The following is a 72089-nucleotide window of genomic DNA, read 5'->3' as shown; positions in this document are numbered from 1 at the left end:
TAAGGATAGGCATGGTAAACATTGGATGGATCATCATTTCCAAGTTAGTAATCAATTTTGGTTACACATAAGAAAATATAGCTTAACAGGGGAAGGTAAGAACTTAGAAGCTCAAGCTAATTCAGATGGCCCATTTAGTATTTTGGAGAAGATCGGCACTACTGCTTTTTGCTTAGACCTACCATCATAGATGTAGATTTATTTAGTTGTGAATGTGGAGAATTTGAAATTGTATGAGCCACCAATGATCATAGATCATGATGAGAGTGTTCAAGTTCCTTCCATTAATGATTTTTCTCCTGAGTATATGGATAAGTTGCAGGAAGATGTTATTCTGGACAAGAAGATGAGGACTTCATGCTGAGGAGATGTGGAATATCTTCGAGTGGGTCTTAAAGAATTGAATCCAAGCAAGGCATGGTGGATTAAGATAGGGAAAGTGAGGGAGAAATATCCTCACCTATTTGTTGAGTAATTTACCTTTTGGTGCTCTAAAAGCTTCCTAGTGAGGAGGATCCAAGATGGTCTAAGATTCAAAGTCCCTAGACTTCAATGAAAATAGCGCCAAGTTGAAGAGCCCAATGAGACGATTCCAATGCAATTTAAATCACATCGAACAGAGTCCGTATGAGAAATATATGGAAGTTTGAATATTTTAACCACTAGTAAAAAAGTCAAACTTAGCATGACACGTGGAAACCTCTTAGGGTGACACATGGCAAGCACTATGGATGGATTTGGCGTATGAAAGTGATGTGGTAGTGATTGAAGAGTGACACATGGGAGTATCTAGTTGTGACACATGGCATTATGCAACTAGATGACTGGGTGCTAAGGTGGACTAATCTGGTGGTGACACATGGCCTAATTGGAGGCCGCTACACGGCACCACTAAATGAAAAAAAATTGAGTTATTTTGACAGACCAATCCTAAAGAGTGTTGAGAAATGGAAACAAGAAATTATAGTTTAATTTGTCCTTGAATTAAACAAAGAATTAAAATTGAATTCTATTCTCATAGTAACTTGTAAATAGTTAATTAAGTTTATTTAACTTAATTAGATTGGGAATTTCGAGTTGGAAGTATTTATGTAGTCATGTATATGTTATCCCTAAATTTTAGGGGTCCAAGATGAGTTTATTTGAGTTGTAATGATATAACTCAGTTTGACTAAGTTATAGACATTTAAACTAGTTCTTACTATTTGTGGAACTAGTAGAGGTCTAGTAGTTAGTTGGTGCATTAGTGCATCCTCAAGTGCTACTCTAGCTAACTGAAGACTCCCTCATGACAAAATCATGCATGTGAGTTCAGAGAAAAACCTAGTTGATACTAGAGTGCAAGGAAAATGTACTATCAGTTGTATGATGATCCGAGTTGTACATGTCATGCATGCAATTAGGGAAGGACCTAGTTTTGGATTGCACAGTGATGGAGGAAGGATTTCCCATTAAATATGGGCTCATCCACACAAGAATTGTGCAAGGAAATAAGGGCTTGGAAGGTAGCAGAATTGGGTAAGTGTTGGCTAGAGCAGGCTTGTGAGGCAGAGAGTTGATCATATTTGTGCAGGAATTGTTCTAGTGAGAACATGCTTTGTATTTTCACTCAGATTTCTTATTAATGAATAGATAGTCTTGGTTTTGAGTAGTGTCTTTACCCAAAGAAAGTATTGCGTTATGTTCCATTGATGTTCTTCCTCTTGCTGATTATTGTTTTCATCGATCTATTGGTTTCTACTGTTTAAAGAGTAGAGTAGATTCTTGTCTTGTGTTTTAGTACATTACATGAGCTGTGAATCTGTAGGAAAATCTACATGGTATCGGAGCTAAAGATAGCATACTATGGGAGATTTTGAAGTTTTGAGTTTGGGGTTACAGTTGAAATTCAAATTTGCAAATCATACCTCGGGATTGGCAGATGGCTTTCTACAGTTTGAGGCTCGAGTATGCCTTGGAAGGCAGCTCAAATTATATAGCTTGGAAGGAAATGATGGAGGCAGTGTTGGAGGATAATGGCCTCAAGGAATTCATTGATCAAGACATTCCTAAGCCACCAACATCAGATGCTAAAGATCTGGCTAAATGGAAGAAGTGTGTGGCGAAGGCGAGGTGGATAATCCTTGAGGGAGTTTGAGACCACATTGTCTCGAGTCTCCATGGGAAGGAAACTCCGTATGTTATGTGGAAAGCATTGATGAACTTATTCCAGAACATTAGTGACCATAGGAAGTTGGCACTAAAAGACAAACTTCAAAAAATCAAGATGGAGAAAGGTGAGACCATTCCAAAATACTTGACCAAGTTCATTCATTGTCATGATAAGCTTGGAAGTATTGGAATAACTATTTTCGAGGATGATATGGTGAGCCTAGCTCTCCTAGGCCTTCACAAGGGCTGGAATAACTATCAAGACTCAGTGAATGGGAGGGAGAAGCTTCCATATTGGGAACAACTATGGTCGGATTTGATGCACGAGGAGATTAGATAGAACACCAGAGATGGTTACTCATCTAAGACTATTGATGAGGAAAATTGTGTGTTAGAAAGTAAGGCAAAGTAAGGGAAACGAAATGCATCCCATTGCAAATCGGACTTTTCCATGGAGCTAAGAAGAAAGAAATGTTGAAAGTTAAGTGCTTTCATTGTCATTAATTGTGACATTTTTCTACAAATTGTCCGCTCAAGAATTCCAAGAAGAAGTCCTGAGGAGGAGCAATAGGTGAGGCTTTGGTCTCTCAATTTGAATTGGACTTTACTCTCATTGCATGCATGGTGTCATTAATGATGGGTAGTGTATGGTACCATGATAGTGGAACTTCATTCCACATGATTGGTGAGAAGGAGTTGTTCAGTGACCTAGTGGAGAAGGATCTCTAGATGCATATTGAGATGGGTAGCAATGGGAGGTATAGTGCTACTAGATTGGGCATGGTTACTTTTCAGAGGGAGCATGGTGCACCTCTCACCTTGAGATATGTTATGTATGTGCTCGAGTTGAAGAAGAACTTAGTATCAATCTCCATGTTGGAGGACAGAGGCTATGACGTGGTCTTTAGTAAACGAAAGGCATTCCTTCGATACATAGCCATGGGTCAAGTAAAGAAGATAGGGATTCGAGTTAAGAATCTTTATAAGTTGGAGGTAGAGGATTGTGCTGCTTTGAGCATGAAAGCAAAGATGGTGTAGAGCTGAAATGTTGGCAAGTTGTGGCACAAGTGATTGGGTCACTTGCATCACGAGGCTTTGAAAACCATGCAACATATTTCTATCGGTCTTCCCAAAGGTACGCTAGAGCAAGTTGATACATGCAAGGGGTGTACTTTGTGAAAATACACCAAGATTCCTTTCACGATAGACACAATCGAGCTGAGGTGATTCTAGAGCGAGTCCATTCATATGTGTTTGGACCATTCTTGATAGCATCCACGACAAAACACAGGTATTATGTTATATTTGTTGATGACCTTTCTCATAAATGTTGGATCTTTTTCATGCAGAATAAGGATCAAAATTTCACAAAGTTTTGTGAATTTAAAGCATTAGTTGAGAAAGAGTTTGGTAAGAAGGTTAAAGCTCTGAGGAGTGATAGTGGTGGTGAGTATATCTCAAATGAGTTTAAGAACTTCTATGTGGAAGAAGGGATTAAACAGGAGTTTATGGCACCCCATAACCCACAACAGAATGGGGTGGCTGAAAGGAAGAACAAAAATATTGTAGGAGAAGAATGGGAGATGTTGCATGGTCATGGCCTACCACTACACTTGTGGGATGAGGCATGCAACACAATTGTTTATTTTCATAATAGAAGCCTGCATTGAATACTTAGGATGAAAACACCATAGGAGGCTTTCTTTGGTAAGAGGCTAGACGTTGGTCACTTCAAGTTTTTTGGGTAATCGGTATATTTCCATGTAACGAAAGATGCACGAAAGAATCTTGAGCCGACAGCAGATTTGGGGAAATTTGTGGGGTACACTGATACACCTCACAACTATCAAGTGTACTTGCAAACCAACAGGATGACAATGGTTTGCAGGGATGTCAAATTTGATGAGGAGAAGGCCATGTGAATTTCGCTTTAGAGGGATCTTCAGATACATGCAATGGAGGAGATTTTAGCTCCTAAGGTTGAGGAGCCTTAGATTGATGTGGAGCAACCACATGCAAAGGATCCAGGAGAGGATACATCCACTCAGGTAGAGTCTTCCAGAGATGGGAGAAAGTTCACCAGAGAGGCTGATAGGATATTGCATGATGCATGAGAGAATGTGGGAGCACCCAAATCTCAGTGCAGGTAGAGAAGGTCACTTGAGAGGTACATTGGATACATGGCTCTCATGAGTGGATGTGATGAGACAAAGCCATCTTCCTTTGAGAAAGTGCAGCAACCGGTTCAGGTTGCTGCCATGGTGGAGGAGTATGAGTCCATAGTTCGTAACAGTGTTTGGGATGTCATCCCGAGACCAGAGGACAAGTAAAAGGTGAGCTCTTGATGGCTTTACAAGGTAAATAAAGCTGCATATGGTAGTGTGGAGAAGCATAAGGTCAAGTTTTTGGCCTATGGCTTTTCATAGGTAGAGGGGATTGACTATGATGAGACCTTTGCTCCTGTTGTAAGGTACTCATCGATCAGATCTATATTGGCACTATCAGCACAAATGGGTTGGAAGATACATCAAAGGGATATAAAGATAACCTTCCTTAATGGCATGATTGAGGAAGAGGTGTACATAGAGTAGCCTAAAGGTTTCGAGACATTCGACCATGAGTTATATGTGTGTCAACTCAAAAGAGCGTTGTATGGGCTGAAGAAATCACCCTGTTCTTGGTACACCATGATCAATAACTACTTCACTAGGTTGGGCTTCACCAAAATTGAAGTGGATGTGAACCTGTACCACATAGTGGTGGAAGGTAAATTATTGATTATTGTGTTATATGTTGATGATTTGATTCTTATAGGTGACGATTAGTTGATCAAGTCTTGCAAGGAGGATATTGCAAGAGATTTTGAGATGAAGGACATGGGGCTCATGTATTACTTTATAGGTAGGGTGATGGTGAATTATTTGTGTCTCAGGGCAAGTATGCCAATGAGATACTTAGGAGGTTCCGTAAGGAGAGAAAAACAAACCCCTGGAGACTCCTCTAGTAGGTAACTAGAGGAAAGAGGATGCTACTTCAGGGGAAGTAGTGGAAGCTACTATTTACAGGCAGCTTGTGGGTTCACTCATCTATTTGGTTAACATAAGATCAGATATGCGTTATCCAGTTTACCAGCTTATTCAAGCGATGGTTAGGCCTACCAAGTTGTATTGGAAGGCGACAAGGCATGTGTTGAGATACCTAAGGGGTGCTACTTAGTATGGATTGTGGTACATATAGACAGAGGGATTGAAGCTTCAAGTCTTCACCGATGTAGAGTGGGCAGGGAGTCCATCTGAGAAGAAGAGCACATCAGGAGGGATCTTTGGTATTGGGTCAACAATAGTTTCTTAGTACAGCAGGAAACAAAGATTGGTTGCACTTAATTCGGTAGAGGTAAAATAAATGGTTGCAAGTTAGACAACTTGTGAGGCCATATGGATGAGGAAGATTATGGTTGGTTTGTTTGGTTAGTACATGGATCCAACTACAATTTACTGCAACAAATAGAGTTGTATCAAACTCTTGTAAAATCCAGTTTTTCATGATCGGTCCAAGAATATTGATATGTGATATCATCATCTTCAAGATTGTGTATTGAGGCGGATTATGTTGTTGGAGTACATTCCCACATAGGAGCAAGATGCTGACATTTTTACAAAGGCATTGTCAATATGTAAATTCAAGTTTCACAGAGACAAGATCAGGGTAGCTGATAATCCCTTTCTTGTTGAGAGGGAGTGTTGAGAAATGGTAACAAGAAATTCCATTTTAATTTGTCCTTAAATTAAACTGAGAAATAAAATTGAATTCTACTCTCATAAAAACATGTAAATAGTTAATCAAGTTTAATTAACTTAATTAGCTTAAGAATTTTGAGTTGGAAGTATTTTTGTAGTCATGTATATGTTGTCCCTAAATTTTAGCGGTCCAGTATGAGTTTATTTGATTTGTAATTAGATATCTCAGTTTGACTGAGTTATAAATAGTTAAACTAGTTCTAACGTGTTTGTGGAACTAGTAGAGGTCTAGTAGTGAGTTGGTTCACTCGTGAATCCTCAAGTGCTACTCCAGCTAAATGAAGGTTCCCTCATGAGAAACTCATGCATGTCTATTCATTGGAGAGACCCAATTGAGACTAGAGTGTAGGGACAATGTACTATCAGTTGTATGATGATCCAAGTTGTACAGGTCGTGCGTGCAATCAAAGAAGGACCTAGTTTTGTATTGCGCAGTTATGGAGGAAGGATTTCCCAATCAAATATGGGTTTCTCCTCATAGGAATTGCATAAGGAAATAGGGGCTTGGCACACAGTAGAATTGGCGAAGTGTTGGTTGAAGCGGGCTTGTGAGGCAGAGAGTTGATCATACTTGTGCAAGAATTGTTCTAGTGAGAACACGCTTTGTATTTTCACTCAGATTTTTATTAATGCAATAGATATTCGGGGTTTTGAGCAGTGGATTTCCCCAAAGAAATTATTGTGTTATGTTCCATTGATTTTCTTCCTCTTTCTTATTATTGTTTTCATCAATCTATTGGTTTCCGCTATTTAAAGAGTAGAGTAGATCCTTGTCTTGTGTTTTAGTACATCACATGAGCTGTGAATCTACAGGAAAATATACAACAATATTTGAACCTGTAACAACCCACATATTACCCAAGAACTCCACCAATCAAACAACAAGCACATATTTTAATATGTTATTTGTTTCATATATGTTATAAATGGTGGGTGGTTATATTATATTATATATGCGCCATATGGTTGGACAAAACAACAATAACACATTTGGGTGGATGGATATGGTTAATACGTTGGTCATATATTATGGTTATGATGGGTATACCATACATGGCATATGGCTATAACCCACACATGCCCCACATGGATTATAGAACAATCTTTATTATATATTTACCATATATAACATATGGTATTACCTTTTTCATGTTGAATTTGCAACAATATCACATATCTATATATGGTTATAATGTATGGTTTTTCCATTGAAACAATATGCTATTCATATATGTGTTGGGTCGTAACCTCTGTGGGTTTGACCGTGGGGCATCAGACCCATAACAATATATATGTAAAATATTTATGCCATTGCACCACAAGCGTGAGTTGTATACTAAGGGTGAACTCTTGTTATTTGAAGGCTTATTATTTATTGTGTAATACATAGTAGTTAGCCCTTTTGAAGTATAGAAAAGGGAGAGATAGGTTTGCAAGGGTTATGGCGATTGAGAGAAGGTCAAGCTCCTTTGAAATTGGACTGTGATTATCACTATTATTTTGATAAATAATAGTATTTTCCCCTTTTGAAAATTGTAAAAGGAGAGTTTGGGCGAGGGGTTCTTAGAGTTTTTTTATAAAGTTGCAGAGTAAACAATAGGCTTTAGGGATTGGGGAGTTGATGCAATTGGAGTTATTTTGCATCATAATCAAAGAGGCCACTCCATTGGAAGCGGACCTGAAGATGTAGCCCACACTAGATGAACTCTGTTATCAATATATTTTGTGTTCTTTTATGTTATCTACAGTTTTTTATTTATATTATCTTATTTTTAATAGTTTTTTGTCAAGCTTGGTATTTTTCATTCTATTTAAGCCCAATAAATCATTGTCTTGTGATCAAAGATCCATATCGTTAACCTATTTGGAGGAGAAATCAATTGAATGAGTGAGAGAGTGTAGTGGTGCTCTCAACTATAGGAGCTAAATACACGGAAACCACTTATGTAAGAAAGAAAGATTTATGGTTATAGAGATTGTGTTCAGGTATTGGGTTGGTACAAAAATCTATAAGGATAGATTGCAATATTCAAAGTGCAATATTCCTAGTGAATAACCTAGCTTATCATTCTCAAACAAAGCATATTGATGTTTGATATCACATTGTGAGAGATATGATTGAAGACAAGAAGGTGTTATTGGTAAAGGTGGACACTTTAAAGAATGTTGTAGATTCATTAACAAAATTTGTGTGTATTTATAAGTTCTCTTGTTGTCAAGAAACAATGGGCATTACTACCCTAGATTGTTGATCATGCGCTATTGCACCCCCCTCGATGCAAAGAAAACAACAAGTGGGTGAATGTTAGGAATGTGTTATTTTATTTGCATAACTACTTAGACACATGATTTGATACATCGGGTGTAGTAAGGGGTCACGAGAGGTGTGGGATCCCAACTTGTTCAAGGGGGAGGGAACCCCCTTGTGTGGCAATTTGAGGGAAACACTAAAAGAAGAAGGTAGTTTTACATTTGTTTTTGGTAGTTTTTAGCACATGGTTTTTGCTTTCAGGAGTTTTGTGGTGCATGGTGGTTCAACCTATTAGAGTCGGTCTAGTTATCCCTCCGTCAGAGATCAAAGCTCTTTTTAGCATTTCATGTTTAGGTGTCCCATCAGTTTCGATTAGTTGCATTTCGTTAGGCATGCCATAACTCTGACGGAATGGTTGTGTTACTCATTCCCCTCGTGCTTGGCACTGCTGGTTCAGGTCTATTCATAAAAACAAGTCTTCAAAGGTCATGTACAGTCCTGTTTCAAATTTTTGGGTCATAACAATGGTTCTTGGTCATTAGGTCTTGGGTTTGAGTTAGTCTTGTTTTGCAAAGTCTAAGAAGACCAACAGGCCAAAGGGATGTCCTCGATAGGTGGTTACTTCAATAATTTTTATCATTATACAGATAAATTAGAACTTTTCTTCAAAACTATGTTTTGAAGATAAGTCGTCATCTCATTTTTGTAAAAATCTTCAAAAATTTCAGTTCTTGAAATGTCCAAGCGCAACCTTGGTCTCCTTTGCCAAAGCATATCACAGCTATCCCTGCAAAAGAATTGCAAAGAAAATCATCATTTCAATCAAATTTAAGGAGGAAACCAAAAAGGTTAGAAGTCTATTAATCCTTAAAAAGTGTCAACGACAAAACATTACAAAATGGGTCATGGACCAAGCAAAAAAGACAAAAGGAGCTTGATCGTCTTCAGATTTTGGCCGAAGCCTCTTTGGCTGAGTATGGTACTTGATTGGGGACCCCCAGCCCAAATTTTAACAAGTTTGGGGAAAATTTTGTCAATTTTGAAATTTTTGATTTAAAAAATAGGTTTTTTGGCTCAACGCGTAGCGCGCAGTGCGCGGCCCATAAGATTGGAAGGTCCAAATCACAAATGGTTTGCATTTTTGGATTTTTCATGATGAAATATACATGCTCAGCTATTGCCAAGGAATTTCATCAAGGTTTGGGTCCCTAAAAGGTCAAAAAACATGCAAAAAATGACCTCACTGCCCCTTTTTGGACACACAGGAAGCAGTCTTGGGAGAATGAACTTTTGGAGTGCCAAATGGACACCAAATTGGAAAATTCCACTTGGGTTGGAAAGTATACGTCTATACCTTTCCAACGAGCTATCGTGAGCTCAATTTGGATGCCTGGAAGTGCCCCAAAAACAGGTGGAAAGGCGCACGGTGCATAGGGCTCAAGCGCGCGACGCACGGGGTTTTTTGGCAAAATTTTCATCTTCAGCTCAGGAAACGAAGCCAGTTTGACCAGTTTTGACTTGTGATGTGATTTTTTCACTCCTCTTGGTGTAATTAATATAACATGATGTAATTTTGGCACTTTATTACTTGTTCTAGAAGATTCATTCACTAAAAACTGAAAATTAAATGAATGAATCAGTTTCCGACCTTATAGAGGCAAGTTGCTTTGACTACCTAGATTGTAGTGCTTTGTTTAGGATTGGTTGAAACAGCTCTTAGGATGATGCGCTCGACCCCTAGAGGCAAGGGAATGGGTTGGCTTTCCTATATTATGTATTTTCTTAGTCATTTTCATGGTTGGACTCTTGGGGAAAAGGTTTTGAGACTCTATTGTACATTTTACTTCAACATTTTGGCAAAGGAAAGACCAGGGTTTTGCAGCACTGTTTGGAATTCATGTGGCTTTATGTCTTGATGGTGTGCTTCTTTCAATACTTGTAAGTTGTTATGTGTATCATTTTCCTTCTCTCATCTTTTGCAATTGAACAAATGAAGTGTTAAGGTAGAATTCATAATCTGTAATGCTCTGCCTTTAAGTTTGTTTGATCTCCTATGTTTTCATCTGTTTAAGGAGAACTCTTGAGGTTTCCTTGCTCTCCTTAGCTCCTCACCTGTCTGATCTACTCACCTCATTAGCTTTTAAGGCATCAAACAATTTCTTACCTTGCTCCAATCAGACCTCTGCAGAAACTGTGTCTCATCCCCGCACCCAAAATTTCCTTTCCCTTTGATTCAACAAAAACCCCAAAAACTCACCTTTAAACCTCTGCACTTAATACCTAGCCTAAGATTAGTTACAATTTTAGTCATCTCGAGCCTCATTGATTATATTTTTTCGAGATTAACCTAGAGAGAGCCCTCTCCTGTCCTCGTAGGGTTAGCTACGAGGCTGAGCGTGGTTTGATGTTGCCTTGAGTTTTTCCTTCCTCAGCCTGCGACAAATTCGAGCGTTAACACAACCCATGGTTTTGTAATTCTATTTAAGGAACTACGATTTGTATGCTAATCCAAGGTAAATGGATTGGTGGTTTATGGTTGTCGCAAGATATGCATATCATATTGTAACATTGTAAAGATAGAATATATTAAAAAATCTCTCTAGTTTTCATGGTTTGGGTTTCTAGGGGAAAAAATTTGTGTTAAATGTGTGTGTGTGTGTGTGCAATTATATATTTTATGTTTTATTAAGAATTTGTTTACATCAATTGACTGTAAATGATTAAAACCTACAACCATATCTAATTAAATGATCATACATTTATCTACATTAACATGGCTGGAATGAATTGCCTCTTGTACCACTATGTTATTATCCTTGATTTTCCTTCTTTGCATAAAGCCACACTTATGCTTGGAAATGAATCTAGGCAACACCTTTTTAAGCCTATTGGTAGTTATTTTAGACTACATTTTATAAGATGCATTACACATAAATGTCAATCGAAATCTTGAGAATGAAGAGGGCTTGAATTCCTTGGGATTAAGAATAAGAAAGGAGGAACTAGTGCTTTTCTCGATTTTGCTTCATTTTTGCACATATTGTAGCATCCTTGCAAAATCAAATATAATTGTTTGTTAACATTCCCTATAAAAATGTATTGTGAATTCCTCAAGCTGCAGTGCCTTATCTAGGTTTGGAATCCAAATTATTCCTTGGATTTGTTCTTTAAAGATTACTTTGATCAGATCCTCGTTTTCCCCTTGAGTGATTGGCATGAGTATGTTTTCTATCATGAGTGCTAATTCTTGTGGATATACCCTTTCCTTTTCTATATATAGGTTCTCATAGTGTAGGAATGCCACCTTCTTGATCTCTACATAGGTTTTAAGAATCATCCCATCTTCACTAGTAATTTATTTTACATTGTTCTTTCGCATTGCACTCATGTGTATTGATGAAAGAACTTTATATTTTTATCCCAAACATGCAACCATAAACTTCTTGCCTTTAAATTCCACATTTCCTTCACCTTTCTTTGTGCCTTATGGTTATTTTTGGTGCACCACATTCTCCTTAGTAAGTAACTCACTAGTTATTACTTCATTCTTTGATTTCTCTTGAAGGGAAACAAACTATAATGTGCACTCCTCTTTCTCTCTCTAAGGGGAAGAGTAGATGTGCTCTACCTAAAATTTTAGCACGATTTTCACCACCTTTAATTTTTGTTCCCATATGAAAATAAGGGAACCTACTATACATTGAATCCATGTTTGATTAATGATTTCAATAAAAAAAATTCTCTTATAACCACAATTCATTTGTAGAGTAATGGGCATGTAGTCTAAAGCTGCCCATGGTAAAAAAAATAAGGAGAAGATCAACTCATTTACTTTAAATTCTCCTTATACGAGGAAGAAATCTAGCATAGATGTAATATGCCATTGCCCTATCATTTATTGTCCATGGGAACTTTCCTTTAATAGGCTTTAAATCCACTAAATCTTAGAGTGAGTCTAGATATTCCATTATTTCTTTGACTGGACCCTCAATAATACCACCATCTTGTTGAAAAGTGCAACAAGAAATTCTCAATCTGATGTTGCCTTGATTAAATTGAGAATATTTGAATTTCCACATAAGTAGACCACTTGGATGTAGTTAACTTGTGTGACATGGCTTGTGTCAGCCAATTTACCAAATAAATTTGAGTTATATGAGTTAGATTTCAGTTAAGCATGTGTGATTGCTAATTTGTAGCAATTAGCATTAGTTACCTTAAGTTGTTTTCAGTTAATCTAGTTCCAATTGTTGAAGGAACTAGTGGAAGGTCAGTTGTGCAGTGGGACTTTAATCAAACTGAGTGATCATCTAGTTAATTGATCAATCAGCCCAAAGTAGCTAGTGCATGCAGTGAATTCAAGTTCCCTAATTGTGGTGGAGATTACAAAGCAATGTAACATCAGTTGTAGACTAGTTTTGAGTGTACAAGTGTTGCATTAAGTCACATGATCAACCTTGGGAATTGCGAAAACCATTTTGGAGAAATTATTAAATAATTGGGGCCTAATTTCTCAGGAATTACGCAAGGAAATAGGGGCTCACGCAGAGGCATAAATTGACTAAGTCTGGGTCAAAGCTTCTTAGTAAGTAGAGAGACAGGTTACTCACTTAAAGGTCATGCTTAATTGAGCAAAGAAATTGTAATACATCTCTATTCATCAGATTAATGAAAGCATGCATTGGGGATTTTAGCAGATTGCTTTCCCATGAAAAATATTGTGTGCATGCATGTTATTTCTTATTTCATGTCCAAAATTTTCATTCTAAATTGTGAATTAACTTCTACAGAGCATTAGATTAGGTTTTTGTCTTGTGATTTTGATTAAATTTCATGATAAATTGCAAATATACACCATAATTTATACATGGTATCAAAGCATGATTCACATTAGAGTAGGAATTTCGAAGTTGTTTCTGAGGAGGATCGGATTTGAAATTTAGTGCAACAGAATCTCTTAAGAGCTGAGAATATGACCTTCAATGGACTGAGGCTATAGTATGCCTTAGAAGGCATCTTTAATTTTATTTCATGGAATGATCGCATGAAGGTGGTATTGGATGACAATGGATTGCTAAAATACATCAAAAAAATGTTGCACAACCACTAGAATACGATGCCTAGAACCTTTCTTACTGGAAGAGATATCTAGCTAAGGTGAGGAGAATAATATTATAAGGAGAATGGGATCACATTGTCTCAAATCTCCATGGAAAATAAAGTTCATCCGCAACGTGGAAAGCACTGACATAGTTGTTCGAGAATAGTAGTGACCACATAAACCCAACACTCAAGGATAAAATTCAAAGTATCAAGATGCAGAAGAATGACACTATTCTGTAGTATCTAAGAAGGTTCACACAATGTCGTGATGAAGTTGGCGGGGTTGTTAATGTTCCAAAAGATGACTTGGTAAGCCTAACCCTTCTAGGCCTTCCTAAGAGTTGGAATAACTACCAAGATTCAGTGAACGGGAGGGAGAAACTACCGAATTGGGAACACTTATGGTGTGATTTGGTACAGGAGGAAATAAGGCAGAATACCAGATATGGGACTTCATCCAAGGGTGAGGATGAATAAAAATTTTCATTCGTTAGAAAGGGAAAGAAGGGAAAAGGGAAGAAATATCAATCCAAACCAGAGTCTAGGTAAGGGAGCAAGAAGAAATATTTGTCCAAAATTAAATGCTTCCATTGTCATGAATTTGGGAACTATGCCATGAAGTTTCCACACAAAAAGGCAAGCAAGAAGACCTCAGGAGGAGCAGTAGGTGAATCCTTGGCTTCACAGTTCAAGCTTGACTTTATCCTTATTGCATGCATGATCAACACATTGATGGGGAGCGTGTGGTACTTGGACTTAGGTGCATCGTTCCACATGATAGGGTGTAGAGAATTTTCAGTGACATAGAGGAGAGAGACCTGTAGATGCACATTGAATCGGGGGACGATGGAGGGTATATCACGATAGGGATTGGTACAATCACCTTTCAGAGGGAGTCAGGCTCCCCTCTTAGGTTTAAGGATTCCATGTTTGTTCCGGGCCTAAAGAAAAATCTCATCTCTATTGTAGTTTTGGAAGACCGTGGTTATGATGTGATCTTCAACAAAGGAAATATATTCTTGACACACATAGCCATGGTACAGGTGAAGAAAATCGGAGTTCATCTGAAGACCCTATATAAGCTAGATGTGGAACACTGTGCTTCATTAAGCACAAAGGCAAAGAAGGTGTAGAGTCATGATGTCGGTGAAATTTGGCACATAATTCTTGGCCATTTGCATCATGGCACCCTAAAGATTATGCAACAAATAACCACATGCCTCCCCAAAGGAGAACTTGAGCAACAAGTTGTATGCAAAGGATGTACTTTAGGGAAGCACACAAAATCCACATTCTATGATCAGGAAAACAAAGCACATGCAGTCCTAGAAAGGATACCCTCTGATGTCTGTGGACCTTTCTTGACAACCTCTACTACCAAACACAAATATTTTGTCATTTTTATTGACGAATTCTCATAGAAGAGTTGGATATTCTTCATGGAAAAGAAAGATGATACATTTTGCAAGTTCATAAAATTCAAGGCATTAGTTAAGAAAGAAAGCAACAATAAGGTGAAGGCTCTTAGGAGCGATAATGGAGGTGAGTACATGTCAAATGAATTTAAAAGTTTATGTGAAAAATAACCATAGAATTATGGGAGCATCGGGGATGATGTCTCATGACCAAGGCCTACCTCTACACTTGTGGGCAAAGGAATACAACACAACAGTCTATTTGTAGAACCAGAGTCCTCATTAGATTCTTGGTATGATTACATCGAAGGAGGCTTTCTTGGGGAGAAAGTCTGATGTGTCACACTTCAGGATTTTTGGAGCCTTTATTTACTACCGTGTCTCCAAAGAATCAAGGAAGAATCTTGAGTCGACTATAGAATTGGGGGTATCTTTGGGTTACAGGTAAACTCCCCATAACTACCGTGTGTAATTATCATCCCTCATAAGGATAGTGGTGTGAATAGATGTAAAGTTTTATGAGGAGAAAGAAATGCACTGCTCTCTTGAGAGGGAGATTCAGATCCCACTAGAAGAGGAGATTTTAGCTCCAAAGCATGAATCTTAGGGAGTTGTGGAGCAACCACAAATTGACTAGCAGAGAGTGGAGAAAACCACTCAAGAAGAACCATCCAGAGAAGCCATAAAAAGAACCAGGGAAGCTGATATACTTGTACAGGATGTAAGGGAGAATGTCGGAGCTCCTTCAAATTTTTGTAGACAAAGAAGATCACCTGATCGGTACACTGGCAACATGGCTCTAATGACTAGACTTGTAGGTGCTAATCCATCCTCTTTGAAGGAATTAGTAGAGAAACTTGTATGGGTTGATGAAATGGTAAAGGAATACTAATCCATTATAAAGAACAATGTTTGGGAAGCGGTCACAAGACCAATGGATAAATCATTTATGGGTTCGAGACGGATATTCAAGGTAAAGTAAGAAACTGACAAAACAATATAGAAGTATAAGGCCAAATTTGTGGCGAAGGGGTTCTCTAAAGATGAGGGAATTGACTATGGGAGACCTTTACTCTTGTAGCAAGGTACTCATCCATTAGATCTATTCCTTCTCTAGTTGCGTAGATGGGGTGGAAGATCCACCAGATTGATGTAAAAACATCATGTCTCAATGTGTTTATTGAGGAGGAAGTGTACATTGAGCAACCGTAAGGTTTTGAGACTTTTGATCGAGAGTCTCATGTGTGCAAACTCTAGCAAGCATTGTACGGTCTCAAACAAGCAACCCATGCTTGGTACACCATAATCGATAGTTATCTCACTGGTTTGGGCTTCACCAAAAGTGAAGCAGATGCACACCTCTATCACATCTTGGTAGAAGGTAAATTGGTTATTATTGTCTTATATGTTTATGATTTAATTTTAACTAGTGATGAGTAGCTAACTAGATCTTGCAAGGAGGACCTTACAAGAGAATTTGAAATGAAGGACATGGGTCCCATGCACAACTTCCTCAGGTTGGAAGTATGGGAAGGTAATGGGGAATTGTTTTTCTCTCAAGGAAAGTATTTAAATGAGATACTACATAAGTTTTACATGGAGAGTTGCAAACCCATCGAGACAACTCTAGCGACCAACAAGAGGAAGGAGGATGTTGCTTCAGGTGAGGAAGTGGATGCTACCATTTATCAATATCTAGTGGGTTCACTCATGTATCTTATGAACGCATGATCATATATGTGTTGTGCAATCAACCAGCTAAACCAAGCTATGGTTAGGCCAACCAAATTATTTTGGAAGGTAGCTAAGTATGTTTTACAAGTACCTCGAAGGCACTACCCAGTTTGGAATATGGTACAGATGGACAAACGGACTGAAGTTGTCTGGCTCCAAAGATGCAAATTGGGCAGGGATTCCATTCGACTGAAAGAGTACATCAGGTGGAATTTTTAGTGTGGGTCTGTAGTGGTTTCCTGGTACAACATGAAGCAAATATCGATGGCCCTCATCTCAGAAAAAGAAGAATACATGGTTGCAAGTCAAGCAACATGTGAGGCGATCTAGATGAGAATGATACTTGTTGGATTGTTTGGTCAGATGATGGATCCAACCATAATAATTGTATCAATCTCTTTGAGGAACATGGTTTTCATGATTGATCCAAGCATATAGATATCTGGTATCACCATTTATAGGATTATGTGCAAAGGCAGATAATGTTGCTTCTTCCGACATAGGAACAAGATGTTGAAATTTTGACAAAGGCCTTTCCAAGAGGAAATTTCGAGTTCCACAGGTGCAGGATAAGGGTGGTTGATAATCGTTTTCTTGCTGAGAGTGAGTGATGAAAAATTCAACAAGAATTTCTCAATTTTATTTTGCCTTAATTAAATTGAGAAAATTCAAATTTCCACATCAACGGATAACTTGGATGTAGTTAATTTGTTTGACACAGCTTGTGTCACCCAATTTAATTAGTAAATTCAAGTTGGAGGAGTTAGAGTTCAGTTAAGAATGTGTGATTTCTAACTTTTAGCAATCAAACTCAGTTATATCAAGTTGTTTTCAGTTAAACTAGTTCCAATTGTTGGAGGAACTAGTGGAAGGTTAGTTGTGCAATGGGACTTCAGTCAAAATCAGTGATAATCCAGTTAACTAATCAATCAACCCAAAATAGCTAGTGCATGCAGTGAATTAGAGTTCCCCCAGTGTGGTGGAGATTCCAAAGTAGTGTAACATCATTTGTAGACTAGTCTTGAGTGTATAGGTGTTGCATGTAGTCAGATGATCAACCTTGGAAATTACACAGTACATTTTGGAGAAATTACTAAATAATAGGGGCCTAATTTCTTAGGAATTGTGCAGGGAAATAGGGGCTCAAGCAGAGACAAAATTTGACTAAGTCTTGCTCAAATATTCTTAGTCAATAGAGAGATAGGTTACTCACTTGCAATTTGTCCTCATTTGAGCAAAGCAATTGTAATACATCTCTATTCATTACATTAATGCAAGAAAGCATTGGGTTTCTTAATAGATTTATTTCCCCAAGAAAAATCTTGTGTTCATGTGTGTTATGCATGTCTGAAATTATTGTTCTAAATTATGTATTAACTTCTGCAGAGCAATGAAGTAGGTTTGTGCCTTTTGATTTTGATTAAAACTTCATGATAAGTCGCAAATATACACCATAATTTCTACACACCCCTCCTTTCTTTATCATCAATTATAGTATTAATATCTCTAGCTACAACACAATTATGTCAATATTTTGAATTTGTTAAGGCTAATATTTAGAATTAATAAGCATGTAAATATTTACAATGTTGAGCTTACCTCTTGTTTTTTTTTTAACATTGCTTATTAGCAGTTGATACTACAATTGAATGAGAATTCCATCACCAAGAGTTGATAATTCCAAACCATGTCTAAACCTCTAGACACACCTCTAGAATTAACCACTTTATCTTCACTATTTTTCCAATGTGCTTTACAAGTATTGTTTGTTTCTACAACCTCTAGATTCATCTATAGATGAGGATGACAACAAACATTTCCATCTGTATTGAGCTTTTTACTACTTCTACCTTGATCCCATCACCCATATCTCTACTATTCTAGCATATCAACTTTATTGTTTGATGTTTTTGGTTTCCTATAAAATTATGGGGTAAAGGGTCCTAATTTCCTAGTAGTCCTTTGCCTCATATCGAGAGTGGTTTTAATGGTTTTTTTCCCATGAGAAATATGTTTATATTCCATACGAGGAACATACATGTTTTGATCCTCCATAGATTTCTTAGACAACTAGGTTCAAAGCCATTACAAGATATACTCATTATGAGTTCAACATGTCACATGTAGAAATTGGACTTGGGTGGGGATGATAACAATATTTCTCCTGACCAACTAAGACAGGCCCAGTTAATACTTATAATATTTACTTGTGTAAGAAACTCTTTCACTTTCTTTGCAATTTTTCCCTCTGTTCATTGGATGGTTTCCTTTTTAGGCTTTTTATTTTTATTTTTTCTTTTTCCACTTTTTTTCCTTTCCTCATTTTCATGATATTATTGGGTTTTCTTGCAAGTAATAACTCATGATGAAGGCGCTACCTTTTATGGAGAGATTTCAATATCTTCCTTGTGTTATACCTCGTTACCTTCTTCCTTTGGAGAGCACAAAATTTATGGATTTTCCTCTAACATAGGCCATGTTATCACAATTCTTGAGTTATTCAAAGGAACACCTACAGTTTCAATCATTAGTATAAATTCTTCCTGCGTTATTCATTTTTTTTAATAAACTAGATTTATCCTCCTTTGGCTAAGGTTTCCTACCAAATTCCTAGGAGTGACTAGAAACTGGTGTCATTAGGGCTAAAGATTGACCCATAATTTGTTTAGATTGAGAGGGTTTAGATCGACCTTGTGCCTAAGTAGTTTTCTTAGGATTAATTTGGGGTGGCCTATTTTACATTATATTTGTTTTCTTTTTGATTTGTTGTTGTTGATCCTCTTCCTCTGAAGTTGACTAATAGAATGTATCTTTCTTCTTACAATCTTTCACAAAGTTCCCATATTCATAGCACCTTTTGTGCTTGAACAAGAGTTGACCATAATCTACTAGCTGAAATAAGCTTTAAATTGTATATGGTTAACTAAATAGTATCAAGCGAACCCTCTTCCAAATCCACTTTTGCAAAGATACATGTCTAAGAAAACATTTCATCCATAGGTTCATATATGTCAATATACCTCTGCAAAGTGTTCCCTATGCACCTTATCAAGTCTTCACTCCAACAATGTAGTAGAAGGTGAGGCAAACAAGCCTATACTATTACCATGGATGGCATGCCATTTTCTAGGTTCAAGTTTGGATTCCATCTATTCAAATACATCTCTTTAGTGTCAAAAAATTAAGGCCTATTTATAAAAATAAGGTCACAATCCCCCTTTGCTTCGAAGAGAAAGTCATAGAAGACTCTCCTACAAAAATAATGAGTGAACTTGCCCTTAATAAGAACTTTCTACCTATTTTGGATCCAAATTCCCATAACCCTTGGTAGGGACTATATCCCTATAAACTAGCCTATTAATCCCCTTTTGGCTAGGCCAAACCCATTTGCCTAAATGAAGAGGAGGTAAGGAGGGGCATGTTAGGAATTTCATCCAATTTCTTGACAAATTTGGTGTGCTATGATTTGACTATATTTCCCATTTGATGCAACTAGTGCCCTAAACATTTCTACTTCTAAAGTAGAGGGAGGAGGTTGTCCTCCCCTCATGGTCATCTTTGTGGTGGAAGCCAAAACCATAATCAAGCTCATATTAGTAATGGGGGATCAGAGGGAACATGCCAAATATGATTATTTTAATTATCATCAGTATTATTTTTATTATTATTATTTACATAAAGTTTTAGTTTTCTTTTTCTTGTAATATCAAGCAGTCACTTTATATTAATTTTCAAAATAAGAGATACATAAGAAATGTCCAAAGGATACTAGTCTGCCACATGGGAAGCCAAACTAGTAGCTATGTCTCAAAATTTGCCAACTCTATAAGTCTAACATTCAATGTAAAAGCATAACTAATAAAAAATAGTGGCCAAATATTAATAGCGAGAACTACACCATTGCCACTATAAAAAAAACTATAATATAAATGAAATCTTGCCTAATCATGTTATTCAGAAGGAGAGTCCCTATGGATTGGTGTTTATGAGTCCTTGTCATCCTTAAATGGTGTGAAGGTGAGCCTGCCATTTTCTTAGACAAGACAAAGACCTTTTTATCCAACTTCTCTAGTTTATCTAGAATCTCCATAATGTAGACCAATGTCTCTTTTTAAGTATCTAATCTTCAAATGAGGACTCTTCCTGTGATTATTTTTATATTCCAGTAGAGATTAACTAATTGCATGTACAAAGTCTGTTGAGATCAAGTAGAAGTGCCAATATCATGCATTTAGCTTCTAGTATCCCTAACTACCTACTAATATGGAATAAATATGTGTTCAAATTGAACTTTCTCTTCCACTTCAAAGATGGTTTGTCTTACTATCTAAGGAATTAAATCCATATAACAATCCCTTGAGTGATGCGTTGTCATATGAGCAAGAGGATTGGAGGTAGACAAATGAGGGGCATCAGAATTTATAGAGAGAGAAACTCTACCACCTCTCACTTTCCTACCTCTATAGTTTTATTATTGCATGAAACACTAATTTTCAATTATTGTTTTGTTGTGAATAAAGGAACAAATTAGAACCCATTCAACACATGACATGTCACAACAAGGTAGACAAAATGTTGATTGAAAAGTTTATAAGTAATTAATGTGCTTTCTTTGCTTAAGATTTCACATTTGTTGTGATATACATATACCTTAAATAAATTATAACCATCCATGTATGTTTTATAACAAGCGCTAACATAAGCCCCAAGGGTTAGCTCAAATGGTTGAGTTCCCGTCACTAAAGAACCTTGCTAATGGGAGGCCATAGGGTCAATTATCCTTGATGCCCTTAGGGTTAGGATCTGCTAATAACCAATGGGATGTGATCCTTCAGGTGGAAATGGCCAAATATTTCCTTGGAAAAAAATAAAATAAAAAGATAAGTGCTAACATATAAACAAGTGTCATCTAACATTTGATTGACACTACATTAAATATGGGTTGTGAGCATAGACTGGAATACCAAGGGTCAATTTAACAATGTGTAATTATGTGTTGTTTTACTTGCCTTAATTTTATTATAATGAGTGAAACAAAAGGAACATTTAATTATATCTATTCTTTGTCATGGCAGAAAAAACTTATTGGAAACAAAGTATGGAGTGGAGAAAACTAAAAATATCTTGAGAAACAACACAAATCATGCTTTTGAAAGAATGTGTATCGCTTATGAAGTAAGTTGCAATGGTACACTTTTCGATTTATACAATCATGTATATGAACTATAAATGTAAATATACTCACACTTTATTTATATGTTTGTAGATGGGAGATGAAGAGGCATGTCATCAAAATCAATCAATCAACAAAACATTATGAATAACCCAAGTACAATATCCCTCACAAGTGACAAAGAAATGAGGCATGCAAGCAACTCGAGCAATGATAATTGTTCAAGCAATGAATGTTGATCATCTAAATTGTATATTACATGTTATATATTTTGGAATATTGTTTGTGAACATCAAAAATTTGGTTCAATGTGTGTATATTGTCCCAAATTAATGATGACATGTTTTTTTTTCTCAGGAAAAATCATAATTTTATTCAACCTGAGAATAAGGAACAAAATTACATTATGCAAATTTTGTTAAGCATTTGGTCAAGCCAGCCTATTAGTTGTTGCACAAAATAAGAAATAAACTATACAAAAATACATTTTTCGGGACTAAGTGTGATAAAATTCACTTAGCTACCCCTTTTTGCCTTTCTTTTTCTCAAATTTTCAGCAAAATCCTTGGATGGGAATGGTACTTACAATTTCCATTTGATTGTCATCTGCCTTCATGGGGGCCTCTTTATCTAAGTCTGAGCTCTCAGATACATGGGCTCTTTTTGTGCTCCCGACTCCTTTTTTATAGTTGTTTCCTCTAAAACTTGGTGGTGCCAAAAAGGAATATGGGGGTTATGTAATCTCACCCAAATCGACATTTTGGAGACCACCATTGTGTTGGCATCGAAACCCAAAAACCATGGGGTTATAAAAATACCTGCTCTGACTAAAACCATGACCCCTCATTTAAGGTGAAAATGATGACATGTTACTAATAATTACATCAACTATTATTGACATTTCAAATACCATGAAACTTTATGTTGTTCCTTTTTATTGATGAAGTGTCCCTTATTAGTTTATAAGAAAATGATTTTCTTATTCTATTGCATTGTCCACTGTTGTAAAGAATTATGTTGGTGATTAAATATATGGATGATTTACATTTTTACATTGAACATAAACATAATTAGTTGGTATGCTTCTTAAACTATACAACACATTGATGCAATAAATATATTTAAACACAATAACTAAGATATAAACATCAATATAATTATAATAAGGTATCTTATTTTTTGATGATTAATTGAAAATTTGTAAACAATGAAGTTGTATTTGCACACCTGCAATGTGAAAACGCTCACTACCAAAAGATATTGTTGCATTGTATTAATTTGAACTCAACAACGTGGTTCATAAATATTTAAGCATCGACACATTTAAATGAGTAATACATATCTGTGAATTTAAATGAGTAATATGCACTAGGGCAAATAACTATAATAAATGCATTGATGTTCTTAATGACAATAAAAGCACTACTCACTTAAATTATAGTGTTGCCACTATCGTTATTGTTAACATTATCATTATAACACACATGGTGCATACAGTAACATACATATTGATGCTTTTACATATGCAATATATGTTGATTCTTTTATCATATAAATTATGCATTGAGGTTTCATAATATATAGTATATGCACTTGTGCATGGTAAACTTTTGCAAGTCGATGCATCAAAATATAACACAATGGCATGTATTATTGATAGAAGCACCTCACTGCTTTTAATATCTAAAATACACATCAAGGCTTCAAAAATTATATAATAACACCAGTGCATAGTGTAAAGATTTTAAAAGCTCAAAGCATATCAAATAATAATCAATGATGCAATATATATATATATATATATATATATATATATATATATATATATATATATATATATATATATATATATATATATACTCGTCAACAAATAAACACAAAAATTTAGTTATAGTGAAAGTTTGTTAAAACCCTCACTATCAATGATGGAGGTTTTAGCAAATTTTTATTTTATTTTTACACTTGTTACATTAAAACCCTGCACAAGAACCTTTGCTAGAAGGTGTTTACCTTGTAGTGATACAATGAAATCACCATTGGTGTGTGGATGTAGGATTGACATTTGGGTGGTAAGGCAAACCATTTTTTTCACATGACACGACTAGATGTAAATGATGAGCACTAGTATGTTCTATCTAAAATCATTTCAACAATGCAATGGAATTGGCATCATCTCTTCCTTCTCTCGAATTGATTGCTTCTATTTTTCAACAAATCATTAACAACTTTATAATTTTAAGTGTTGTAAAAACATTGTTGCTTAAAAGCATAAAAGAATGGGTGAGATTGCAGTGTTGCAATACCACAACATATAATGTAGGTTCCTACATAATGGTAAGAATTTAAAAAATAAAAGAGAGAGAAAAAGATCCAATATCTGTCTTTACTTACAAGACAAACATGGCATGCATTGAATGAACTGCACATTCAAAATAAAAACAAAAAATGTATGTATCCATTATAATGTTGGCATCAATATTGTTACATGTATTATATTTTTAAGAAAAGCACCATATTTTAATGATTTTGTATTTAAAAAAACATTATTGGCATGGAATTATGGGTTTTGGATTAAAAAACAAAACAAAAAAACAAAAAACAAAAATTGCATTTTAAAAACAATTAAAACAAAAATGATCTCAAACCAAACAAAATTTAAATGATTTTATTTATTTATTTAATTTTATTGTAATTCAATATTATTGACATATATCTCATTGTAATGCCAACTTGACACCAATAACATCCACCATGCAAAAAGGATAAAATTTGCAATTTTTTTGAAAACAAACCTAGTCGACACATATCTTGATATAATGCATGCATCACTACCATGACATTTACGGTATTACTTGAAAAACCAAACACCTTTTGCATGGGATTATGTATCTTTGAATTATCAAAAAAATGTATAAATCTCAAAAACTACTTATGGAAAGTAGAATTCGGGTGGAACTAAATAAGATTTGAAAGATTTAAGGGTTTTCCTTTATATAGAGCATAATTGACATATCTCTCAACATTGTTGACATGGCCATCCTAATATATGCTAAAAAACAAAGTTCACATGTTTTTAGTTAAAACAAACACAACAAACATATATTTCACTTTAATGCTAATGTCACTACCATGATAGATGTTAGGTTAAAAAACCCTACTTTTATCTACATAAGATTATGGGTTTCAATTGAAAAGAAAAATATTAATTGTGTCTAAAATATTATTAAATCTGTTACACAATATTTTGTCACATTCCCAACTCTATACCTGAAGTGTCATCCTTTGTGCCACTGTCGTCACAAATGTCCTAAAGCGACAAAAGTTGTGTAAACTCATTCACCATGAATTATATGCTCAATACATCCCTTAAGAGATGGAAAACTAATGTCTTGAAGAAATTTTGGAAAAACTTATGAAAAAACCTAATATGCAAGACTAGCGCTACTTTTAGTAGGTAAATCTGTGTTGGTATCCTTTTGTTTAACTAGTAACTAGCACTCGCGTGTGAATTTTGATAAGAAAATTCACATTGGTCCTCTTCAGGTAGTTTCTCCAAAATAGGAGCAGAAGATTCTCTTACTAGAAGCCTTGAGAACAATGAGCTGGTAGTTGTTGGATGAAGATATCGTCGAGTACTCCCATTTAGAGCCCCTGATCCTACCTTTAGGGATCTTATCTTTGGGATAAGGATGTTCTTCCCCCTTCGGTGGATCTTTAACTCCCTCTCCCTCACTATAAATCTGTTCTTCGCTTTCCTCAATGGGTTGGTCATTGTTGGTTGCCATTCTTCTGCTCTGTTGTGCCCGGATGTTTCCATTTTAGTGAGAGAGGAAAGGAGAGCTTGTTAAGTTTGGATTGGACTTGGAACCATCTTGAAGGAGGCCTTTAACATCAAGGACCTAGTTGTATGCTTCCCTCTTTGATTTAATCATTAATATAAAGCATGTTCTACTTCCCATAAGATTATCTATGATAGTTTGCTCACTACAATACCCCTTGATCTATTGTATACCTTACATTGGAATGCATATGCTATGATCTCTCTAGTTGTTGTCTTTTGATCTCTGTTGCAGGTATTTGGATGCAAGGAATACTGAGGAGTGAGCCTAGGAGCTAAGGGTTGGAATCATCATCAAAGGTAGAACACATAGGAGAGAGGTAGGCCATCACCCTTTCTCATTTTTCATTCTAATATAGGTTAGGTAAGTTTTCTTGTTTTGTCACGATTGTTACTAGACCCACACATTGGGCTAGAGGGATCACTTCTATCCATAGAAGGGATTGCGTAGATAAAAAATTGGCGACTTTGCTAGGGAATCCTACATCCTTTTCATCCTCCTTTCATTTTTTTCCTTCTCATTAAATTAGGCCAACCATTGAATGACCCTTTAGTTTGATTGATTTTCAGTTTGTACTATGAATTGCTAGTGTCTTAGGGTATCAAGTCTAGAGTTTCTTCCCGAGTCTTTCTTATTTTTCCTAAAATTTCCTCACTCATCATGTGTTTTAACAATGACAGTCGCATTGTCAGCACCTACTTTCCCTGTATAGTTGCGTTGAAGACCCTGTCTTCTATTGTATACCCGTGCTGAAGATTGTAGAAATTCCCACTGTAGATCACCTGATAATGCAATATACTAGATCTACTTATACAATCAAACTTTGTGGAATCTTAATCAATTTGAGCTAGATCAATCAAAATTTATATAACAGAGAAGAAGAAATCATACACATGAAACACAAAAGAAATAACCCGGGGAAAGCCTCAGCCTAAAAACCCAACACTGTATTATTATACAAGTGGAAATATGGTCCGAATTACAAAATGAATCAGCTCATAGGCTATCCTTCTCTCTCTGCAATCCCTCTACTACTCATAGACAGTTAAAGGCCTCTCTCAAACCTTCTCCTCTGCCCTCCAAGCCTCTTATTTCTTTGCGCAATTTCCTTAGGGTCCACTGCAGCCACTTGTGTGAATTGGCCTCTTCATACACTCACTAACCTTTGATCTAATTGCGCAATCATGGAGGAGATAAATCCTTTTCCATGGATGAGTTTCCTTTATAGGAAAAACATATCCAATTGATAGTACATTGTCCCTCATCTAATCTCAACTGGGTCTCTATCTCAACAAACATGCATGAGTTATTCATGAGAGAATATTCAGTTATCTGAAGAGCAACAGTTATATGCAAGCATGAATTAACAAACTAAACTTACATTAATTTAAACAAAATGTTTAAATCAATCTAACTAGACTTGACTCATTTAACTGAGCCAACTAATTACTACTCAAAGAATTCATCCTTATCACTTTAATTGATGGATAAATTCCTCAATTAATGGAGAAACTGTTTCATGTCCTCACATAGACTTCATGTTTGATTTTTCACAACTAATTAACTCATGGTGAATTAATTTATTTATTTTCAAATAGTTCTTAAGTTAAAATTCGAATTTTACTTCGTATTTTTAGTTCAAGGACTGACTAAAATAGGAATCCATCCCGAATTACTAAAAATAGCAATGCTATTTTTAACACTTCCATTTTTCATTCCCTGTTTCTCAATCCAGCACTGGTACCCAAACTGCTATTTATAGTAGTGCTATTTTTAAAACTTCTATTTTTAGCATTTATTGTTGTTATTTTCAACAAAGACCCTATTTTCTACTGTATACCCATGTTGAAGACCAACATGGTTTTTGTTATGAAAAGTAGCGTTGATAACCCTGTCAGCAAGGGTTTTGCTATATAAATTAGCGTTGGTCCTTAAATGTGACAATTTGTGGGGTTTCTGCTGAAAACTCTAGTGTGTCAAGGTCTCTGAGGTCATTTCCCTGCTCTATGTGCAACAAATTCTGTCTATTTGCTTTCAATTTCTTTGTAGTGTACAAAAGTTAATCTCATCCTTTAAGTTGTAAAAGTGAAATTTTGATTGAGTTTTTGATGTTTTAAGTCTATTAAAATCATTGTTTGTTGCTTGTATGATTGAGGAAATGTTGATCTTCTATTGATTGAGCATTATTAGTTCTTTTACAATCATAAAAGAAATTGATCTTGATTTATTTAGTTTTCGTTTCAAAAATGGAGTTATCTTTAGTGCGACTTTTTGGAGTTTCCAGTTCCGGAATCTAGCAGAAAAAATTGAGGCAAAATCTTGATTTGTGTTATTTAAACTAGGCTTTTTACTGTATATATGGATTCAACACTCTGAAAAAACCCTAGGGCACTTCTATTGTGCATGGGTTACCCATCAAACTTGTAATTTCAATGAATTCCTACCAGATTTTATAGAAATTAGACTGGAAAAATCCACCAAAAAAGCTTCCAAAAAGTCGCACTAAAGACAACTTGTTCAAAAATTTACTTTTCGTAAAAGTGCATTAGATTAGTTGCGTTGAAAAGTTATTTTTTTTAGATTCATCATTGAAAATAGATCACATTTTTCAGTGATTGAAAGCTAAAGAGTGCATAGGTGCATTAAATCATTCAAAATGAAAAGAAAAGCATAATTCATATAAGTGCATCTTAGGAAAAGTGAAAATCATTTTTATTTTTTGGTATTTCATTGGGAAAGAGAAAGTGAAATATGTCGTTAGGAAAGTTTTTTTGCTAAATTCTTCATTGTTGCATCATTGTTTAAATCTCTTCCCTTACTAGATTAGCTTTCATTGAAACAAAAATAATCCTTTTCTCATGATAGTTGCATCATAGGAGTTCAGGTGACATCATTTTCAGCCTTCAAACTGAAACTTAATTGAAGATAAACTTAAAATTTACCTCAATTAACCTAAGGAGCATTTGGAACTTAACACAAACATTTAGAGATCTACGCTAGAGACATGTTCTAACATCTATAAACCTAGAATTTGTCATTATATGCCTGCATTGTATCCTAGGGGTGATATCGCGTTCCATGTACGGAAGTATATAGGATCATTCTCCAGTACTTTCAGGTATATCGGAAGAACTCCACATATGACAAGTATATGGGAACACTCTCATAGAATGGTTACACATTAGATAATGCTAACACAGACTTGTGCTCCTTGTACCATCACATATATATTGGGAGACCCCACTAGGTTGTTATCCTTTAGCCATAGGTAACCAAGTCAACCACCTTGTAGACATGATACACCAAACACAACATTCAGGGAGATTTACTGTCATATGTTAAGTCCTTGGTTCCGCAAAGGTGTATATAATGGTTCACGGGTACTTGGTAAACCCTTTTTCCTAGTTATCCCTTTTTGATTCATTTGTTGATAATTTCTAAAATTAATTGACTGCAAGCTAATATCCTTCCTGTGGAAATACTCCTTAGTAGATCTTAGGTTGAGACTAATGGAAACAATTCCTGAGTTCACCAACCAAGGGTACCCTTCTAATGGGAATCCTAGTCTTTTTCCTTCTTTTGGAAATGTTGGTGCTCCCTATATGGAAACGTTGTCCCTTCCTAGTCTTACCATTGGTTTTTCATTTTGGTTATTTTCGACCCCTATGGTTCCAAATGTACAAACTACTCCTTAACTAGGCTCTCCACCTGAACAATATCAACCTCCAATTGATCCAAAAGTTGACTCTTTGCCTTCTTCGCATGTTCAGTCTTCTTCCTCTTCTTCCTCTTCATCTGGTGAAAGCTTGGAAGTCAATAACCAAGTGGATAAGAAGAATAAGAAGAAGAGGAAGATTAAGAAGAAGAAAAATAAGTAAGGGGCCAACCAAGCAGTCATTTCTACCGATGCAACTAATGTTGAAAAATCTTCCAATGAACCTCGTAAAGTGAAATTCCCTTACAAGTTTTGTAAGGTTGACCACCTTCTTCGAGAATGTCCTAGAATTACCAAGATATTAGAAGTGTGGTCCACAGGGTCCTATTGACCTTTGTCATCAACCTCTTGAGATCATTTTGGTGATAAGCCTTCAAATAGTGACAATAAATCCCATGGGAAAAAGGGCCAAGTCAAATTTCCTTGTAGGTTATATGAAGAGAATCATCTTATTCACCTTTATCCTTGTATGGATGAAGACTCAAAATTGTTGGATAATATTACCATTTCTCAACCTCATCTTCCAGCCAGTTATCTTCCTTTCAATGTTACAATACATATTTATACATGACAAAGCATCTAATATCATGGACCGAAAACCATCGCGTCCAAAACCATGTGCGAAAATCATGCACAAAACCATAGTTAGGTCCACCCAACCTAATATAAGGTACAAAAAACAAAATTTTCTGGGGCATTGCCTCGGACCCCATAGAGGGTAGTTACCTACACCCCTCAAACACTCTATGACCCCCCCTCTATCCAATCAAAACAATGATGGGGGGGCTCCGCCCCCCCTCTAATCCCCCAGTTAACTACATGAACTAGTCATGGAAATAATATAACACAACCTAACAGGGCAAAGGTGTATGTTATGGAGGTGAATGTGGAGGTGGGGTGGGTGGATGGGGTATTCCCAGGAACCCTTGTCTTATTAACTGAACAGTTCTCTGCGATGAAGCCTTTGTTGTTTCCTCGTTGTCACTCAGAGGAGGTTTGATAAACTAGCTAAATTGAGGGCCTGTTCTCCTTCTATCCCTGAAGATATTTCCACTCATGTAGCTCCAAAGATCAAGGTAATTTCATAACCCAATTTTCACACAAGAGAATCATAATCCAAGTATTTAAAGACCTTAAATAATTACCTTGCAATCCCTTGAAGAAGTGGAGCTCTACTAAATCTAACCAAAGTATCGAAAATGAACTCTTCCACGAATCCTCCTATGATATGATCAAGCCGGTGATCGATTGCACGTGTGATATTATCTTCAGAGGCTTCCAATCTCTACACTAACTCTAGGGTTCACACTATCAAACAGTCAAGTCTCCACCTTCCTTAGTCGTCTGCCAATTTAGCGATCCACTCATATAGCTCAATCGAGAAGGAACAAAAGAAGATTTTGTGTATCTCTATGTATAAGTATCTGTCCAACCATTGTTCTTTCCTCAATCATGGATTTTTGTTTTCTTTTGCCACGAATTCATGGATCTTTCTATCCAACCAGTCTTCAATTTCTTTCTTAGTCGGATTCGAGTGATGTGACATCACAAATCTCTTTATGCAGATCATGGTCCTGGTAATGGAACCGTTTGTTGGCTTAGTGGGCCCTCACCTAGGTTCAATTTTAAGTTATCCAAGAAAATCCCTACACTACTGGCCCTTTCAGCATCAATATAGGGAGCACGAACAGAAGTCTCACCCGAAGCAGTATGGGGGGATGTTGGAATCTGTTAGCACTCAAATTTGCCTCAGGCTAAAGAAGGTGAAACTCAAGGTAACATCAAACCACTTAGCCTCGTAGCTAGCCCTACGAGGACAGGAGAGGGCTCTCTCCGGTCTATCTCAGCAAAAAGTTTTCTAAAAGGGGCTGAGATGACTTTAAAAGAAACTGATTTTAGGCTAGTAAATTGATAGAAAAAGGGGTTTTAATGGATAATGGGGTTTTCTAGGCTGCATGGGGCAAAGAAACAACTTGAACAGAGAAATATAATCAAAAACACAGATTATCTCCTGAGGCAAGGTAGGCAAGAAATTTAACATCAAATTGAGATTAAATGGAATGGCAAGACTGCTGAGGAGCTGACAAGGGCATAGAGGATGAATCCTTGTCAAACAGAAGAAAACATTAAATATGAACAAACTTATAGGCAGAGCATAAAATATTATGAATTCTACCTAAACACTTCATTTGTTCAATTGGAAATGATCATGAAGTGAAATGAAAACATAACAGGTTACATATGAAATAGAAGGAAAACTTATGCTAAATGGTCATACCACAGGAATCTCAGGGGTTAGAGCTGCATTTTTATTAAAATCTCTGTCAAACAGCTGAACAATGAAACTCTCTTTTCTCCACCAGCTCTCAGAAATCTCTTCCCCCCTCACTAACTATTACAAATGTTTTTTAATACATTAAATAAGACTATTGTAGGAGAAAACAGATCAACCCAAAAAACCTGGGCGATGTTTCAACAAAGAACAACTTTCTCCTCGAAATTCTCTAATGACTAACCAAAAAGACTAAAAATTGGAGCGCAGACCCCATTGTATGACTAACTGAGGTTATAGATAAGAATACGAATCCTATCCTTCTGGTGACAGATATCTTTGTTTATTTTTGGCTGAAGTGAAGGGCCAGGTGTCAAATTCTTCTCTCCTCCAAGGCTGAGCTTTGATTGATAGCAAGTTCAAGTTTATTTCGGAGTACCAGATTTGCCTCTTTCTCTTTCAATGCAAATGCTTTAGCTGCATCTGATTCAAGTTGCATTTCTTCCAAAGCATTCTGGAGCTTCCTAATTTCCAAACTCTTGGATTCTTCAGCATCAGCACGCAATCTTTTCTCGAGTTGAAGTCGCCATGTTAGTTCCTCACATCGCTTCTCAAGTTTGTTCTTTGCCTCACGTAGGGCCCCAGTTTCCCTTTCAGCCAACTTCAATCCATGGAGCTCCTTTCTTGTAAGCCTGCACCTCCATGCACACTGGAAAGCAATAGTAGCCACCCGCAAATGAAGGAAATATGAACGAGCTTTCCACATCCGCCAAATTTTCTGAATTTTAAGTGCAGCTAGTGTTTGCCTTTTAAGTTGATACTCTCGACGAGCAAAATATGCACGGATTCCAGCTTGTATAGTATTCACTGCAAAACAAAGATGAATGTAGACCTTCTGACTTAACCACCTGCGGATGTACTTCTGAATAATAACCGATGCAACTTCCCTCCGCATAACTTTATAAAGCTTGTGTGCAAGCCAACCTCTCTAGTAACATTGGATTTTCAAAGCAGCCCTACGCTTTCTATTAAACTCTTTCCGGGCAATAAATGTGCGAAACTTCTGTTGAATAACTTTAGCTGCATTATTCAGGGCCTCTGCTCTTCGAGCATCTAGCTCAGCCATCTGACCTGCCCTAAGGAAAACTTTTGTTTTCCCCAATTGTTAATTGTTGAGATTCAATCTCTGAAGCAAATCTTTTGTAGCTTCTTTTTCATTATTTTGGGTAGCAACAAATTTTGGTGTTAGTAGACCAAAACGATCCAAAAACTCATCATATGTGCGTCGTGTTGGATAGCCTGCATAGCTTATTCGCACAGCTTCAAGAATACCACCACAGCGTAGCTGGTGAATCACGCTTAGGTTCTCAAAGTTTCCAGGCCTATTTCCCGAATTTGGTTTCACACATCGAATGTAATGTGGTTCTGTTATGCTCAAAGTCTCCATCAGAGATTGAAGTTGCTTCTTAAACCTTGTTGCAACAGAAGAAAATTTGTAAGAAGACTTCGAAGTATCCTCAAGTGAAGGAGGAAAAAGACCAGCAACGAAAGGGCACTTTGAGGATGACAATAGTGAATGATGTTCCACAATGTTGTAGTCTCTATTTTTTTCAAGAAAATGATTTGTTTGGTAGGTTACCTCACCCGCATAATGAGAAATTGTGAGGTCCGTAAGTGAGAGCTTCGGCTTCTTGAATCGACTATGATTTTTGAAGCTTTGAAACAGCTTGGTGGCAAACGTTTCGTGTGTTGATCTAGGAAAAATGCAGGCTTCATCTAAAAGAGAAATGATTCCCATAGGTTTACTTTCAATTAGATCTAAAATATCTTGATTGTCAATGAACTCTATATAGCTCCAGTTAATTTCTTCTTTCCTATATTCCTCTTGCTCCATTTTGAAGACATGCTGATTAAAATGCTGCTGAAGCTTCTCATTGGCAAGGTTGATACAAAACTGCTCAAAACTGTTGTTCTTAAAACTTTCAAAACCATAGATGTCTAAGACTCCAATTAGAGTTCTAGAATCTGAATCTTGCCCAACTGACTTGTTTATTTTATCCACCAACACAGTCTTTGCTAGAGCATCACGATTAATTGTAGCAGAAGAAGGATCGAGATATTTTGTAATATTTCCCTCTCGAGTCATAATGATGCGAGTGCATAGTGTGTCCTGTAGTTATTTTGCATCACACATGGAAAGCTCTGCTGCATTTTGGAGATGAAAAGCAGATGTCTGGTCTTTCAGTGTTGAGGAATCATGTTCTCTCCCTGGAGCAAATTCAATGTTCCCTAAGTGTAATATAGAAGTCTGTCAACATCTTCAAAGTTACCAATGTTGGCCCAACCATACTCCAGCGGGCTGCAAAGCATTTTTATTCCCTACAGGCTTTTGTTCTGTACTTTTAGATAGAACATTGAGAGACTTTTTCCTATAATCACCTTTCACCATCCAAGTACCTTCTTGTGCGTCTTCAGGAGCAGGCACAATATGGTCATCACTCTCCTCAAATCCATCCCAAACCACATCATCAAACAAACTTGATAATTTCTTCTTCAAAACAGGGTTTTGAAGAAGAATCAATTGACTGACAAGACGGAGTCTAACAGAACCAATATTCCACACACAGAGATGGTTATGATGTATTTTTGTACCCATTTATATGTCTTCGTGAAGATTGATAAGACATGGGCAATTATCAATATAACTTCCTCTTACCAGCCTCTAGAGCTTCGTGGAGGTCTATGACAGTCTTTTACGGACATTAAACAAGTGAATCAATCACTTACATGCTTCTGTAATTACTCTTACTTCTGTAGTTACCCAGATCGACTTTAGTATCTGATCACTTCAACATGCATTAATATGTTCTTCACGTAAACAAATATTATTACTTGCATTCATACAACAATGTAAAACATATAGATTTTCTCATAAATACAACATTGAATCATAAACCCATTATTTAGCATAGCATAACGGCATTTATTCATGACAGAAGTAAAGAGATCAAACACAAATATTTCCAGAGTAAACTTTATTTGTAGTACAGATCTACTTATAGACTCTAACTACCCTGTGCACTCAGCTGCAGGGGTTCGCGCACTTAGCTTCGGACTTATACCCTAGGCCTCTGCGCACACAACTGCATAGCCTCTCTTCTACACTAAAACTCTTGTCTCGTTTTTGCTAACAACCCATTACTTTCATCATTGTCAATTCTACTACTTCTCCTAAAACTGCCTTAGACTCTTCTAAGACTCTCCTTTTTATACAATCCCATGGTCTACGGACCATGGGTAGATCTTCTAAAGCTTACACAACTTAGATACAAGAAGGGCGGAAACCCTTTATGGCACATTACATCTACACACTCCACGACCATAAATTGTGGAAACTTTACACTTTACATATAAAAACTTAGGCTTTATTCTCCCAAACTTGGGCTTTTCCCCAAAATTAACCCTAGGGGACCTTATCCCAACATAAGTGAAAGTACATCAATATACCTTCAACAAATAAGATCCTCTCCTCCAACTTTCAATATGGTCTTCTCTCCTAATACAACAGAGCTCTTGCGCTATAGTTTGGATACTCCCTCCTTGCCCCCTTTCCTCTTGGTGAGATTATATAGGCTCATTCTATCCTCCAAGAGAATGTATCTAGACACCTAGGGGCTTGAGAAGTTAGGAAGCTTCTACAATAATTGACCCCTAGCCAACTCATACACAATATTTTTATGTTATTATTATAGTTGTATAAATATGTAAATTGAAATAAATTAATTAATTAAAAAACATAGTTTGTTAAATTAATCAAAATCTATATTTGATGTCTATGAGTCAAAATATTCTTCCTTATCAAATTGTAAGTTAGATTTCCATGTTTTTGCTATTCCCACAAGACATTCTTTGGAAGCCTACATTGTTTCAAAAAGAATCATCTTTGAGTCTCACTTTTAGGAATGTATTCATAATGTTCTCAATATGCTCTCCCAAAAATATCTTCTTTCAAGACATCCTTTATGTTTTTATTTTAGATATATTCAACCTTTACCCAATGTGAGATTCCAGGAGAAAAAAAAAACAATCTTTACCTTCAAAATGACATTATTCACTAATTAAGTACAAACAATACTTTTAATATAAAAATTACATCAATAATACATTACAAAGAAAATGATCTAAAAATATATCAACATAAATATTTGTTAGCTTGATATTGACTCTTACAAGTATCTATTTTATGTAGAGAAATTTGCAAGGTTGCCAAGGGTATGTATAAACAATTGTTGTCCATTTGAAAATACATAGGGAGGAAGAACACTTTTGATTCTCTAGTCATGCCTCAAGAGAAAGTCTTCCTCTACTACTAAACTTGACATCTCTAATAAAAATAATATTAATAATGTATTTTTGCTACCAATAATAATATTTGGTTCTCATTATTTCATAGATAAAGAAGACTAACTATTTTGAAAATTAATTTTATATATAGTTACAATATATATAATTATATATATATATATATATATATATAGATATATATATATAATTTAAAAATATTATGTAAATTTTAAATATATTTCAATTTTACAATTATCATTAGTTTAGTTTTCATTAATTTATTATTAAATTTTAGATTTTATACTTACCTTTTTAAAATGAAAAAATGTTAAATATTTACGTTGTAAGGCGCTCTTTTGGGAAGAACTCCCCTTAAGGACACTATGCGCCTTTGTGATTTGTCGATGTCGTGTGTTAGACGATAAATTTTTTTTCGACCATTGGATGTATGGAAGGTAGTTACATTAATTAGTAGGTACTCTCCCTTAACTAACTTACTCATCTTTAATTTTTTATTTTTGGTTGTTGCATTCTGATGGAATCCCAGTCGATTCTTTTCCCGTCGCTCCCATGGGAGCCTATGTGCCCAATGCACACAACCCCATAGCTTCTCTAGACATTCGCTTAAACCCACACACAACCCCACTACTACTTTGGACCTTTGCTTAAACCCACACAACCCCACTGTTGCTCTGGACCTTTTATAAGTGAGAAAAAAAGTTCTTTCTGTGGGAAAATCTGTGTTTGTAACATAAACAGTTCAACTAAATGGAACATGATATATAAAATGAAATTTAAAAGGGTTGAGAAGGGGTCTGCCATTTATAGACCTCGACATGCATTTTTTAAGGAGACATAAAAAATTTGTTGCTATAAAACGAATGTGTTTTCCGTGGAAAGGGTATTTTTTTGTCCCTTTTCATTAGATCTGCTGGAAATCTTTCCAGATATGTAATAATAAGAATTTTAATTATGTTCATGATTTTTTTGGTTATTCTTGAGTGCATGGAAAAAATGACTACTAGATCAAGAAGGGTTGCATTATGTCCAACCTAGTTGTAGCAACAAAGGGTAAATTGGTATCTTAAAACCTTACAATGGGAATCTTAGATTAGATTTCCTAGGTTTTGTTTTCTTCATGAAATTCCAGCAAGATAGTGGGCCCTAGAATGGCAATGCCAAACTAGAAGGCACTTTTAGCCAACATCAATGATATGAGGGCCTTAGGATACATTGTCAATCTTGTGGGAGCTCTGAATACTTATGCAATATAAAAAAGATGGGTTCATGAAGATTTTTTTCGATGTTATTAATTCCTTGTAATTAGTTAGAGGGATTTGTTGTGAGGGTTGAGGTAGTCTGAGGAAACAAACAAAGGTGTATTCAGAAGGAAGGCTAAAAAAATACTACACTTACATGAGATGATACTGCAATTTCCATCAATGGTGTTAACAAAGATTCAAGTGAACAATATGGGGTATTAAAAACACCTAGTCAACTCACAACATGGAAATCAAATGGCTATCCTAACCCCAATCAAAGATTTAGGGCTGAAATAAATATAGGTCGAGGTCATTATGGATAGAAAGCCAATTCAGCTTCCAGTGATGGTATGCCATCACAAAAAGGGAATAGTCAACGGTATGGATGTTATGCAACCTACTCACAAAATAGAAGAAAATATAGATCAACAACTTAAAAATTAGCTTCTTCGAGGGGGAAACCTTCCTTACATTACATAAATGAACAATTATTAGATGATACAAATGATAAGATCTCCTTGGTATATATATGAGATTAAGGGTTCGCAATATAATCAAAGCCTACATACAAATAATAATGTAAGGGAACAACAATAAAAATAGTGGCCTTCTATGGGGCACAAAAATAACAACATGGGGGATACTTGGGCACAACAAGAACTATAGGGCGCTACACTAATAGTAAAAATAAGTGGAATACACTAGTATTATAGGGACCTAACATGCCCCTCTCCTTCAAAAAAGTGTCATCCTTAATGCTTGAGTAGTTCTGGATGCTTCTATATAAAATTCTCATCCTCCCATGTGGAATCTTCAGTGAGTTTTCTTCCACTTAATGAGATACTCTGAAATTAATCGATTATGTAGCTATCAGGTTTTTGTTTCCGTGAATTATTTAGGCTCAAATATGAATTTTCCTTTTTTTTCATGTTCTGGAAACACTTTTTGAACTGGGAGATTGTCACTGATAACCTAATATAAGCATGAAACATGGAAAACTGGGTGTACTCAGGAAGATGTAGGTAGCTCTAATTTGTATGCCATAGTACCAATATTTTGAAACACCTTGTAAGGACCATAGTACTTGGGTGATAATTCATTATCCTTCTTAGCTTTCTTAAGGGACATTTCTTTCTATGGTTGTAGCCATAAAAATACCCCATCACATACGTCAAAACTTATTTCACTGTGATTTTGATCTTCTTGTTTTTTCATTCAATTCTACGCCAGAGTGAGCTTATTCTTTAAGAGTTGGAGAACTTGTTGTTGATGCTCAATGTAATATTCCACTGCTTTAACCTTAGAATTTCCTCTTAAAGATGATGTGATGGATGGTGGATGATATCCATAAAGTGCCATAAATGGGGTCATTTTTGTTGCAGCATGGAAGAAAGTTTTATACCATTATTCAGCTAGAGGTAACTACTTGACCCATTTTTTTTTGGTTAGATACAAAGCAATGAAGATATCCTTCCAAACATGTGTTCACTATCTCAATTTTCCCGTTAGATTGAGGATGATAAGATGAGCTATGAGCTAATTGAGTCCCAAGACAAGTAAATAATTCCATCCAAAAATTTCTAGTGAAAATGGGATCTCTTTCACTTACAACAATCTTTGGGTTTCCATGTAGCTTTTCAATTGTTTCCATAAATGTAGTAGCAATTGTACAAGATTTAAAAGGACGAGATAATGCACAAAAGTGTGCATACTTGGAAAGTCTATCGACTACCACCATGATGAAACTCTTTCCTTTAGACTTTAGTAAAATTGTGATAAAATCAATTAATACCTCCTCCCAATGCTGACATGGAATGGCTAAATGTTATAACAGACTTGGGGTCTGAATTGTTTCAACTTTATTTTGTTGGCAAACCAAACATTTTTCCACAAAATTTTGAATATCATATTTAAGGCCATCCAAAAAAAAATCCTTCTTGACCCCGTGGTAAGTTTTTAAAAATACCGAGTTCCCTCCTAAGGGGGAGGTGTGCAATTCCAAAAGAGTATTTTTCTTGAGTTGGGAATTCTTACAAATATATAAGCAATATTTTACCATAATGAATCATTTTTTTCATTTAAATGTATCATATGTATTGGGACCTTGTTGCAACTTTTGAATGAGTATCCACACCTCTTCATCATTCTTCCATTCATCCCTTGCCTTAGTTATCCAATCAGGTTGGATAATAGAAATGACACAAAACAATTCTTCCACATCCTCATCCTTTCTTGAGACTTCATGTGCAACAACATTTTTCTTCCCATTTTTGTAGATGATTTCAAATGCATAACCCAACATCTGTGTGACACATTTTTTCTTCTCTTCTGAAGGTAATATTTGTTCTAAAAAGTATTTAAGACTATCATGATCTATTTTTACCTTGAAGTGTCTTCCCATTAGGTAAGGTCACCATGCTTTAGTGCATGTAGTATTGCCAACATTTCCTTCTGATAAATAGGTTTGTGTAAATACTTTTCTTTGATTGGACAAATTTCAAAAGAAATGGGTCTTCCTTCTTGCATTAAAAAACCACCAATTCCATTTCCAGAGGAATCACATTCCAAAATAAAGTTTTTTTGAAGTCTTGTGTAGCTAATATTGGTGCTTTTCACATTGCCTCTTTAAGATGTTCAAAGGCCTTAGTTGCTTCCGAAGTCCAATAAAATGCATCTTTCTTCAGTAATGTTGTTAGAGGTATTTCTATTCTCCAATAATTCTTAACAATCTTGTGATAATACCCTATCAACCTGAGAGATTCTCGAAGATTCCTTATGTTTGTGGGGATTTTCCATTCCTTAATATATTTAATATTGTTAGGCTCTACCTTAATGCCCTCATGGGATACAATATGACCCAAATATTCCACCACTTTTACTCCAAAGAAAAATTTGGATTTTTTTTCATATAATTATTTCTCCTCAATAGTTTGAGCACCCTATCAACATGTTGAGCACAATCCTTCCAAGACTCATTGTAGATTAGTATATCATCAAAAAATACAAACACAAGTTTTCTAAGGAAGGGTTTGAAAATTGAATTCATCAAACCTTGAAATGTGAGGGTGCATTAGTAAGGCAAAAAATCATGACCAAAAATTCATAATGACCCTCATGAGTTATGAATGGTTTTTTTTGGAATGCCTTTAGTCTTCATTCTAATTTGATGATATCCTTAATGAAGATCCATCTTGGTGAAGTAAATTGTTCCATGTAATTCATCCAATGATTCATCAATGATAGGAACGGGAAATTTATCTTTAATAGTGAGCTTTTTGAGCTCCCTATAATCTAGAAACATACACCATGATCCATCCTTCTTTTGCACCAATATTACTATAGTAGAGAATGAAATTTGATTGGGTTGAATTATACCAACCTCTAGCATTTTTGAAACCATACATTCAATTTCACTCTTTTGGACATAAGGATATTTGTAAGGTATGATGTTTGGATGAACACTTCCTAGAATCAAATGAATATCATGATCATGATCATGAATAGGTGGGAGGCCTTTGGGAGTCTGAAATACCTTGGATTGATTGTTCAAGACATTTTGGAGATTTGGAGAAATATATGATTTCGATGGTTGAACCTATATTGCGCATAATTTTGCAATTACACCTCATTGTTCTTTCTTCAAAATATTTCTCATGCCATTAGAGTTGATTACCTTTCCTAGTTTCCATGTGATACACCTTAATTCAACTTCCTTTCCTTCCCAAAAGATTTCAAGAAAAAATCTTGAAAAATAAAAGCTATCGACCCCAAAGATTGTAACCATTGGACTCCTAGTACAACATCAACACCACCCATTGGAATGGAAATCATTGGACTATTCAATACATATTAACCCATGTTTAGCTTGATATTATGGCACTTTCTAGTGCAATTTATAGTTCCTCGATTTCTAACTATCACTTGACACTTTGGTGCTAGATATATGAATCAATTAAATTCCTTGGCTATCTTACAATTAATAAAATTGTGGGTACTTCCTAAATCAATGAACACTATTACTTTTTTCTTCTTGATATATCCTTCTGTCTTGAGAGTTTGAGGAGTGGTAATTCCCACCAATGCATTACAAGATATGGTCGAATTCATTTCTTCTTCCTTTGGGGTTGGTTCTTGGTGTATATCCTCCTCTTTTGATGTTTCTTGTTCCTTTTCTTCCTCCTTTTCACAACCTATGTAGAATAATTTATTCTCGACACACTTATGACCTTTAGTGTATTTCCTACCACAACTATAACAAGTCCCTTTTGCACTATTTTCCTCGAATTTTTGTGGCATCAACCTTATAGGTTATGGAAGGCTAGGAGCAGTAACACTTCCATCTTTATAGTTGGGAGTCGTATACTTCCTTGTTGCCATAATTTTTCTTTCAACTTTTCTTGCCTCCTTGAATTCCTTCTCCAATGAATTATGTTCCCAAAGGTGAACCTCATGTTGGATGTTATCCTTCAAAGTCCCTATGAATAAATCAATCCTACACTCCTCTGGAATATTAGTTACCATGATATTCAATTTGTGGAAGTCTTCGATGTTCTCTATCATTGAACCCTTTTGTTTGAGATTTATCAATTCACTAAAGAAGGTGTTTCTCTTTGTATCCTCATAATGTGTTATCATTTCCTCTGTAAAAGTTGACCAAGTGACAAGTTGTTTATGAGAAAAAATCCATTGATACCATACAAAATGATTGGGTTCTAAATATAAAGATTCAATGTGTACCTTTTGTGTGCATTGCACATCTTGGAGATTAAAATATTACTCCATATGTAGTATCCATGTTACCGAATCCTCGCCATCAAACTTCCTCATATCGATATTTAGAATGTGGTGGGTATTAAACCCAATAGTGAAGTCTCTAAAATCATAATTCATATTCCTTTCATTCTCCGCATGAATTTCATGGAATGCCCTTTCACCACTAGGAAGCATTTCTTGTAGTAACTTATTCAAACTTTCCATGTCTGCTTTTATTTATGTTTTTAAACCATTCATGTCACCTTTTATTTATGATTTTGAACCATCCATGCCTCTTTTGAAGCCATCCATGTCCCCTTTTAATCCAACCATGTCCCCTTTTAGTTAATATTTCGTTTCTCTTTGTGAGAGTGAGATTTGTTGCACTTGGTCCCGTAATTTTGATATATCATGTTGCGGTTCTTCCTCTTTACAAGTCATAGTAGAGTTTTTTGAAATCTTAATGGGTGTAGAATTAATTTTTTGCGAGAAATTTTAGAACCAAATACCGATATCTATGCTTCAATATGCCCCTTGAATCATTCAAACTGATTTTTCAAACTAAAGTTATGCAAAATTTAAAAAAATACACACCTTTTTCTTGCTTTTTAGGAGCTCGATATTGAAGTTGTTCTATCTCTAAAATTTCAAATATTCAATGTCTAAACTTTATTCCTATGGTATCCCTTTTTGTCTTCTTTCCAACCACACAAGTAATATTGATATTGGATTTTTCAAGAACGATTTATGCCCAATCTCCCACGATGACCTGATTATAAACTGGTTCACTAGAGTGAACGTGTATGGAGTGCCACATGTCACTGTTTCAACTTTATGCCTTGAAACTGTTACAAAAAAAACTAATGTCTGTTAAATTTTAATCACTTCATATGAGATTCAAATATGATTCTCAGATAGAAATTTATGATTATTTTCCCTAGGTAACCTATTTGAGATATAATTCTACATCCTACAAAAACCCTAATTTCCTCGGATCATATATCCAAAAATATAGTGAACCAATATTTAAAATTCGTACACAAAATTCACCAATATTTCGGCTTCATGTGGTTGTAATTTCAAATTTTAACACTTCATAAGAAAATAATTATATAGAAACTTCCAATATGACCTTTTTGAAAAAGTGAAACCCTAAAATCCAAAGTTCTAATACCAAATGTTATGTAACCAACTCAAAAAATACAAGAAGATATAAATCAACAACTTAAAAATTAGCATCTTTGATGGGGAAACCTCTTTTACATTACATAAATGAAAAATTATTGGATGATACAAATGTTAAGACCTCCTTGGTATATGTAGGAGTTTAAGGGGTCAAAATATAATCAAAGCCCACATAAAAATAATAATGTAAGGGCACAACAATAACAATAGTGGGTTTCTATGGGGAACAATAAAAACAATATGGAGGATACATGGGCACAACAATAACAATAGGGGGCTACACTAACAATAACAATAAGAGGAATGCACTAGTATTATAGGGACCTAAAAATGGAGCAATGAGAGGGAAAGGAAGGAGGAATTTTAAGAGAAATAATTACAGCAGAGGCTATTGCAATGGGAGGAATTAGAGATCCTATCCTCATCAGAATTACACTATAAAAGAGGGCATAATTCAGCTAGGGAATTTCAATAAGGTATGCAACCTGGGACATAACACTACAAATGATTACTTTAGTGGAAAGTGTTCTGAAAATAAGGGGTTGATTTGTCAATCGAGTCATGGAAATCACCCACTCATAGAAACAAAATATTATATAAAGAAGATGGATTTGAGGGAAGCTAGGAACAAATCTAATTTTAGTACATTAGTCATCCTACCATCTTAATCATGTTTTTGAGCAAGTGGTCTCAATTTTCTTGGTGGGAAACCAAATATTTTTGACCACCTACCTATAGAATAATTTCTTTAAAACTCCAAAAGTATTAACAAATACAACATAATTAAAGTATATACTACATAACCAAGAAACAAAAAACTTCCATCAAACATTTCAAAATATAGGAATCAGAAGAAGTAACAAGTGCCATATCCTTAGTAGTGAATGATGAAGGAGTTGAACTAGCAGTAATACATGAAATGTGGCACTCAATATGAGCCAACCAAGTGATGAGTGCCATCAATAGGTACATTTTGAAGATCATTATGCCACCCTCCAGCCTTGAAAATATCCTTCTCTCCCATTAATTCAATTTTTTTGTTATATTATGCATAGTAAGAGGAGAAAAAGGTGTTTTTCATAGTATGTGGCCTAATGTGGTTTAATTGTAGGAAAACGAAGCATTTTTTAAGGATATTTCTATGTAAGGGCTTGATGGAGACAACTAGGAGAGAATCAAGGGGGTTTGTCCACCTCCTTAACTCCCTAAAATCAGATTGGGATTGCAACATCCTCTCTCACCATTATGAATTCATTAGCAATTGAGTGCCTCCTAGTCCAAGTGAAGTTCAAGAGGCACAGCCACCATTTTCAACATTGAGGGAATCACTCCTACTTTAAAGGGAGATGCTATGAGATTCCCTTTTGTATAAATAAACAAGAAGAAGAGCTTGTTGGGATTCAAATTTTTTGTTCATCTAGGTGTAGATATTGATGAGCCCCATAAATGGGTAATTATATGGGCTCATTTTTCCTCCTAACATAGTTAAATCAACCATTTTCTTAGCTTATTGCATGTTTTTTTATTATATTTATGCTTATGGAGTGAGTTGGGTTAGTTATAATGCCATGAGGTCTAATATGTGTTTAATTCTGATTTTTGTTGAATTTTGAAGACAAAGTCAAAGATTCAATGGAAAATTGGCAGTAATAATTCGAAGTGGACAAAGGAGAGGACTTATAGGAGGGAATTCCCCTCATTTATTACTCCCCAATTCGAATTCTCCTTCATGTAGCTCAGAGCACAAACAACCAAGTCAATGCACTAGGTGGTAGCTGAGCAAGTGGAGGATAACTTATGTTTATCTCGAGTTTTGGGAGCTAAGCCTCCCTGATTTTAAGGAAGCTATTGGGAGCTTCAGATGTATAAGTAGAGAGGCCTAGGTCTTCACTAGTTCAAATGTTTGTTGAATTTTGGTTGCAGTTTTTCTCTGCTCAACTTTGAGCTTACTTTTGGTGACAATTTCATGTAATCCTATTACTATTTTGATAATAAAGATGAGATTGTTCTTGAGCTAGCATTGAGTTAGCTCGAAGGGCTGAAGCTCTTGGGTTAGGGCCCAATCCAAGCAGCCAAGATCCTCTTGTTTGTATTTATATGCTTTTTTTCATTTTATGGATTAGTTGCTATTAGATGAATTTCTTTCTTGGTTAAGAATAGGTTGCTTTTGGTGATTTTATAGGTTGTTTCCATTTGTGTTTTCTATAGCGGGGTAAACAATGATAGAAAGAAGATGCAAAAGGCCAAAAACAATAACTTTGCAGCCTTTCCTCCCTTTGGGGCCATGAACTGAGGCCAAGACCCACTTGTTGCCACAAAAACACAGATTGTCCTTCTCCATAGGATTTCTAATGTTGCAGTTTGTTAGAAGGTTAATGATTTGCTTTAGATCTCTTTCACCATGCTCAATTATGTCTTTGCAATAAGTCTTCTTCCATGCTTTCTCTCATTATAGAATTTTTCAACATTTCTTTCCATAGCTCATAATTTAGATTAGCTAGATGCAAAATTCTGTTTTTTGATGTACTTAATTTCCTTGCTTGCTTGATTTCATTGTTTGGTTGTCATTTCTTTTGCAGCATATTTCTTCTCATAGTAGGTCAGCCTATCAGCCATCACATTCTCTCCCTGATCTATGTGCCCTATAGGTCGCCCAAAGTTCACCTCAAATCTGCCTTAGTTTTTTGTGTTTCTCCATATGATTTCTTCCTCTCTCCCGACCATCTTTCCCTCTCCTAGTGATCCTTGGTGAACCCTAGGCACCCTAACACGTCATCCTAGCCTTAATCTACCATTTTCACCCACTCTCACACCCTTAAAAACTTCAAAACAGCTCTTGGCATCCTCCTGTAGACCTCTTGTAGATTCCCTGTGTCCTCCTGTAGATTTTCCTGTAGGCTTCCTATTGAAGGCAGATTGTAGGAAAAGCCTCTAGAAGGCCACCTGAGACCTCATAGGACCCATCCACGCCATCCTACATCCTCTCAAGTCCCAAAAGCACCCTCCATCACCACCTATTCACTGCCACATTCACAAACAAATAAATTACATGCATGACAAATTCACATAAAAATACATAAAAATCCAAAAAGATGTTTTTTTCCTCATTTGTTCTAGAAATAGATTGAGTAGATGTTGTTTACTTCCTTGAGTAGGTAATGGCATTCATTTAATGGTTTTCATATTTCTTTCTGCAAAATTAGGATTAGTTGGTTAAGTAGGATTTGCTAGGTTTACTTTACATTTCAGTCTTTTTCCTTTCTACAAGTAGAGTAGCCTTTGTAGAGTAAGTTTTCCTTTCTTTCATCACATATTATAGAGCTTCCTCTGGAATCGATAGAAGTTAGCTTGAGCTCCTAGTGATCTTGCGCCAACTGACCAAGTGACAACCTTCAATAAGAACTAGTACTTGTGCATACAACATCGTCGCTTCTAAGTTTGTTTCGAACTACCAGGTTGATAAGAGTAAAGTATGCAGCCTAGGAGTTGTAGCATTATTGCTGCAATACTGGTGCTCACCAATTTTTGGCGTCGTTGCTGGGGAAGCATCAGAGTATTTTGTGATTACTGCTTTCTTCTATTTTCTATCGCAACTTTCTGCTAAGTAGTTTATTTTAGCAAAAGTAGAATAGTTGTTTCTTTCAGTTTCTGCATTTCCTTGCTTTCCTTTTCAATTCTACAAATTTCATTTCAGCAAAAGTAGAATAGTTGTTTCTTTCAGTTTCTACATTTCCTTGCTTTCCTTTTCAATTCTACAAATTTCATTTCAGCAAAGTTCATTTCAGTTGGTTGCAATTTGTGTTATTCAATCCATTTCAGTTTTGTAGGTACAATCAGTGAAAAAAACAAAAACATGTAGAAATTTCACCTGTAGAACAAACCGATATATGCAATGTCCTAAAGCATAATACTTGTTCTACTTCTACAAAACATTAATCGGAAGCATAATCGAATTCATGAGCAACATAAAGTAGAAACATGCATAACTGGTCAAGAGAAATAATCACACATAACACAAGATATATCCAGGGGAAAGCATCAGCATAAAACCCCAACCATGTATTATCAATCAAGTGGAAATCCTCTTCACAATACAAAAAGAATTAGCTCTCAAGCTATTTAGTTCTCAATGAACTATGAAGATATGAAGATATATCTCATGAACTAACCAATCCCTGTATATAAAGGCTTTACCTATGGTTCAATCCCTATTTCCTTGTGCAATTTGCTTAGGAAATAATAGCAAAAGCATATGAAATTAATTCCAAACATAGCAAGTTAACCAATGGTCCAACTACACAATCCTTGAGGACACTAGTTCCTCAACCATGCAAAAACTACTTACTAGAAATAGTCAAGCATCTGATAGTAGACTGTCCCACATCTGATCTCAACTGGGTCTCTGACAGAACTGACATGCAACAGTTATCCATGAGTGAATTCTCAGTTATCTAAAATAATATTTGTCACATGCGTGCAAGCATTAACAAACTATATTTTATTATTTTAACAACTTGTTAAAATAATCTAACTGGACTTGACTAGTTAGAACTAAGTCAATTATTTCTCTCATTATAGAAATTACACTTATTCCCTCAATCAGTGGAGGAAATTAAGGATAAATTCCTCAATCAGTGTGACAACTCATGTGCATGCTCACAAAGACTTCAAATTCAAATTTCCTTAACTAATTAACTCAACTAAATTAACTAATTAATATTTCCAACTGCTGCTAAGACCAAAATTAATTTTACTTCCTATAGATAGACTAGGGACTGTTATAATTATGAAGGGACCCAGAAATGCTATTTTTAGAGCTCTCTATTTTTAGTAGTTTCACCTCTCACCCAATGTGGCCAATGACCTCACTAGCCAAACTGTTATTTTTAGATATGCTATTTTTAGTAGGTCTATTTTTATCACATTCTAAATTTAGTATTTCTTGTTGCACATTTTTCAACACTCCCTCTCAAAAAGAAAGGCTTCCCCTTGAACCCGATCCTGTACCTTTGGAATTTTCTGCATGCAACACATCTACCTAGTCCACTTGCTCCAAAAACACTTGGAACAAAAACACTCCCAACTGACCACTCTATTGGGCTAGGAATATATTTTGATGTTGAAGATCTACCTGCTGCTGACAAGTGCTTCCTCTCTGACATCTATGTTACTGCAACATCTCCATGCATCTCACGCCATTGCACACCTCTCTGTGCCACCTAGAACTGTGCAAAACACTTGTGCCTCTCGCATTGCTACAGCCTGCTAGCTATGTACTGTCCTGGGATTCCCTGCACTGTTGCTTGTTGGGTCATTAATATACCATTATTATTGTCACTTTTGAACGCTTATTCCACTCATTTCTACCATTCTTCATCACGTCATTTATCATAATTTATCATATAATTCTAATTTACAATGATTTATGCTCTTATGTAAAAATATTATTTATTCTCCTTTATTTCTAATAAATTGATGATTATGCATGATTTTATCAATGAAAGTTTAATAAATTGGTTATAACATTATTCACCATTTTTAGCCTTCAAGATAATTTCCAGATTGAAGATTTGATCATTAAAAGTGCCAACTCAGAAATGCGCTAGAATAAGAAGCGATAGTTTTGCGGTTGCGATTCTGAGCAAATGAAGCAAAAAATAGAAAATCCAGAACATGGGTTTTGTCCAGAACTGACCCAATTAACTTTAAGAAAGAACGGCCTGCCCACTCTTCACCCCCTCCTCGTGAATGGAATTATGGCTAACTGGTTACCAAGCCAGCATAATGGCCTACACTTTGACATTACATTCCTTAATATGTACATAAAGGATCATGGTTCCAGGGGTGAAATAAACAACTCTGCCAAGGTTATGGACACCTGTCAGCAGCAGAGCACTGTTAATGGTATTGAAGTCACATTGATTACACCAATAGGTAGGATACTAATACTCTTTTGTTTCTTATATCCTAGGCACTAATCATACATTATTTCCCGACTTATATATCGCATGAACATTTACTACACCAATCATGGCAACGGAGGTGACAATGACCACTTGTGATTTGGCAAGTACGATAGACGTCCTATCCCTCGGCCTCGCATCATATCACAGTAGCCCCTTACGTAATACGCGATCCAACTCTATGCCTCGATTTCGGTAATCTATTGTTTTTCTAAACATGGCATATTTTCATACGTTGTTCCTTTATGACTTGGTTACAGATCGGGTGCTGCTCCTTTCTTTGACGGCTGGGACAACCTATCGCATTGTGGGGGGAGGTTAACCTCATTATTCCCCGGGTTATGTGTCAGCTCACTATTCGGGAAAGATAGTGTACCAGGGAATGGCATGACTTAACAACATGATATTTCTATTTTCTACACAAGTTGTTGTTCATAAGTCATTTCTGTTGCATACTCTGTGTTTTTTTCTAAATCCTACGATTATTACCCTCTCCGTGTTTCAAACAGCACAAGCAGTTGTTGTTCCATTGAGAATCCACAGCGAAACCATGGGAGGCAGGGAAATTCGAAGCGAACCACAGGAGTTGACAGTCTCCGCTGCTGCTCGGGAGATCCTGGAAAGAGCAGGGTGGTTGACTTATCTCAGTCGCCTGCAGGAGTCTAATGAAACAGTGGCGATGGAATTTCTACAGAACCTGCAGGAGGATCACTCCACAGTAAGGGGAAAGCAGATAGCAGTGACCGATGATATAATCGCAGAAGTCTCGGCACTACCAGCCACCGGACCTGTATGGACACTAAAGAAGGAAAGATTACAGAAGATCATGGAAATTTTCCAGGACGAAGGCCAGAGCTTGACGATTAAGGGGAAGGGAGTCCTGCCAGCAATGCTAGGAGAACCCTAGGTAGAATTAGCAAGAACAATACAAAGCTACATCACCTGTGAGGGGAGAAAAGACGTGGTAAGGCCATGACATCTTAAACTCTTAGCTGTTCTAAAGTAGAAATGCTCTGTAAATCTTCCTGCACTTTTGAATTCATTACTTCATGACGTCGCACAAAGCCTAAAAAAGGCCCAGCATGTAGAGTCAGTTGTCAGCCACTATGGATTAATTTGATTAATAGTTAGTCATAGTCTCACCCAGCAGCAAAGTAGTTGGGAAGAGATAATTGCAATAATTGAGGGGAGGGCGACAGCATCATCCCCAAAACGAAAAAATACTACAAGCACACCAGAACGTCCGGAAAAACGCAGAGAATTAGGAAAACAAAAACATGTTGCAAGCACATATGAACGACCAGAAACACGCCAGGAATCATCAAAGCGTAAGCATGACACTGATACACCGGAACAGCCAGCGAAATGCAGAAAATCAGTCCGGTTAGCCTGGATAAGAGGAAGGTTGGAAAAACTCTAGGAAAGCACCAGCCAGCCAGTGGTAATTGAGGACGAGCAACCCTCACGACCAGAAGTAGAAGAAGAAAAAGCTGAAGGAGAAAAGGAAGGAGAGGCCAAGGAGGCCGAGCAATCCGAAGAGGAAAACGAGGAAGTAGCTGAGCATTCAGAAACAGAAGCTGAGCATTCGGAAACAGAAGCTGAGCATTCGGAAACAGAAGCTGAGCATTCGGAAACAGAAGCTGAGCATCCTGAAACAGAAGTTGAGCATCCTGAAACAGAAGCTGAGCATCCTGAAACAGGAGCTGAGCATTCTGAGGCAGAAGCTGGACAATCCAAGCAGGAGGAGGAAATGGGACAGCAGGAAGGTAGCCCACCACAGGACCCAGTGGGAGAAGATGAATTGGCCACAATCTTGGCCAATATGGGTGAGTATGGCCAACCTTCCACTCCATCATACCTCCACGGCAAACCCCGGGAAGAAGATACACCCGAAAAACCACATGCAGAAGAGGCAGAAGAAGGAAATCTGCCTATTCATGATGAAAAGGAGACAGGAGACACTAAACGGGAACAATCTGTTCCCAAGGCACCAGAGGAAATTCCGGAGGAAGTAGGGATAGAAAAAGAAGTCACGGAAACAGTTTGGGTTCCTACCCCAGAACAGCCAGCACAAAACAGTGAAGAAGCACCCCAGGAGAAAGATCCAGGGACCAGTCACGGCCCAGAACGCAGCAGAAAGCCTGTTGTTCCTTTTAATAAAACATTGGAAATTAGGGAATTACGAAAGGAACAGCGGAGGTTATTGAGCATAATAGCCCAGCTTCACTAGTAGATCAGGATCCTAAAAGCGACGCAGAGGTTACTGTAGGGAAGAAAAAGATGACCACTGCAGAAAATCCGCAAGATAAAATGGCGGAGGACCAAAAATCGCCCTATTGCTCAAAACCCTGCTGAAGATCCAGCTACTGTTCCAAACCTTGCTGAAGATCCAGCTGCTGTTCCAAATGATACTAAGGAACAGACTACTATTCCATTTGAAAAGGAACAGCAGCAAGCTGATATTCGTGTTAAAAAAGAAATGGACAACAAGAAAATCCAGACGGAGGCACCACCCTCAGGGGTGATAAGGGTTTTGAACTCGAAACAACGCAATAAGAAAGTTCAGGTAAAACTCTCGGCCTCCACTGCTGCATGGAAAAGAGATCCAAAGACAAGGACCTTGCACAAGGGATTGAAACAGGCTCAGCAAGAAATGGAAAGGCTTAGAGAACAAACGGTCCCTCGCGAGAAGTATGAAGAACTCCAACAGCAACTAAGGAACGTCAACCAATCCGAAAGCCAGGCCTTTGAAGGGTGGCGAAAGGAACAAGAGAAAGTTGCAAAGGTAACTCGTAGGCTAGATATTGTTATCAAGTAGATGGATACCTTGTGTTCTTTATACAATGATGTTTTAGCATGTAGGGCCACTGCCAAAAACTGTGCTCTGTTTTTACTGGAACGGTACTTACAATTAAAAATAAAAGTTGTTAAAGCAGGCGCCCCGATACAAATTAAAACTGTCCATGACTTTATAGACTGTTGTAAACATTATGTGGTGAAGGTCCAGAGATTTCTATGTGAATTTTATTTGCATAACCTCGTGCTAGACCAAGAGGCTGAACTGAACCCCGACCCTTTTGTTGGGGACGTTCAATTACAAGCATTCATCTCATTCGGGGTTAATCAGATTAAATGGCTCAAAGCCTATAACACTTTCCAGAGGCAGGAAAATGGCCTAGACTTGTGGGTAAGGGCTGAGCCTAGGGACCCAGTACGGTTGTGGAAAGCACATAGAAACCTCATGACAACTCCGGGTGTCATCGAAATGTTAGGACCCATGCACGAGGCACTCATTCGACAAAGTTTAGAATATTTTCTTTCTATCAAAGACCTCGCCATTGATGCAGCCAAATTCCCGTACTGAATCTCTAATCCAAACATCCAGCTCATGGAGCCATTTAAGTATGAGAATTTTCAATTAGCTGCCAACCATTTGAACCTCTATGGCTAAAGCATTTTGAGGGCAGGTCCATCCTAGTTAGGATATAGATTCCATAGTCCAATTATCTGGCACCCTGCACCCGGATATCAAGCCCTATATGAGATGCCTAAGGGTCAAATAGGCCAGTTCTTTGACTACCTAGTCACTCACCATGGTTGTAGGCCTCCGCATGAGATTCCTTCTCCAGCCTATTCTCTCACTGCTTTGCATGTCAACTACAACGTTTTCATGAGGGCATGAAACAGGGTAAGTAGGGGGGTGTGTGGAGTACTAAAAAGGTATGTTTTTAATGATCATTTCAATGGCTTTTCAGTGGGACTTGTGAATCTTTTACATCATGAATGTGGAAAAAATAAAGAATTATGACAAAACATGTGGAATTAGTATGCAAGACTTAACCGTTGATAGTTGTCATTCTCCTGTGCAGGAAAGGGTAAAAACGAGGAGTTGTTGTTCCAAAGAAAAAAACAAGAACAGGGTAACTACTGTCCCTTTGACGAAGGACCGAGTGCAAATGAGGCTAAGTAGGTTGAATCAAACCGGTCCGGAAAAGGAGGAGAAGGCACCAGCTCGGCGGAGGAGAAAAGAAGTGATTAAGGATTAACAGTTTGGTGAATCCCTCGGGATCTTCGATCCTGAGGGATCGCTGCTTTATTTATCTTATTGCTTAGACATCTCCGCCGTCACCCTTATTTAAAGGGACGACACTGTTAGAGTTAGGGGGGATTATGATTTTATGTAACTTTCTGTTAAAGATTGAACATTGATCATCGAGTCTCGTTGAACTTGGCTCATTGTACTTTCTGTTTCATGCATTAATATAAACTTGGTGATTATCTTATCTTTGCATCTGGATTAACTTAAAGCGGTATACCCTTGAGGTTAAGGGCCCGGCCTTGGAGGACACTTGCTTCCATATCACTATGATTTGATTTCTGCATGGTTTGCTTATCGTCATTAGTTGGTAATCTGATATGCTTTATAAGTCACATCATATGCTCTATTAAGATTCATTCATTAAGGTTTTTATAACTGTTATATTGAATCTGCATTATATCACCAATATCTTCAGAGTTGATTGAATATTATTAGACTTGATTGAACATTGTTACTATTTTGTTACGGAGCTCTTATGCTGCATATTTGTGTTGTGGAATTTATCTAAAAGATGCGTTCTTTATGATTCAGGATTAATGTTGTTCCATTTTGAAACGTAGTTGTAATTCCTGTTGATGACGATTGGTGCTAAATCAGATTACTTTTCAAGAGTGTTTTGTGTGTATGATTTCCAAATGTTGTTCCATAACTTATTAGTAATTTGTGCTGTTCCATTAGTGCGTGTTGCTTGATTTGCTTGGAGAATGAAAGATTGGAGTTTGATTACAATGAGTGCATTTGAGTTGATAGGATAAAGCTTGATTACTGCTCGTGAGGTTTAGTTATTCGATTGTTGTTCCATTTTAAGCACTGTTGTTCCATTCTAGATTTGATGTTCGATTTCTTATTTGCCGTCCCATTTTTACCTACTGTTTCATTTACTCGCATTTGTTATTTTGGTGTGAGAAACGATCTGTGGCTGTAGTGAGCCTCAGCATTTACTGCCTCGCTCCCAGACCCGTGGTCCATGCTCTAATTTGCTTTCCATCAGTTTCCAAAGGGATGGGCTATTACTGTCGAACCCTTGACTGATAAAGTTGCCTAGCTTTAAGAGTGTGTGATTTAGTCATTTGAAGTAACTTAGTTATAGACAAGCATCTGTTTACTCTTGTATTTTTGCAGAACGTTGTACTACTAGCATTACTCTGACAAATAGCCTCAGATTGAGTCACTCTTTGAAATAACCAAATGCTCCAGGATTGACATATTAATGTGAGGTAATTAGAGGTGAAAGAGACCCTTTTTATAGCTCTACATTTTGGTGCCGCTGTGGGGGGGGAGGTTAACCTCATGGTTAACCAAAATGTAGAGCTATAAAAAGGGTCTCTTTCACCTCTAATTACCTCAGATTAATATGTCAATCTGGGAGTGTTTGGTTATTTCAAAGAGTGACTCAATCTGAGGCTATTTGTCAGAGTAATGCTAGTAGTAAAGCGTTATGCAAAAATACAAGAGTAAACGGATGCTTATCTATAACTAAGTTACTTCAAATGACTAAATCACACACTCTTAAAGCTAGGAAACTTTATCAATCAAGGGTTCGACAGTAATAGCCCATCCCTTTGGAAATTGATGGAAAGGAAATTAGAGCATGGACCACGGGTCTGGGAGCGAGGCAGTAAATGACGAGGCTCACTATAGCCACAGATCGTCTCTCACACCAATATAACAAATGCGAGTAAATGAAAGAGTAGGTAAAAACTGAACGACAAATAAGAAATCGAACAGCAAATCTAGAATGGAATAGCAGTGCTTAAAATGGAACAACAATTCTGAAATGGAACAGCAATCGAATAACTAAACCTCGCGAGTAGTAATCAAGCTTTATCCTATCAACTCAAATGCACTCATTGTAATCAAAACTCCAATCTTTCATTCTCCAAGCAAATCAAGCAGCACGCGCTAATGGAACAACACAAATTACTAATAAGTTATGGAACAGCATTTGGAAATCATACATACACAACACTATTGAAACGTAATCTGATTTAACACCAATCGTCATCAACATGAATTACAACTACGTTTCAAAATGGAATAGCATTAATCCTGAATCATAAAGAACACATCTTTCAAATAAATTCCACAACACGAATATGCAGCATAAGAGCTTCGTAACAAAATAGTAACAATGTTCAATCAAGTCTAATAATATTCAATCAACTCTGAAGGTATTGGTGATATAATGCAGAATCAATATAACAGTTATAAAAACCTTAATGAACGAACCTTAACAGAGCATATGATGTAACTTATAAAGCATATCAGATTACCAACTAATGACGATAAGCAAACCACGCAGAAATCAAATCGTAGTGATACAGAAGCAAGTGTCCTCCAGGGCCGGGCCCTTAGCCTCAAGGGTACACTGCTTTAAGTTAATCTAGACGCAGAGATAAGATAATCACCAAGTTTATATTAATGCATGAAACAGAAAGTACGATGAGCCAAGTTCAACGAGACTCAATGATCAAAGTTCAATCTTTAACAGAACGTTACATAAAAGCATAATCCCCCCTAAAGCTAACAGTTTCATCCCTTTATATAAGGGTGACGGCAGAGATGTCTAAGCAATAAGATAAATAAAGCAGCGATCCCTCAGGATCGAAGATCCCGAGGGATTCGCCAAACTGTTAATCCTTAGTCACTTCTTTTCTCCTCCGCCGAGCTGGTGCGTTCTCCTCCTTTTCCGGACCGGTTTGCTTCAACCTGCTTAGCCTCATTTGCACTCGGTCCTTCGTCAAAGGGACAACAGTTACCCTATTCTTGTCTTTTTCTTTGGAACAACAACTCCTCGTTTTTACCTTTTCCTGCACAGGAGAATGACAACTATCAGCGGTTAAGTCTTGCATACTAATTCCACATGTTTTGTCATAATTCTTTATTGTTTTCCACATTCATGATGTAAAAATTCACAAGTCCCACTGAAAAGCCATTGAAATGATCATTAATAACATACCTTTTTAGTACTCCACACACCTCCCTGCTTACCTTGTTTCATGCCCTCATGAAAACGTTGTAGTTGACATGCAAAGCAGTGAGAGAATAGGTTGGAGAAGGAATCTCATGCAGAGGCCTACAGCCATGGTGAGTGACTAGGTAGTCAAAGAACTGGCCTTCGTCCTGGAAAATTTCCATGATATTTTGTAATATTTCCTTCTTTAGTGTCCATACAGGGCCGGTGGCTGGTAGTCCCGAGACTTCTGCGATTATATTGTCGGTGACCACTATCCGCTTCCCCCTTACTGTGGAGTGATCCTCCTGCAGGTTCTGCAGAAATTCAATCGCCACTGTTTCATTAGACTCTTGCAGGCGATTGAGATAAGTCAACCACCCTGCTCTTTCCAGGATTTCCCGAGCAGCAGTGGAGACTGTCAACTCCGGTGGTTCGCTTCGAATTTCCCTACCTCCCATGGTTTCGTAATGGATTCTCAATGGAACATCAACTACTTGTGTTGTTTGAAACACAAAGAGGGTAATAATCATAGTATTTAGAAAAAAACACAGAGTATGCAACAGAAATGACTTATGAACAACAAATTGTGTAGAAAATAGAAATATCATGCCGTTAAGTCGTGCCATTCCCTGGTACAATATATTTCCCGAATAGTGAGATGACACATAACCCGGGGAATAATGAGGTTAACCCCCCCCCCCCCCACAATGCGATAGGCTGTCCCAGCCGTCAAAGAAAGGAGCAACACCCGATCTGTAACCAAGTCATAAAGGAACAGCGTATGAAAATAGGCCATGTTTAGAAAAACAACGGATTACCAAAATCGAGGCATAAAGTTGGATTGCGTATTATGTAAGAGGCTGCTGTGATATGATGTGAGGCCGGGGGATAGGACGTCTGTCGTACTTGCCAAATCGCAAGTGGTCATTGTCACCTCCTTTGCCATGATTGGTGTAATAAATGTTCATGCAATATATAAGTCGGGAAATAATGTATGATTAGTGCCTAGGATATAAGAAACAAAAGAGTATTAGTATCCTACCTATTGGTGTAATCAATGTGACTTCAATACCATTAACAGTGCTCTGCTGCTGATAGGTGTCCATAACCTTGGCAAAGTTGTTTATTTCACCCCTGGAATCATGATCCTTTATGTGCATATTAAGTAATGTAATTTCAAAGTGTAGGCCATTATGCTGGCTTGGTAACCAGTTAGCCATAATGCCATTCACGAGGAGGGGGCGAAGAGTGGGTAGGCCGGCTCATGATGAGACCTCCTGTTCCAAAGTTTGTTTATTTGAGATACCTTTTGGACCATATCCCTGGTGTGGTGGCCATAGTGGAAATGCCACTTCACTTCCATCCTCATGATCATGGTAGGCTGGCTCTTGATGAGACCCCCTATCCTGCATTTGACAATTTATAATTCATTTGTTTTTACTTTCTTTTTTTCATAAAGCACTTGTCCTTATATATACACAAAGTGTGGTTCAACACTCCTTCAGAGTAGGAATGGTGGAAGAAGTCTTATCATCTCAATATGAGGATATAGACCCTTTTCTCTTATTCCTAAACAAAAATCAAAGAGGATTAAAAAGAATGGCATGATAAAGATAACCAATCAGGGCAAAATTAGTAAGACAATGACAACAAAAGATAAGTATGTCCTTCCTTCTGTCCTCTTACCAATACAGAGCCTCATAAAGATAGCGATTTATAATTTTCTGATTTCAGTATGTTGTGAATTTAAATTAATTGCATAAGTGCATAGTTGTCTCTAAAAGACTTTGAAAGAATAGGAGCAAGAAGCATCCTCAAATTTGGATCAGCAAAAGGGATAAGTTGTTTCACAATGAGAGAAAAATTATGCTAGAAGTGTTCATTTTTGAGAGAGGAACATCAAAGGAGCATAGGTCTCAAAAGTGAAAATGCCGTTCATTTTGAAAAAGGAACAATAGAACACACCAATGTCGTTCCTTTTGAAAAAGGAATAGCAGAAAATAAAATAAAATAAAAAGATGTTATCTTTCTTGAAAAAAAGGACAGCAACACACTCAAAATATTTTTGCTTTTCTTTGATGATTTGAAACTTGCCTGACTTAAAATAATTCCCGCATATATATTAATCCCAAACCATTTAATACAAACCCGCATATATTAAACTATGTTAATATATGTCTTGACCCCACCTCCATTATATCAAACTACTCTTCTATACCTGACCCCATGTCAAGGTTAACACCCCTCCATATTCATCGCGCAATAACTATCATATCTTCCCTTGCCGAGATCCGACGCTTTTCGCGTCCCTCGCTGTCTGACCTTAACACTTCAGAAGTGCGCGAGATGGGTGGTTTTGTCCTGCCACGTGTCAGTCCCTTAGGTACATCATGTCCGATTGGGAAATACTGCCCATCAGCTAGAAGCGGTGCGATAAAAACTGCTTACCACTCCCCGCGTCATTAACACCCCACCATATTCATCGTGCGATAACCGTCATACCTTCCCCCGACCAGATCCAATGCTTATCGTGTCCCTCGCTGTCTGACACTTAATACCTTAGAAGCGCGTGAGATGGGTGGTTTTGTCCTGCAACGTGTCAGTCCCTGAGGTACATCGCGTCGGTTTGAGAAATACTGCCTAGTAGCCAAAAGTGGTGCGATAAAAACCACTTACCACTCCCTGTGTCATATAAAATCATCCTCCATTTTGAATTCAATTATGCGCCCTGTTAAAACACCAAACCACTCATGGCCCATGCGATAAACCATTTACTTGTCGACTCCGCACGATGTTAAACCATCATGCCACTTTCCCCCTCTTTATCATTAGTGGTTGTCAGCCTGTACTAGAGCCTTGGTTCTGCATATTTCTTCTACATTCAATTGTGGATTTGGAGGATGCTATAATCTCTAAGAATTGCAATTTCATGGAAACAGGACTTATGCATAGGGAATCAGACCCACTGCCTTGTCTAACCTGTCCTTGTTCAGCTCTCCTTTTCTGTTAAGGAATTGGGCGCCTTTAAGCTTCTTCATCGTTCTTTGCAAGCATACCTTGATCTAGAAGACATCCTTTATTAGCCATTATATCAGCTTCCTTGTTCAGAGCTCATAGGACATGGTAGAATGAGTAGGAAGTGAAATTTTGAGTCATCTTTCTTATTCTTTCAAGGGTCTTGTTTAGAGCAGAGCTATTGATTTGGTCGCCCATGTTAAGGATTTTAATAAGGATTTCAGAGTCACCCAAGATTTGAATGTTTTCCCCTTTGTTCCTCTAAGCTAGTTGACATGCTTTGAGCAGTCCGAGAATCTCGGCTTAGTTGTTAGTGCTCTGTCCTAGGCCCCAACTAAAGCTGTCCTTTTTGTGCCCAACTATAGAGTAAATTGTTCCTCCTGCCCCTGATATCCCCAGGTTCCCTTTGGAGGCTCCGTCGAAGAATATCGTGACTTGCCCTGAATTTTCCACCACTTTTTAAAGTCTGCCTCAAAGATCTGAAGCCGCCACTCTGGATTGTGGCTAGGTAGGGAGATATTCTTTTTGACGAGCTGAGCTCTTCAGGGAGTAGGGAATTGTCAGGCTTATGAGGTCTATTTTCAAAAGTTCCCAGCAACAGAGCTTTGGCCTTGGCAGTCACTCAGTTGGTGGATTGAAGTCTGTTGTTGAAGATGGCTTCATTCCTTGCCAACCAGATGAGCAGATATATTTTGGGATTGCATTCCAGATTTTAGTCCATATTGATTTTCTTTTTAGAGTGTGAGGATAACGTTCTTTCCATGTTGTGAAGAGACAAACAACTGATGTCTGCTCAGGGATTTGGGCATTGAGCCCCATCATTGCTTGCAACCAGACTTCTTGAGAAAAGGGGCAGTCTATGAACATGTGTTCGATTGTTTCCTGAGCCTTGCAATGGAGAGGGCATCTGTGGGGACCAATGATTCCTCTTTTCTCCAAGTTATCTCTAGTGAGGGTCCTTTTGTGCATGAGAATCCAACAAAAGAAGTTCATTTTTGGGAGTCCAAATGGGTCCCAAACATGCTGCCAAAGCCTTGTAGTGTGGATATGATGTTTTTGTTCTTATAGAGTTGCAAAGCCAGGCCATGCTGAGTAAGCTCCGATCTTCCCCTAGCCCCACTTGTCCCTCGAATGGAGATGCACAGGAGCCAAACCACAGAGTTTAGCTAGTAATTGATGGAGTTGGGAGAGCATCCAGTCACGAGGTGATGGAGGACCCAATTGCTCCAGTTCCCTACTGAATCCCAAGTGCATATGTCAACAAGTTTGTGGATACCTTTCCGATGAGCCAGTTACGCAAGTCTACTATTTTCGGTGCAAGATTTAGCGGTTGGAGGCCAATGATCTTGTCTTCCCACAGTCTAATTCTTTTCCCATTTCCTAGTATTCTATAGAGTTGATCTTCAAAGAATTTCCAGCTTTGGCTACACAGCTTCCACAACATGGGTCCTTTGTGGGAAGCTCCTTCTTCCATATTCTTTACTGAGAGTCTGTGCAGATATTTTTTAATTAGAACTTGACTTACAGGGTATCTTTGATTTGAGAATATTTTCCAGAGGATCTTACCTCCCATTGCCAAATTTCCCAACTCAGGATCTCTTACTTGTAGTCCACCTTTAGATATTGGCCTTTTCACTATGCCCCAACTTACTATATGAATTTTTTTTTGGTTCCCCTTTGCTCCTTGCCATAGAAAATTTTTAATCAGCTTTGCTAGCTATCCGATGATCATTTTTGGACCTAAAAGGAATGAAGCCTTGTATACAGGAAGGGATGAGAGAACTGACTTGACGAGAGTGAGCTTCCCGGCTGTGGTAAGCCATTGTCTGCCCCAAGCAATCATTTTTTCCTTGATTTTGTTGATAATTTCCATCCAATGAGGGGCCTTACTCGTACCCAAGGTTAAAGGCAAGCCAAGATACTTGAATTTTTCCCAAGAGACATAGCTGGTGAAGCCGAGGGCTTGGGCAATCCTGAGTATAGTTTGCTGGTCTACTGCCCAACTGTACACTGCACTTTTCCTCTTATTGACCATAGCTTTGGAGACTCTGAAAAAGCTTTGGATTACTCCATTGAAGGCTCTTGCTATTTTAATGGAGGCTCCTCCCATAAGGATAGAGTCATTGGTGAACAAGGCATGATTGATTGGGGTTGTTCTGGTCATCGCCCTGATGCCAAGAAGTGTTCCATTGAGCTTCTCAGCTATGAGCTTTCGACTTAGAGAGTCTGCCATTAGAATATATAAGAAGGGTGACAGAGGGAAGCCTTGCCTAATTCCCCTCGAAGCTTTGAAGTATTTTGCCGGTCTACCATTTACTAGAGGGGCTATCCAAGGTTCTCCAATGCATGCTTTAATCAAGTTTACAAATTCAAAACTAAAACGAAATGCAGAAATAACTTGGAGGAGGAAAGAGTGCCTTACTCGATCGAAGGCATTCGCCATGTCCAATTTGATGAGCATACCTTTCTCTTTGCATTGATGGCTGGAATGGATGATTTCTTGCACGAGTATCACATTGTCTAGGATATGCCTGCCTTTGACAAACCCTCCTTGGTTGGGTGAGATGAGTTTTTTTAGCAAAGGATTTATTCTATTTGCAAGTAACTTGGTGAGAATTTTGTAGGATGCATTACATAAAGAGATTGGCCTGAATCTGTCGAATGCCTCCGGGTTGGCTTCTTGGGGAATTAGAGCTAGGAAGGTGGAGTTTGTGCTTCCTCCCACTTTGGCTTTTCGGAGGAAGCCTTTGACCATTCGGTACAAATCAACCTTGCTGATGTCCTCGGGCTTTGTCTGGTTCCATCTTCCATATGACATTGCTAATTTCATCTTCAATGAATGGATTTAGGAGAGTTGTGTTTTCCTCCTCGTTAGCCATCCTTGGAATGTGCTTGAGGAATTAATGAGCTTCCTCTTCATCCTCCGCACCTTCTTATTTGAACAGATGTTGAAAATGAGAGGTTGCTACCTCTTTTATCAGAGTTGTACCTTTGAGAACAGCCCCATCTAGCGAGGTGATTTCAGCAATGTGGTTTCTATAAAGACAGGTTCGAATTTGCTTGTGGAAGAAGGCTGTATTTTTGTCTCTAAACGCAAGACAGAGATTGCATGAATTGAGCCTCAAGTATTCTTCCTCCTCTCTGAATGTTTGGAGGGTTTTGATTTGGTGTTCTTGCTTTCTATGAATTTATGCTCTCGTAATGTCTTGCATCTCCAGGCCCATTTGCAGATCCAACAACTACTTTGTGCTCTGTTTTCGTTGGTTAGTGGGAGAATCTGTGGGATTTTTTATTCATTGTCTCAAGGTTGTTTTGGTGGCTTTTATCTTTTTCTCCGAAACATAGATAAGCAATCCAAGAACATGGATGCACCATGCCTTATTCACTATATCCATAAATCCTTCTCTGTTTGCCCATAGCGGGCTGAACCAGAAGGGGATTGGCCCGAGGTTTTCTTCTTCTTCTAGCAAAAGGAGGATGGGTTTATGGTTTGAATTCCACTTTGGCAGAATTTTTGTGGAAATGATCTTCTTATCGAAGAGGAAGGAACTCTGAAGAAGGAATCTATCCAACATCGTTGATATGTGTTCCTCCCCTATTCTGTTATTTGTCCATGTGTAAAGCACTTTTTTTGTCTTGAAGTCAAATAAATCCCATTTGAATCAGTTTTTCCACTAATGGAAGAAAGCATTCCCTGTTGTTGGTTCCTCCTCTTTTCTCCTTTGGGTTGAGGATAAGATTAAAGTCTCCTGCAATAATTATATTCTTGAGGGAGTATGCTTCCAGAAAATCATTCAGAGTTTGCCATCATTTTTCCTTTTCTGCATAGAGGACAGGTACATAGAGATTAAAGAGAGAAAAGTTTATCTTACCTGAGAGGTGTCGAAGTTCGGCATAAATCTAGTGCTACGTCTGAAAGGATCTCTCAAGCTGAAACTTGTTAGCCTCCCAGAGAGTGGCTATCCTACCGCATGTACCTCTGGCACTTACCGCTTTTCCAACTTTTGTTTTCCATTTTACTTTGCTGAGTTCCAGAAGGGCTTCGCCTTCTATTTTAGTCTCTTGGAGCATGAAGATCTCAGGGGGTTCTGATTTCAATAGGCTCTTGGCTGCTTCAGCTTTTGATGGATTCCCCAGTCCTATGCAATTCCAAGATACTAATCACATTATTTATTGGCAAGGGTTGGGGCAGCACCTCCCTTGGGAGGCCTGGTTCTAGTATTTTTGCCCATAGAAATCTCTATAGTGTCCTGGTTGCCTTTCATTTTTTGTCTCTTTGCTTCTTCTTCTCTAGCCTCTCTATGAGATTTCCTCCCCACTCTTTTCGAGGGCCTCTTAGTTGATTCATCTTTCGAGGATCCCGATATCTCTCAGGTCTTCTTCCTTTTCATATTTGCATAGGTTGGGGAGTTAGAGGCACCTTTTGGTGTTTCGATTTGGAGAGAGACTGTTTCCTCTTGCCTTTTGTTTTCTTCCATGTTGTTAGCGTGTTGTTCAACCTCTTTATCTATTGGATCTTGGAGTTTTTCTCGTGTACTAAGTATTTCAAAGGGATTTGTGGGTATGTCTTCTCTTGGTGGGACTGAGCTTCCTTCTACTTTGGCTTCGAGAGGAACACCCCTCCCAGTGGACAAGGCTTTCCCTTTGTTCCTGTTGCTCTGCTTAGTTGTTCTTGATTTCTGGACCTGAGTCCATTCGTATCCTTTCTCCTTCTCAGCTCCATCCTTTGATTTCTTTTTACAGTGCTTGGAAAAATGCCCATAGCCATGGTAGTGTCGGAATTTAAATGGGAGTTGCTCATAGTCTAGCACTTGTATGTGTGTCTAGTCAGCCACCGTCAGTTTAATAGTTTTAGGGAGACCTTCCTCCAGGTCTAATTCTACGCAGATTCTTGCACAGGAATACTAATCTCTTCTTTTTGCTCGATCGATGTATTTACTAAGTTGTTTTCCTATGGTTTCTAAGGATTTAGGGTTCCAGTAGTGCAGAGGTAGATGGGGCAATCGCACCCACACCAGAACAACCGAGGACACATGCTGAGTTGGATCGAAGTCTGGTGTCCATTGATTCAGATACAGACCCAGAGGCCCCATGAAATACAGGTCATTTTTGAATATGAGGTTCTTGTCTTCTGTTGCCTCAAATATGAATACAAAGAAGCCTTTTCTGACGAAATGGCTTTTTATTCCTTCCTTGACCAGGGATCACTAGTTCCTTTGCACCGAGGCATCTACAGCTTTAGGCGAGGGCCATAAGCTTTTGAACTGTCCAATAAGCCCTCATTCTACTTGGTTTAATGCTACTTTGCAGGGTTCTTCAGTCGACAGAGCAACTGTGGGGATGGATTCCATTTTTTTTAAGAAACTTCTACTGGTTTTTGGTTGTTGGCTGTTTATTGCATGTCACAACCAGATCCTGGAATGCAACTAGCTCAGGTGGAAAGGGTGGATCCATTTCGCGGCCCCCTCTTAGGGCCATGGCTTTGGAGCTGAGCGCATTATCGTGGTTGACTCTAGCTATCTGGTTCCTTGCTCGCAGATGAGAGCTCGGAACAGTTGATAAATGAACTATGCACTAGTGATTATTCTTACCATATCTTTTTTCAGAGAATTAAAAGTTGAGATATATTAAGTTTTCCCTAGTATCTTCCCCCATCCTCACTCTCGTAATGTACCTCCACCATCACCCTCATATTGAGAGTGGAGGTTGGGAGAGATATTAATTATGAGGATGAGGGTGGGTATGTAGGGAGGCATTATGGAAATATTAATATGGTGGAGGGTGTGGGGATAGGGGGAGATATTAGGGAAAACACATTATGTGGGGGTGTGGGGTTGGTAGGACACATGAAGGAAAAGTTATTACCCTCATAATGGGTGGGGTTGGGGGGAGATATTAAGGAAAACTTATTGCCTTCATAATGAGGGTGTGGGTGGGGAGATATTAGGGATAACTTATTATGAGGGTGGAGATGGGTGTAGTTATTAATTAGAAGGATAGGGTTGGAGGAGATATTAAACTAAGCTTATTAAGTGAGTTTGGTGGAAGACATTGGGGAAAACTAAATGTGTGGGGGGGAATATATTAGGGAAAAATTATTACACCCATAATAAGGTTGGAATTGGTGGTGGGCATTAATTATGAGAGCAAATTTGGTAAAACATAATATGAGGTGAGAGAGAGACATATTAGGGAAAACTTATTAGGTGAAGGTTGGGGGGCATATTATTTCCCTAATAAAGTGTGGAGTTGGAGGGAGTTTTAGAGATAACTTTAGGGGGTGGGAGTATATATTAGGGAAAACTTAATACTTTTTCCTTAATATCTTCCATTTGCACCATAGCCTCCTCATATTAAAGTTTTCTTAATATATCCCCTCATACTCACTCTAATTATGAATTTTCTCTAATATTATCCCCCAACCCCATATTCCCTCAATATTACATTTTCCCTAACATCTACCCCCACCCACACAATACCCTCATATTAAGTTTGCCTAATGTCTCCCCTACCCTCTCCTTCACCGTAGTTATGAATTTTCCTTAATATGCTCCCCCAATCCTACACTTGCTCATATCAAGTTTTATTATTTTTTCTTTAATATTTTACTCAACCAAACCCTCATAATCTATTTCTTTTCACACAACACAATGTGATATTATTATGTATGTTATTCTAATTTATCATTTATTTATAAAACATTTCCATTATTTATAATAATATTACTATCTATTAAGATTCAAATTATACAATATCATATCAACATATTTATAAATCTAAAATATACAAAAAATAATAAATATAATTATTAATTTTTTAATAATAATAATAAAAATTTAACTTTAATGTCACAACCAAGCTCAACAACAAATTGGTGTATGATACCCTCTTTATTGTGTGACAATGGACTTCCCTCAACACAAGATTAATCTGCTAAAGTTTATGAAGGTCTACATACATATTTATTAAATATTTTTATATTAATAAATGTATGAAAATTATTATTTTAAACTTTTCTAATATTATTATATTATTAACATAAATGTACATGAAATATTAAGATTAATATGTAATAATATTTTAATAACTATGGCCCATGGGGGCTCCCCTATGGGAGTGTATATCGAGGAGATTTGTGGATTTGGTGGTTGTGCATGCTACCTTGTGGAGGGGATTACATTAAATGGAGGGGGTGGCATGGCCAAACCCATTCATGCGGAAGCATGTGAGTATACTGCATCTCATCAACCATCATAAGTAACATTTGGAGGAGGAAAGGGAGTGGCAGGTCCCTCTAAGAAGCATTATCCCAAGGAAAAAACTTGAAGCCCGTGGAAATAAGGTATGGCCTGTATTTTGGGAGAAATCTAAGTTAGCTAGAGGCAACTAGTAAATAATAATATGGCAGTATAATTGATTGGCATCGTTGAGAGTGACTCTGGAGGGCGGGTATATGAGGGTGAAGCTATATGTAAGTTGTGTAAGGGAAAATTGGGCGTCAGTTCTATGCAACTCAAGGCTAAGGAAGTATGTTGGGAGTTCATACCATCTTTTAGCTGCAAAACACTACCTTTTAGTTGTTGTTAATGTAATTAGTATGCAAGGACCTTTGCTAGTCTCCCCTTGATGCACAAAGGTCATTGCGTCTTGGGTGATTCCTAAGCCTTCTTATATTTATAATTTAGTTAGTATTATTTTACTTGCCTTTCACTATTTTCTTTTGGTGTTGTTTTTTAATATGAGCTTGGCTATTGTCACATTTGCGTAGTTGTAGTAGTGGGACTATATCCATGCATTGTGGTAGCTTTCCTTTTACATTTTCCAAACCCTACATGTTCCATTGTTGTTTTAATATGCATTACTATATTTTCCCACTTTGGAGATGGGTATAGATCCTTTTGGGTTTCATCATCCCAGTCTTGTCAACAATTGTGACTTTGCCTTATCTTTGCACTCAAATCTTTGTTCTTGGCCAATTATGTGTTGATACTAGAAGGATATGCTTGTTTTAATATATGTAGTGCCAACGTATGAAATTTAGGCATGAGGGGGAGGAGAAAACCCACAGGTTCTAAACTAAGCCCAACGTTAAAACCTTTCATTCAGTTGTACCCCTAGAAACCCGTAATTAAATTCAACAATTAGAAACCCTAAAAACTAGAGATAGCTAGGCCTTCTCAAATTCAAAGATAATGGATGAAATTGAGTAGTGGTTTCCTAAACCTAGTCATACCAAGGGAGGAAAAAGAAGTACTTCAATGAATTATCACAATACTAGCAAATAAAAACCTATTGGGAAGGGTCGTTAATAAAAAGAAAGCTCAAAGATATAATGATTTTCAAGTCTCAAGGATGTCAACATATCTATAGAAACTAGTGGATCTGTCTTGAGGGAAGGGATGCTTGGTTGTGAGCCCTAGTATTGCACCAAGAATGTTGCAACTCCCAAGGACTCCTCAACTCAAATTATCAACCCAGGGTTCATACAAATTTAGAGGTGATAATGCTATATGCACAATAGATTGGATTCCACTCATGACACCCCTAGTCATGACATTAGATCAAAAGTTCTTAGAGACCATTATCCCTATTAAACTAAAATGAAAGCTTGTTGATAAAGGTACAATTGAAAACTAATTCTAGCTATGAAAGTGGAAATTCCATTGAATCAAATTATAGATGCTACCTAATCAATTCATGAACGGACAAAGGCTAATCTACTTGTAGAAAGAAAGCAAGTTTATCTTGCAAAATTAATCAAACTACCAAATTTACTTGCAGAAAGGAAGCTAATTTATCTTGCATAATTCATCAAACTACCAATCATAATTGCATGTACCATCTACCTAGATCACACTTGCTTGTAAATCAGTAACATACTTGCATCATACTTGTGATAAAAAAAGCTAACTCTACTTTGTTTGTGCAGTGAAGGAAAGGAATCGTTGGAGTGGCCTAAGGGCTTCCTATGATCATCAACTCACAACTGGGGGTCATTATTAATCTTGTCTGAGTCAAAATTGCATTGGGGATCAGAATGGATCAAGGAAAGTGGTGATATATGCCTGGTACAAGTGGCTACTACGGGAGGTCCTATATTACTACAAGAGGGCATGTAATGTTATAGGAGGGATTCTGAGTGGATTTTTAGGATGAGAATGATGTCTTTAGGGTATGGATAGGTGGATGGAGGTTGAAGAAAATGAAGGGAGGTTGGGTTTAGCCCCTAGCCAAGCTCAGGACCTCTCAGGGGTTTGTCTTGCACTAGGATGAACGCTCACAGTATTCTATGCAAAATGACTTATGAAACAGAGTTATGGGATAGAATTTGAAGGTGGAAAGAGAATATGAAGGAGCTCAAGATGGAAGTGTTAAATGTTCCCTTCCATGCTTATTAACACAACCCTGCAATCAATCACATGCATGCATCCATTTATCATTAACCAAATGAGATAACTTATGATGGAAAATATGAGTTGAATTTAAATAACATATAGTTTATGCCATAACATTGACCTAATCACTAAACTAACTTCTAAGCTGTAGAAAGAAAATTTAAAATAGGACAACCAACGCTAATATATTTCCAAGAAATCATAAACACAAAATTTTTGGACCGTGGTTGTGAATCCTTCCACTCATTCTCCCATAAGAGAGGTGATGTAGAGGCTGCAACCATAGGTTTCTATAGATTAATCTCTAATGAAATGAAAGAATCTATGAACTGCTTGGAATCAGGAAGAAACATAAGTACAAAAAGAGGGACCAAAGCCTCTGGGTTGGGCCCAAACCCAAGGGTCTCAGCCCTCTGAAACTAACTTAGATGCAACTTAAAATCCAACTTCTCATTATAAAAAAATGTACGTCTCATACATCACATAAAAGTTCAAAGTAACAATGTCAAGCTTCGATCTCAATAGCTACACCTAGCTGAACAAAAACTTTGAATCATAATGAGCTCTTCTTCTTGTTTACTTATACAAAAGGGAATGTGAAAGAAGCCCCCTTGAAAGTAGGAGTGATTCCCTCCTTGATCTTGAAAATGGTGGATCTTGTCCATCTTGAAATTCACTTCGACTAGGAGTCACTCAGCTTCCAATGAATTCAAATTGGTGAGAGAGGATATTATGATCTCAATCTGAATTTATGGAGTTATGTAGGTGGAAAAACCTCCTAGATTCTCTACTAGTAGTCTCCATCAAGCCCCTACATAGTAATAACATAAAAAAATGCTTCTTTTTCCTGCAATTAAACCACATTATGCCACATATTATGATAAGCACATTTTACTCCTCTTACTAAGCATAATATAACAAAAAATGTGAATTAATGTGAGAGAAGGATAGTTTTAAATTTGGAGGATAGAATAATGATCTTCTAAATGTACCTATTGATTGGAATTATCATCATCCCCCTATTGAAGGTGTTGCTCATCCTCTGAGAAACTTAGTTATCCATGTGAAACTCTTTCATGGCCCTAGTGGCCTGCATGACATCCCAAGGCTCCTTAGATGGTGTGCCCTCTTTTGGGTAAAAACATGCATTCCTTTCTATCTTTGTCGACTCCCTCTACTCTTCTACTTCATCTCTTCTTTCTTGCAATCCTAGTAGAAAAGGTGGAGTGAGTTTGAGTCCTATCCACTTGATTGCAGATGAGGCTATGATTCCTAAGGGAAACCTTAGGGCTCACTAGCTCTACTCTAATATACAATGGTTCCTTCTCCTCTTTTTCCATCACCTTTTTCACCTCCTCATATCTTATCTCCTCATGAGTCATCCAGGATGCTAAAGCCATCAACTGCATATCTCCCAATCTTGCATTGGGATCCAAAAAATTTAGATTTTTCAAAGTGAGATTGTGCATATAAAATTCAAATAATTTTTCCCTATCCTCCATGTTAGTTTGGTTACAAAACTCAATAAACTTCTTGTAGTCCTGAAAAGGCAAAGATCCATATTGTGCTATGGTTTCGATTTGGAAGTGCAGCCACTGTTCTTTGAGGAAGATAGCGTAAGACTTTGATGAATGCCTACATTGTAGGGCTTCCATAGAGAGACTTGCCATTGTAGCAAGTTGTGTTTCTTTCTCCTACAACCTCTCTCTCAACCTTGTGTTTTCTGCATGTAGTTTCTCCTTCATCATAGACTCCCTCATTCTCAAATCACATAACTCTTTACCCATTTCAATGACATCTTCTTCCATGAGGGCCACATATTACCCATTATTATATTTAGCAATTTTCATCCACCTGTGGTCTCTTCCTCTTTCTATCTCCAACTCATAGAGGAGCGGGATTGCAAATCTTTCAAGGATAATCCTTCCTCCTTCAATAAATTTGTAGTAGGACCCCAAGTTAGGTTATGGGCTAGACTCTTCGAGATCTTGTAGGTATTTTCCAACTGATTTTGAGGTGCTAGCTTCCTTTTGTAGCTCTTTCTTATGCTCTTGTAGCTTCCCTGTTTTTCATGTAGCAGACTTTGCCCCTCGTGTAGAAAACCCTATCTCTACTGTAGAAAACCCTAATCCTCTTGTAGCTTATCTTTTTATTCTTTCTCAAATGCATATTGTGTCCTTGGCTTCTTTAAGGTGAATGACCTAATGGTAGGCCTACTCACAGGTGCTATAGGTGACATGGTTTTGGTTCTAGGAGGAGTGACCTTTTCATTTTTTCCTTCAGTGGGTCCTATTTCTTCCTTTTTCTTGGTGACTCGTCAATAATTATAGGAGACATTTTAGGAGTTTTTGGTTTCTCTTTTCTAATTTTGGTGCTCTTCCTAGTTCTGAAATACATTTGAACTTGTCTTGATTGCTTCCTCTTGGGCTTGATAGGAGTGTCCAATGTAGCTAATGTTGCAACTACTTCCTATTTACTATCTCTTGGAGATAGACTTGGTTGGTTTGGTTTTTCTTTTGCTCCTTGTGGTTGAGAAGCCTCCTCAGGGCTTACTCTTTATTCTCCCCCTCTCCTCCTTTCATACCTTCTTTTCCTTCCTCTATCTATGTTGCCTCCTTTTCCTCTGTTTTTCTCTCTTCTTCTTCTGTTCTTGCTGCCTCTTCCTCCTTTGTTTTTTCTCCTTCTTCCTTTTTTTTTCCTTCCTTACCTACAATGCTAGAGGATGGTGTCTCTCCTGGTGTGATGCATTGGGATTCTATGAAAGTCTCCCTATCGATGTCCATAAATTTGTTCCATATGATAGGGATCCTCAAGTGGTTCAGAGAATCTACCATTATCAACTTCATGAGGCCATGGTGAGCTAAATGTTGGTGCTTTCCTTCCCTTACCTTCTTGTTACAGGGAAAAGTGTTTATTTAGAACTGCTCTATCCCACTAAGGTGTGACAGCTGCCTTAGAAACAAACAGAGAAAATCTACTTATGTTTTTCCTTTATGAATTATAGATAGAGAGGAATAGAAAGACCAACCTCTGTCTTGCGCTAATCCTTTGACTCGATCCCTCTCTTCTTTGATAGTCCCCAGCTACCTGCTCCCTTGCACGCCCAGCTTCACAAGGTACCTGTAAGATCACAGAAGCATAGCACTATACAAAGACATGGATCTATATTCATAAACAATCTAGGATCAGATGTAAATTGACCATACAAATGTAACAAGCATCAATGATACAAAAGCATGGAGGAAAACACAAATAGCTTTTATTGATAAACAAGAAAAGATCCAGGAGGAGTTACAACTAGTTGTTCCGACCCAGCATCAACCTCCCATCAAAGAAGCCCCTCTTCACCTCAAACAAAGCTTAGATCACCAAACAATCTGATGTTTGTCTCTAGAAACCAACATCAATTCCTTACAATATGCAAAATTCCAGCCTCTGGATCTCTGGGATGAGGGATCCATATATAGATATCTGTAAGGGGGATGAGTCAGCTTGTGATTTGATTAGTGTCTTCTCTCTGACAGTTCTTGCTTCCACTTGGAGACTGAGGGCCTCTTACTCATCCTTGGTCGAATTCAGTGAGGCAAGTGTCACAAGAGAAGATTCTGGAAGCTTCCACTGCCTCTCCACCTCGCGAAATGACACTGCCATTTGTCATTTCTCGCCCA

The 72089-nt window shown here is 37.3% G+C and overlaps 1 pseudogene; it reads right to left on the bottom strand.

Annotated features, from left to right (window-relative positions):
* Positions 1-31823: 31823 nt before the first annotated feature.
* Positions 31824-33964, bottom strand: LOC149177579 (protein OPAQUE1 pseudogene; annotated as a pseudogene).
* Between the last annotated feature and the right edge of the window lie 38125 nt (positions 33965-72089).

Source organism: Pinus tabuliformis, chromosome 4_1, assembly GCF_031772625.1.
Source record: "Pinus tabuliformis cultivar Carrire ecotype Pingquan chromosome 4_1, CPIR1, whole genome shotgun sequence".
NCBI classification, from domain to species: Eukaryota; Viridiplantae; Streptophyta; class Pinopsida; order Pinales; family Pinaceae; genus Pinus; species Pinus tabuliformis.
This window is presented reverse-complemented; position numbering and strand designations above follow the sequence as displayed.